The 72,089-nt window shown below is 38.0% G+C and overlaps 3 protein-coding genes and 1 pseudogene across 5 annotated transcripts; 2 read left to right on the forward strand and 2 right to left on the reverse strand.

Moving 5' to 3' along the window:
- Positions 1–7,966: 7,966 nt before the first annotated feature.
- On the reverse strand, positions 7,967–13,598 carry LOC123607257 (annotated as a pseudogene).
- A 2,287-nt stretch (positions 13,599–15,885) lies between these two features.
- Positions 15,886–19,967, reverse strand: TFPI2 (tissue factor pathway inhibitor 2). The gene is made up of 5 exons (XM_045494794.1): positions 19,552–19,967; positions 19,073–19,255; positions 18,259–18,438; positions 16,869–17,039; positions 15,886–16,502 (listed from the first exon to the last, which is right to left on the reverse strand). The coding sequence occupies exons 1-5, from the start codon at positions 19,637–19,639 to the stop codon at positions 16,420–16,422; spliced, it is 705 nt and encodes a 234-aa protein (XP_045350750.1). The 5' UTR covers positions 19,640–19,967; the 3' UTR covers positions 15,886–16,419.
- Positions 19,968–33,438: 13,471 nt separating this feature from the next.
- GNGT1 (G protein subunit gamma transducin 1) lies at positions 33,439–41,697 on the forward strand. Of its 3 annotated transcripts, XR_006716281.1 has the most exons (4): positions 33,439–33,573; positions 33,662–33,767; positions 38,244–38,452; positions 41,405–41,697. XR_006716281.1 is itself a non-coding variant. In XM_045494795.1 (3 exons), exons 2-3 carry the CDS (start codon positions 33,672–33,674, stop codon positions 38,370–38,372), a joined length of 225 nt encoding a protein of 74 aa, XP_045350751.1. In that variant the 5' UTR covers positions 33,439–33,573; positions 33,662–33,671; the 3' UTR covers positions 38,373–38,507. The 3 variants fall into 3 exon arrangements, 2 of the variants coding, with proteins under 2 accessions (XP_045350751.1, XP_045350752.1); XM_045494795.1 differs by lacking the exon at positions 41,405–41,697 and having other exon boundaries at positions 38,244–38,507; XM_045494796.1 differs by lacking the exon at positions 41,405–41,697 and having other exon boundaries at positions 33,442–33,573; positions 33,665–33,767; positions 38,244–38,507.
- A 2,988-nt stretch (positions 41,698–44,685) lies between these two features.
- On the forward strand, positions 44,686–49,869 carry GNG11 (G protein subunit gamma 11). The gene is made up of 2 exons (XM_045494797.1): positions 44,686–45,947; positions 49,448–49,869. The coding sequence occupies exons 1-2, from the start codon at positions 45,852–45,854 to the stop codon at positions 49,571–49,573; spliced, it is 222 nt and encodes a 73-aa protein (XP_045350753.1). The 5' UTR covers positions 44,686–45,851; the 3' UTR covers positions 49,574–49,869.
- The last annotated feature ends 22,220 nt before the right edge of the window (positions 49,870–72,089 follow it).

Consider the following 72,089-nt stretch of genomic DNA (forward strand, 5'->3'; position numbering starts at 1 on the left):
AATTCATCTGTAAAGCCATCTGGTCCTGGATTTTTGTTTGTTGGGAGTTTCTTGATTACTGACTCAATTTCTTTGGTGGTTATTGGTTCTGTTCAAATTTTCTAGGAGCGCCTGGGTGGCTCACTCATTTAAGTGTCCAACTTTAGCTCAGGTCATGATCTCACGGTTTGTGAGTTCAAGCCCTGCTCTGTGCTGTCAGTTCAGAGCCTGGATGAATAATATGAATAATAATAATGAATACATGTTAAATTTTTTATTTAATTTTCTATTTCTTCCTGTTTCAGTTTTGATAGTTTATATGTTTGCAGGAATTTATCCATTTCTTCTAAGTTGTCCAATTTGTTGGCATATAGTTTTTCATAATATTCTCTTATAATTGTTTGTATTTATGTGGTGTTGTTATTTCTTCTCTCTCATTTGTGATTTTATTTATTTGAGTCCTTTCTCTTTATGTCTTGATAAGTCTGGCTAGAGGATATCAATTTTATTGACTTTTTTCAAAGTACCAGCTCCTGATTTCATTGATCTGTTCAATTGTTATTTTAGTCTCTATATCACTTAATTCTTCTCTAATCTTTATTATTACGTTTATTATTACCTTCTTTCTCAGCAATATATTTCAACAGCAGTATACAATAGACTGAAAATCTGTTGATCCTACCACTTTTTATGCTCTCCCCTGATGCTTTCTCTTCTCTCTTCATCTAGCTTACATTTCATAGATAATAATTGTAGTCATATCCTTCCATTTATCCTGCATCTGTTCTTCTCTCAATTCCATAATTCCATTCTGTGCATTCCTCAGTATTGTGCTAACATCACAAAAATTACAACCCTGGTTAAATTAATCTCTCCACTTGCTTTATGTCAGCCCATGAGCTGTTAATAACTGTAGAAAAATTCAAAACTGTATTCATGAAAACACACTTCAAGCCAGCCAGCTAGGCTGTCAGACCATCAAAGTGTATGCCATAAGGCCATTCATCTTTACGTTCTCCTGAAAGTCTATTTCATGTATTATCTTCTGTCCTCGAACCACCTCAACCTCCTCTCCCTTCCTCACTTTCGACTGATAACTGGCTTCCTTACTGAGAAAATCAAACAATTGGAAGATAACTTCCACAGACGCCTGCCACCACATCTTCTCACTTCCGAGTATCTACATAACATACCTTGCCCTCCCATGTGTTGCCACAGATCAACCACCCATGGGCCAATCCGAGGCAAGTCTCCTCACTTGTGCTCTAGATCCCATCTCCTGTTGCCTATACAAAAATATAGCTCCAAATTTTTTCTTTCCCATATTAGCTCTTTACTAGATCATTGCCCTCAGCATATAAATATCTGTTATTTCTCCTAACCTATATATAAAAAAAAAAAGCAAAACGCTTGATCCTACTTCTACATGGCATAACTTCTCCTTTCCTCTCCTTTGCATCAAAACTTCTTAAAAGAGATGTCTATAGGAATGTCTCCAACTCCACCTTTCTCTTTCTTTTTTTTTTTCTTTATTTATTTTTGAGAGAATGCAAGCTGGGGAGAGGTAGAGAGAGGAGGATGGAGGATCCAAAGTGAGCTCTGTGCTGAGAGCAGTGAGCCCGATGTGGGGCTTGAACTCACGAACCATGAGATCATGACCAGAGCCAAAGTTGGACTGAGCCCCCACTCAGGTGCCCCTCTTTCTCTTTCAAATTCACTCCATCCAGATTTGCATTCCCTCTATGTCCCCTAAACTGCTTTTTCCAAGGTCCTCGATGATATCCTCATTGCTAAACTAATATTCAATTCTCAGTCCTCATCTTACTTATCAATGGCATCTGATGCAGTCAGTTATGCTCCTCTGCTTGATATGCTTTCATTATTCAGTTTCTAGGACATAACCCTCCTCTTTAGTTGCTCCTTCTCAGTTTGCATTGCATTGCATTCCACTCCACTTCCCTTCTTCCCCCACTTTGATATGACAGCACACCAGAGATCCATCCTTGCTTATATTCTCTGTCTATCCTTATTCCTTTGGTGATGGCATCCAGTCTTAAAGCTAAAAATGTCATCTATATGCCAGTGGACAGTTTGCTCCTGAACTCCAGATCCCTATTACCAATTACACATTGAATTGGAGATCTAATAGGTACCTCCACATGCAGCATGTCCAACACTGAGCTTTCAGTCTAACCCATAACATATTGGTTAACATATGGTTAACCCTTCCCCATCTCAGTTAATGATAATGCTATTCTTCCAGATTCTAGGCTAAAAAACAAAACAAAACAATAACAAAACCTTGGCATCAATTCTAACTTCTCATCTTAAAAGTCTCACCCTTCTGTTTTTAGAAATATTTTTGGGGGCAGTTGGGTGGCTCTGTTGGTTAAGCACCTGACTTTGGCTCAAGTCATGATCTCATGATTTTTGGGTTCAAGCCCCATGTCAGGTTCTGTGCTAATAGCTCAGAGCCTGGAGCCTGCTTCAGATTCTGTGTCTGCCTCTCTCTCTGCCCCTTCTTCATTCGCACTCTGTCTCTCTCTCTCAAGAATAAATAAAAATATTAAAAAAATTTTTTGAATATTTTTTCATAATGCTTTTTGAAAGTGAGTTATAACTTACATACAGTAAAGTACAAAAAGTGATTTTTTTTTTTTTTTACTAATTTATGTCTCTATATAACAACCATCTAGATTGAGATATGGACTGTTATCACCACCCCAGAAGCCTACCTCATTTCCTTTTAAGGTTAATATACTCACTTCTGACCTTTATCAAAATAAAGAGTAACTTATCTTCTGACCTTTATCACAATAGATTAGTTTTGCCTATTCTTGACCATCATATAAATGAAACTATACAATATGTATGGTTTTTTTGTCTTAGTATTACTTCTGCTAAATTTATCTGTGCCGTTTTGTTCAGTAGTGGATCTTTCTTTCCACTACTGTGTATTATTTCATTTATTCACTATCAAGTTGGTGGATAGTTGAAATGTTTCCAGATTTTTACTATTATGAATAAAGCTAAAATGACCATTTTTACATGCCTTTTGATAGACATATGCATCATATTTCTGTTGGACATATACTTGGAAGTATAATTGCTGGGTAATATGGTACCTGTGTGGTCAGTTTTAGCAGATTCTGCCAAAGAATTGACTAAAATGGTTGTATCGATTTACACTCTTTTGAACAATGTGTGATAGCCAGAGTTCCTGTGCATACACTAGATATTGTTAGCTCTTTTTAGTCATGCTTATGGGTAGATAGTAGTATTTTATTATGGCTTTCAAATGTATTCCTGATGGCTAATTCTGTTGATCACCTTCTCATATGCTTATCTGCAATTTGCACATTCTGTTTTGTAAAGTTCCTGTTCATATTTGTGTCCCATTATTTTTTTATTGATTTTTTTTCCTATTGATTTGTTGGAAATTTTTATAGTCCGGATATGGGTTCTTTGTCCAATATATGCACTGAAATTAACTTTTTCCAGTGTTTGATTTACTTTTAAAAATCTCTTTTGATGAAAAGAACATCTTAATTTTTATGAAGTACAATTCACCAATTATCTTTTATAGTGTGTTTTTCGGTCCTATGTCCCTTGAACTACTCCAAGGTCATAAAGATATTCTCCTACATTTTCTCCTTGAGAGCTTTGTAATTTATCTTTCACATTTCAATTTATGCCCTGTTTCCAGTTAATTTCTGTTTATTGTGTGAAGTAGACATTAAGGTTCACTTTTTTTTTTTCACATGGATATTCAATTGATTGATCACCATTTATTTAGATCTTTAATTTCTCTCAGCAATGACTGTGATCTTCATGGTAGAGTTCTTGTACATATTTTGCTACATTTATTCCTAGGCATTTGATTTTTTGGACACTTGTATATTATATCTCATTTTCTAATTGCTTGTTTCTGGTATATAGAAATACAATTTATTTTTATATTGATCTTGTATCCAGTGACCTTGCCGAACTCACTTATAAATGATATACTTTGTAGATTCCTTTATATTTTCTAGCTATTCAAATATGTTACTGAAAATTATGATAATTTTACTTTTTTCTGTCCAATATTTATAGATTTTATGTCCTTTTTTTGAAATTTTACAGTGTTGAGGAGTTCCAGTAAAATTTGAATAGAAATGGTAGTATTGGACCAATTTGTTTTATTCCAAACTCACTGGGAAAGTATTCAATATTTCATTTTTAGTTACGATATTAACCATAGGTTTTTGTGGACTTCCATTTTCAGATGAAAGAGGATCTCTTATATTCCTATTTGTTGAGATTATTTTTTTACCATGAATTGCTGTTCAATTTTATCAGATATCTTTTTTGCATCTATTAAGATGATGGTATGATATTTGTCATTTTTTTTGTTAATGTGGCCAGTTACAATTACTGAATTTTCTTATGTTGAAAACTGTCTTACAAACTGAAATGCACTTCACTTAGTCATGATGACTTACATATTGCTGGACTTGATTTGGTAATATTTTGTTCAGGTTTTGTTCATCTATTCACAAGGAAGAAATTGGCATGTAACTTTTCTTCCTTGCAATGCTTTTGCCAATTATTACCCTATTAGAGACTCAAAAAATAGGAAATGTTATTATTTGCTGAAAGTGATTTTGCAAATTGGGATTATTTCATGTTAAATCTCTGGAAAGTTGAAAATTGTGGCTTCATTTTCTTTAATGGATATATAAGTGATCAGAATTTTCATTTGTATGTCAGTTTTAGAAGCAAGGCCAGCCCATGGTCATATAATGTGGGAAATGACATGCACTTATAAATGTCTTGCACTAATTTAATGCTTTACTGTCACCATATTTAAAATTTTTATCAATGTTTGAACAAAGAAACTCTCATTTTGCACTGGACCTCTCAAATGATATAGTTATTCTTATTTTGTCATGTGTGGTTTTAAAGGTATTTGCTTATTTAAGTTATCAAGTTTATTGGTATTAATTTGTTAATATCCATTCTATTTTCAAGATCTTTAGGATTTGTAATGTCTGTTTTTCCACTTATAATATTGATAATTTATATTCTTTATCTTTCTTTAATATCTTGCTATTAACAAAATAATTGATTTTTTGAGAAATAATTTTTGATGTATTCATTTTCTTTACAATGATGTCTGCTTTTTTATTTTATTTTATTTTTTTATTTTTTAAATTTTATTTTTTATTTTTTTATTTTATTTTATTTTTAATTCACATCCAAATTCGTTATTATATAGTGCAACAATGATTTCAGCAGTAGATTCCTTACTGCCCCTTACCCATTTAGCCTATCCCCCCTCTCACAACCCCTCCAGCAACCCTCTGTTTGTTCTCCATATTTGAGTCTCTTCTGTTTTGTCCCCCTCCCTGTTTTCATATTATTTTTGTTTCCCTTCCCTTATGTTCATCTGTTTTGTCTCTTAAAGTCCTCATATGAGTGAAGTCATAGGATTTTTGTCTTTCTCTGACTAATTTCACTTAGCATAATACCTTCCAGTTCCATCCTTGTAGTTGCAAATGGCAAGATTTCATCCTTTTTGATTGCCAAGTAATACTCCATTTTGTGTGTGTGTGTGTGTGTGTGTGTGTGTGTGTGTGTATAATATATACATATGTACATACATACATACCACATCTTCTTTATCCATTCATCCATCGATGGACATTTGGGCTCTTTCCATACTTTGGCTATTGTTGATAGTGCTGCTATAAACATGGGGGTGCATGTGTCCCTTGGAAACAGCACACCTGTATCCCTTGGATAAATGCCTAGTAGTGCCATTGCTGGATGTAGGGTAGTTCTATTTTTAGTTTTTTGAGGAACCTCCATACTGTTTTCCAGAGTGGCTGCACCAGCTTGCATTCCCACCAACAATGCAGAAGAGATCCTTTTTCTCCACATCCTCACCAACATCTGTTGTTGCCTGAGTTGTTAATGTTAGCCATTCTGACAGGTGTCAGGTGGTATCTCATTGTGGTTTTGATTTGTATTTCCCTGATGATGAGTGATGTGGAACATTTTTTCATGTGTCAGTTGGCCATCTGGATGTTTCTTTGGAGAAGTGTCTATTCATGTCTTTTGCTCATTTCTTCACTGGATTATTTGGTTTTGGGTGTTGAGTTTGATAAGTTCTTTATATATTTTGGATACTAACCCTTTATCGGATATGTCATTTGCAAATATCTTCTCCCATTCTGTCGGTTGCCTTTTAGTTTTGCTGATTGTTTCCTTCACTCTGCAGAAGCTTTTTATTTTGATGAGGCCCCAGTAGTTCATTTTTGCCTTTGTTTCCCTTGCCTCCAGAGACGTGTTGAGTAAGAAGTTGCTGCGGCCAAAATCTAAGAGGTTTTTGCCTGCTTTCTTCTCAAGGATTTTGATGGCTTCCTGTCTTACATTTAGGTCTTTCATACAATGATGTCTGCTTTTAAAACATTTTCTTCTATTCTTTAGGGAGTACTTAAATATGTTCAATTTGTAGTTAATTTTCTAGTTCTTTGAGATGGTAGATTGGAAGATTGATTCTCAACTTCTTTTTCAGTATACTAATTTAGAGCTAAGAATTTCCCTTTGGCCACCACTTTAACTGCTTCTCGGAATTTTTGTTATGTCACATTTTTTTCATTCAATTTAAAACATAGTTCATTGTGATTTCTTTTTTGACACATGTGCTATATAACTGTGTATTTAATTTCTAAACACTTAGAGATTTTCCAATAATCTTTTATTAATTTCTAGTTACCTATTATTACCTATTATATTACTGAGATGGTTGAGTTTAAGTCAACCATCTTGCCATTGTTTTCTAATTGTTTCATCTTTGTTTCTTCATTTATCTTTTCTGGTCTTTTATTTATTTATTTCTGGTCATTGTTTTATTTTTTTATTATTCCATTCATTACTCTATTAGCTTTTTAGCTATATATATTTTGTTATTTCATTGATTATTCTTAAAGTCACTGTATGAGTTCTACACGGTAAGTTGTAATACTTCCCAAAGCATACAAGAAACAAAAATAGTTTAATTCCATTAATCAAAACACCTTTGATGCCATCAATTTCATATATTTTAAATGTAAGCTTTTATATGCATAAGATATAATACTCAATGCTTGTAAACAGAATGTTCATTTATAGTTTTTTTCCTTTACTGGAAACAACAAACTTTATAGGAAACTGAAAAAAGGAGCAGAATGAGAATTACTTATGAAAGACAAAAAGCACGTATACAATTGTATCTTCAAGAATTTTAACAGGGGGGTGCCTGGGTGGCTCACTCAGTTGACGTTGGACTTCAGCTCAGGCCATGATCACACAGTTCATGGGTTCTAGCCCCGCGTCTGGCTCTGTGCTGACAGCTCAGAGCCTGGAGCCTGCTTCCAATTCTGTGTCTCCTTCTCTCTCTGCCCCTCCCCCACTCATGTTCTGTCTCTGTTTCTCTCTCAAAAATAAATAAACATAAAAAAAATTTTTTTAAGAATTTTAATGGAATATGATACCCATCAAATTGAGATATCCACATTCTCTAACAAAAATAAACTAATCTGGGAAAGAGCAGCATGAAAATATTCTGATGCAGTGCTGCCCAAGAGAATTTTCTGTGATGATAATACTAGCCACATGAATACTCACAACATAACTAATGTAATTGAGGAACTGAATTTTTAATATAAACAGTCACATGTGGCTAACAGTTACCAACAGAGCAGCACCATTCTAATGCTTCATGGGTCAAAACCAATGGTTTCTCTGGAGCCCTTCTCTAATCACTGCTGAAAAGTGTAGGGGGTTGGGAGTGGAGAGAAAGGAAAGCTCTTTACAGATCTGTTTAGCTACTTAAACAAGTTCTGAAACTCCACAGCTCTCCAAAGCTGAGGGTAAGGAAAGGACTCTGGGGGAGACCTGAGTATGCCCTTGAACTCTTGGCTAATGCTGACAGGAGTCAAAGGCCTAGGATTTGCCTCACTCAGATGGGAAGAGGCTTGGGCCATCTGTGCATGGAAATCATCACTGTGGGACTGGCAGGGAGGTGGGGATGCTCATTTCCAACAGGGTTTCCAGGGCTACAAGAGAATTTAGAGGTGAAGGAGGGAACTGAGGGCCCTTTCTGGCCACCTGCAGGCTGGTTGGGCTCTTTCTTTTGGGGGATTAAGGTCTTGTTCTTGCTCTTGAACACTTTGCTGCGATCCAGCTTGTTCATGAAGGAGTTGGTTTCTTCTGTGAGTTGGTTTGTGTTGTAGGTGATGGGTTTATAAATGTTGAACCATTGCTTGACTTGTGGGATGCCATAGCTGGTGAAGTCATACTGCCACCGTGGCAGGCCCAGATACATGAGGAGCAGGACATAGTAAGCTGTAAAGGTATCTGTGAGAAAATGCGAGTATAGGGGCACCTGGGTGGCTCAGTCAGTTGGGCATCCACCTCTGGTTCAGGTCATGATCCAGCAGTTCTTGGGTTCAAGCCCCCCATCGGGCTACAGCTTGGAGCCTAGAGACTGTTTCAGTTCTGTGTCTCCCTTTCACGCTCTGCCCCTCCCCAACTCTAACTCACTCACTCACTCACTCTCTCTCTCTCTCAAGAATACACATTAAAAAAAAATTAAAAGAAAAAAGAAAATGCCCGTATAACTCTCTATCTAGTAGCCAAATTTCAGCATCTTGTGCTATTGTTGGCTTCCCCCTTTTGTAGGCAAGGCAAACCTGCCCTTCCCATTGCAAGGATTCAACTCAATATCACACTGTAAGAATCAAAGTGAGGCTTCTCTGGACATTCTCACTGGCTTCAAGTGCATCAGTCCTCCAGGCCTGCCAAGGTTGGTGCATTAGGGAGTGAATGCATGGAAGACTGGTTGAGTCAAGTTGGCTTGGAGATGCTGTTAGGTGCCATGCTGCCCACTGGAATGGTGTGCTCGTCCAGCTTCACACTCATGTCATGTGGCAGCCACTGGTCATCAGGAAAAAATTTCTTCACATCCTCCGGTAGCACGCAGTTATTATTTTGTTCCCATGGAGAAACCCATATGATGTTCAGCAGGTGACTTTCTGTCACACCTGGGGGTGACTCTAGGCTTCAAGTGATCCCCCACAGCAGCTTCTCCAGGTGTGGCTTCCTGCGGCCTGAGGGCGGCGTCTCCAACACAGCTATGTGTCCTAGCTCCGCACTGTGAGAGCAGCAGCAGAGATGGGCTCATTTATAGTTTTTGATGTTTACATCTTCTAGTGTTCTCATTCCATTTTGCAGTTATGTGCTTCCATCTGGAATCATTTTCCTTCAGAATTCCCAATAATGTTACTTGTAGTGCAAATCTGCTGGCAGCAAATCCTCTCAGCTGTGTTTAACTGTAAACATCTTTACTTATCCTTCGATTCTGAAGGATTTTTTGCTGGATATAGAATATTGGTTTGCAGGGTTTGTTTGTTTTTCTTTAGCACTTTAAAATGTTAATCTGTCATTTTCTGACTTCCATAATTTCTGTGGAAATGTCAATCATCAGCCTTTTTGATGCTCATTTGGAGGTATTATCTCTGTTTTTCTAGGTATATGAAGATTGTCAGTTTGTTTTTAGCATTCAGAAGTTGGACTGTGATGTGCTTAGTTGGTTTTGTTTGTTTTGTTTTATTTTCTATGTGGGGTACACAGAGCTTCTTGAATGTATAGTCATGTCTTTAATTAGTTTGGGGAAATTCCTAGACAATATTTCTTCCAATATTTCTTTTTATATGCAATATAATACTTCTTATAATACATAAAACCTTTATTATCTCTTTGTTCAAATGTTACTGTTTTACTAAGGAAGTAGCACATGATCTGGGCTTTGGCACAAACATCATACTTCCTGCTTTCTTGTAATGAGGCTACATAATCAATTTAAAAGTTGAGAAAGTGCTAAATTAACCCAGATTTCTGACATTTTATGCAATAATGTAACATCATACTCCAACAGGCTAAGGGAAAATAAAATAACATCACTGTTTACACAAATTGGAAGAAGGTATCTCTATATTATATAACTAACAAGGAATTCTTACCCAGAATGCATAAAAAATATGTTAATTATAAAAGACACAAAGTCAAATGGAAAAATGGGAAAAGAGTATAAAGAGGCAATTTATAGAAGAATAGCCAATACAATCTGAAAAAAATAATTTTCAATCCCATTACTAATCAGAAAATAAAAATGAAAACAGTAATGAGGTATAACTTCTCACTTATATGAATGTCAATAAAGGCATCACTGATGCACAATGTTGCAAAAAACTTGAAGAAATATAAATTTGTATACATTGCTGGCTACAGGTATTTGGAGAGCAATTTGGCAAAATCTAGTAGGTTGAATGAACTTGCCTTTGACAATTTCACTTTTATGCACATATATGTGTGTAATGAGATATGTATATAAATATTCATTATTGTTTATAATAACCAAAATTTGGGAATAAAGTAAATATCCATCAACAGGGAAATGAACACACCGTGCTATATTTATGTAATGGAATACTATAGAGTAGTAAAAATAAATGAAGCAGATCTTCATGAAACAAGATGGATTTAGAGGGTATATCCAAAACAATAGTAAAAATGCATGATGACAATGGATATATATGGTGTGACACCATGAGTAATTTTAAAGCACATAGAACAATAATTCATGTTGCTATGAATTATTATATTTATAATACAAGCATTAAAATATGCAGAGAATTGTGGTACCTTAATGGCTCAGGTGGTTAAGTATCTGACTTTGGCTCTGGTCATGATCTTGTGGTTCATGAGTTTGAGCCCAGCGTTGGGCTCTGTGCTGACAGCTCAGAGCCTGGAACCTGCTTCAGATTCTGTGTCTCCCTCTCTCTGCCCCTCCCCCACTCGTGCTCTGTCTCTCAAAATATAACTAAACATTAAAAAAATTAAAAAGAAATATGCAGAGAATGTATACACTCCAGTATCAGGAGAGCAGTTACTTCTCATGAGAGAGGAAAATAGGATGAGGTGCATTTTGAATCTTGAGCTCCATTAAAATAGAGAAAGCTCCTGAAACAAATCTGACATCTTTTCTAAACTGGGTCAATTATACTAGTTTTCTGTAATTTTCTGTACAGTTGAAACCTTTCATGATTAAAATTAAATTGTAAAATTTAAGCTCTATTTTTATGTTAAAAATTTTGAGCTGAGTTTAAAGGAAGTATTAACCTTTAATGAAAGAAAATGTATAAAATTTGTAAAGGTTCAACCTTAGTAATAATCCTGGAAATACCAATTAAAATAATGATGAGATATAATTTTATTATGACAAAGAAGTGAATTTATTTTTCTGCTCGTTTAAAACCCAGTGTGTTGGGCATTTGCATACATTCTTAGATTCTTAGATGGAGATAAACTGATAGAACTTTGTAATGTAATTTGTCAGCATATACTGAGAGCATTAACATGTACATACCTCTTGACTAAGTTACTTCCACTTCAAGGGAACAGAAGAGTGGTTGTTAATTACTTAGTGATGAAATTTTGGACTATTTTTATTCTTATCTTTATAGATACTTTTAATTTTCTATATAGTATACAGTGAGTATAATAACATATTTCAAAATCAAAATATAACCTATTAGTTTTGCATGAAAAACTTGAACACCCTAACAGCAAAAATCCTAGGAAAATAACTAAATGCTATCTTAGTGCAACTAGGAAGTTGTATTAGATATAGCGAAGCCACAGGACAAATGATTAAACCTGGTTGAGGTAACTCAAGGAATGCCGCCAATAAGAAGATTCAGCTTACCAAGTGGTTAGTAAAGAGGGAAGGCTATTCATTTCAAAGAAAACAAAAACTTACACTGAGGCATAAAATAGTGTTCCTCAAAGTTTGGCACAAGTGTACCTTCTAATCATCTGGAGTCATTGTCTGTCATGTACATCTTTGCTAACTCAAACCCACTAAATCAAAACCCCCAGTCATTGGGCATAGGAGCCTGCCGTATAACTGGCTCCCTGGATGGTTCTCATGTGCAAAATTCATTAATTACATTACCAAAAAAGCCAAAGCAGTATCACATTCTTTGGAAACTGAACATAATTTAGTGCAACTGAATTGTAGCTTACTGGTGATGTTGGAATGGGGGAGATACATCTGGAGAGGAATGTCATGGCCCACTTTTAAGAAGCCTTAAATGACACACTAGGGGCTTGGGCAGTTAACATGAAGATTCAACAGCAAACATCTGAAGAGTTTAAGAGGAGTAAATCTTGATAAGATTTTTTTTCAAAAAGATTACCCTGGCATCAGTGTGGATGATTGGATAGGGAGCAGACAGGCAGGGAGGAAATTTGGGGAAATGTTTTAATTGTCCTGGAATAAGATAAGCAGCATTAGAATAGACTTGAACAGATATACTTGGTTACCAATTGAATACTGAGTGAAGACAAAATAATTTTGGATGGTTCCAATGCCCACATTTGCTTGCCTTCATTCTAGGCTTAAAATACCTAGACGAAGAATCTCTTAAAACTACAAACTCCACTTTTCCACCTTTCCTTATTTTTATCACAAGACCCATATTTTACTGGAGCCACTATTACAATACAGGAACTGATACTCCAAAGAACATTATGGAGTTACATCATTAGCTAAATTTCTACAGACTGTTGGCAGAGATAGCATGTATACCTAGAGATGCTGTGATCCAGGCAGTTTTAAAGGCTCCACTGCAGTTTGTATGGTTAAACATGTGACAGTGTGTGTGCATAGAGCAGGAATGAGTGGCAGTCCAGAGTAATTTTTTTTTTTCAATAAAAGACTATGTTATTTAAAGCCAGCCTGTTCTATTTTGTGTCTTTTTGTATCTAGAACGAGACATTCCTTTTAATCAGGCTGTCTGGTGAAACCACAGCAGTGACTTGTCTTCAGGCTGTGGCGAGAAGGAATTTCACTCAGACTGCAGAATGACCTACAACAGCTTTATATACTTCTTCATTAAAATAAAATGGCAGAGGTTTTGGCGTATTAGAAAATTGTTTTCAAAATTCCTACCCAAGCTGGACAGAAAGCTGCGGCTGTAGCCGAATGTAGGCTGAGCCATCTCCTGAGGGCTTTGGCTGCAGGGGACATAAAGGCAGCAAATACCAAATCAAGCTTCCCTGTAGCACTCGGAATCCCCAGAATTCCCAAAGGTTCTGTACATAAGATCCTCAGAGTACATAAGACCCTTTTGCTCTGATCATTCTCAAAAACCACCAAGAGTAGTCACAAATACAGGTCTTATTCCACCAAAAACCTTTTAATGACATGCTGCATCCCATATAAAAGCTATAAAAGCATGGCTCCTCCTCTCACCCCTTTTAAAAAGTTCATTGGTTTGTTGGAAAACGTAAGGTATTTTTCCTGTAGAGTGGCCAACATTATGGATTTGGCTGGTTGACTTCCCCTGGTTTCTTCCAACTTGTTCCTTTATCCCCAATATTGCCTCATGAATGATAGATCTAGAGGTTTGATTAACTTCAGGTTCAATTTTTTTTTCTTTCTTCAAGATTTCTTCATGGGGAGGAGGTGTGTGCTGCTTCATCATATCAAGAAGCAAAGAATGTCTGTTGCCACTGAAATTATCCATGGATTCAGAGACATAAGCCTAATTCCTCCATCAACCTTTTGGGCCACGACTTCGGCATCCACAGATGATCATTACCCAGATGCATACTTTCATTAGAGGTATCTTCTAACATCTTCATGCATGTATAAGGTGAGATTCTTCTATGAATAACTTTTATACACTATTTAGTTTCCCGGTGGTATAAATTTAAGGGTAAATAAAAAAGGATAAATACTTGATTCTTTCTGTTAACTTATCAGTTTTCAAAGTAATGGGAGAGTGCCCTAGCAGTCTCCAAATGTGACCAAGGAGGCATGCATGTGTGTGTAATTATTAATTCATTTTTATATATTTATATATATTGCGGTCATTATTTGTTTTGATGTTCATATTGCCTTATTTTAGATCAGTGAAAGGCCCTTGTTGTTACCCTCCTGTTTTTATGATATGATTCATTAGTCTTCTTTTTAAATGGTTTTTAATGTTTCTTTTATTTTTGGGAGAGAGAGAGACAGAGTGTGAGTGAGGGAGGAATAGAGAGAGAGGGATTCACAGAATCCAACGCAGGCTCTAGTCTCTGAGCTGTCAGCACAGAGCCCCATGTGGGGCTCAAACCCACACACTATGAGATCATGACCTGAGCCAAAGTTGGATGCTTAACCAACTGAGCCACCGAGGTGCCCCTGATTCATTAGTCTTTGATAGCTTCCTCGCTATCTGGAATAAGATGGCCTAAATTCATCTTACATATTTCCAGTTCTAGACCTGGAGTTGGTGATTTCTCCTCAGAACCCTGGTAGGTGTACTTACTGCCACTGGATTATCATTGCTTCAAGGACTTTTAAATGGAAAGATGGAAAACACTTTTATTTTTTTAAAAGAGAAAATATATTTTGAATTCATACTAATATTTGTAATTCCAATTTAAAAGTTAAAGGCTTTTTCTTAATTTCATACTTCTGTCTTTTTCTCTTAACACTGAAAATTTTGACTTCTAAAGAAATATATTTTCTATATATGATAGGTTCAAAATAACAGTATCAATATTACTAATGACTACTCATCTGCATTTTCAGATTTCTTCAGAATTTATATGACCCTTAGATTATAGCCTTTAAAAGACATATAGTCAAAATACTGGCTTTGAAAGTCACTGGAAACAATTACATATTCTTTGTATAGTTATGCCACCATCTGATATTCATTTGGGTTCAATTGTTTTAGTTTATTTCTAATTGCAGAAGGAATGCTTTCTATTCTTTTTAATTTTGGTTTTAAATTATGCAGTGTTTGCATGGTATAAGATCAAAACTACATAATATCTCCATACCTGTCCCATCCTCTGTTTCCTCCTTCCTGGTATAGGCAACTATTTTTAATATCCTTATGTCCTCTGTGATGTGTATATTTTATTCATATTGTTCTAGATCCTGTTTTTTAAATGTATTCTGAGGATAAGATGATACCCATATATAGATATTTTGCTCATTTTTCATCCATAATTTCTTCAACCAATCCCCTATTGATGATTATCTGGTTTGTTTCCAGTTTTCAGTTGTTACGAATAATACATCAATGAATGTCCTCAGGCTTATACCATTTTGTACTTTTCTCACAATACCTTTGGGATAGATTTGTTTGTTTTGATTTTATTTGAGTGAGAGAGAGGCAGAGGGAGAGAGAGGAAGAAAGAGAGAGAGAGAGAGAGAGAGAGAGAATCTTAAGCAGGCCCCATGCTCAGCGCAGAGCCTGATAAGGGGTTTGATCCCATGACCCTGGGATCATGACCTGAGCTGAAATCAAGAGTGGGATGATCAACTGTGACCCCTGGGTCACCCAGGTGCCCCTGGGCTAGAATTTTAAAAGAGGAATTGTTCAAGCAAAGGGCAAATGCATTTATAATTTTGCTAGATTAGGGGAATACTTTTAAACATATTAATCTTGCCATGAAAATGTAGGAATTAAAAAAAAAGTCATTACAGAAAAAAAAACTGTTTAACTGGAATGATCATATTTATCAAGAATATTTCATTAGTGGAACTTAAATTATTAAATTCATGCATGCTCTCTGGTTTAATATAAATAAACACCTTGAACAGTTAAAAATTTTAACAATTTTAGTGGTCTCCAGTTTATTATGTCTTCGGAAGTAAGGTAACGATAGAATATTAAAAGCCATCTATTCTATATGTATAAACATACATATACATGTGAATGGGGATGATGGATGGAAACACAGTTAAAGAGAGAGAGAATTTTATCCCCAGAAGAAAACATTTCTGATTTTAATAAATTTGCAAACTTTTTATTCAGTCAAAAAAGTTATTTTATTATCTTTTAAATGACACAATAGAAATAGAAGTTAATCATGTCTACCTAACAGCACTTGTAATATTTTTCTCAAGTGTTGATAAATCCGCAGGTTTGTTTCCTTGGACTTAAAATATAATTCAACTTTTAAATGCAAAATGAAATGTATTTGCTGGTCCTTTTTATGATCATATGTATTAAGACAACATGATTATACTGTCTTATGCTTTTCAATTGCTATCACCTTCTGATTTCAGGAAGAACAACCCCAAGAACTGGGTGAGTCATATTTGCTTTTATATCTTACGCACAGTAAGAATTCAACCTTATATAGGTGAACAGTAAATTAAAAATAATAGATTCACATTTGAATAGCAGCTGGTTATGTATAAAAATATACAAAAAAGTAACGTGTAGCAATAAAAACTGGCAAGTAAATCATTAATGATTCATTTATCCATGTTATCATATTATTATTCAGATATAACCGTAAAGGCAGTAGCATTCACAAAATGAAATATAGAAAAAAAAGTTAAAATTGCCTCTTCCAAATCTTCACCCGTCTGTTAGCAAAGAAAAGTTTTGGCATCTTCTTATTCTTTTCCTTCTTCAAAGCTAAAGTCAACAAAGTAAAAATAAATATCATATATCTCCAGCCCATACACTCACTTTAAATCAACAGTGCCGACATGCTTACCAGCTCACCTCAACTGTTTTTAATGATTATAAAGTCAGTTTTACTCACTATCCACTCAAGTTAGTAACTTTCTACCTTTAAAATGCAAGGATACAGCTACTGTCTATTGTAGCTAGACAGCATTAGCATTTGACAAAACTGACCAGTACTAAAATGCTATTTATGTAGAAGTAGTCTTGAAATGTCAATATGCTATTAGGAAAATGGATACATAAAAATATAAATTTGCTTATAAATTATTTATAAAATTAGTTTAAAAATGGAATGAAGAAAAAAATCATTACCTTTTAAACAAACATGTTTGCAATCCTTCATGTTAATAAAGTTATTCTCATTCCCTCCACAGCCAGTATAGGTGAAGGCCTCACAAGCTTTGTGTCTCGGATTAAAATAATAGCGAGTCACGTTAGCCGAGCATAGTCCTTCATCTTTTGGGCTATAGCAATATGATGGACCTTTATAAAAAAAGAAAATAAAATTAGAAATGCAGTAATACCAGAATTAATAAACTGTGATTACTGAAGTAACTGAAGAAAATCTAATCCCATAGAAGCTTCATTCTGAATCCAAAATATCATACTAAACCATTTAAAAAGTGTGTCTCAATTTTCAAGAAAGCTTACATGCTATACTTTGCTAAATCTAAAATTTTCATAAACTGGAGAGAATTTCTTCCGAAGCTATGTCGTTGTATCATTTGAACGTGTAAAAAAATTGAACCCAAAGAACAGATATGGTCTGGTAGAAATGGGCTATGTTTCAAGGGCTGACATATGTCATGCTTTAGTAAAGTTTCTTGTGTTGGTAGGTTTATTTTAAATGTTTTTATCAGCTCTCCTTCCACTATTAATCAAGAATGCATGTATCTATTTCCCAAGTAGCCACTGGAACATTTACATTTACACAAAAAATTTAAGGAAACACCAGCAACCACCATCTGTCCATTAACTCAAGATTTTACATTTTGAACACAGCAAATAGCTATAGAGCTCCCTCAAATCTCTGCCAAAGCAAGTTTTCCTTGTTTGTTAAGTTTGTATATATTTGTGTATGTCTGCTATGCCGAGGGAAAATGCCTGTATTGTCTCTCTCTACAAAAATGCTGCCCTAGTAACACATCATTTTTAGGGAGTGAGGGGGTGAGGATGTAGGTAAGAACAAAGAAGGGCAACAAAGAAGGATAGAGATCTCTTTGTCCTGCAATTTGCAGTTACTAAAGGATACAGAAATCTAGCCAAAAACTTTAGATAGAAATTTTCGAGTTTCACCATCTTAAGTCTGTATATATTCCACTGTCTCCTATAATAAGTGATTCCAAACCTGAGGTCATGACATTCAGAATACTGTAATTTTTATGTGTAAATTAAGTAGATAAGAAATAGTTCTAAAGAAACAATCCAGAAGAGGAAGCAAAAACTAAAATCATGCATGGCTTTGTGACTTTCCAGCCCTGAGAACTTGGCAAGTCATGAACTTCTGGTAGCCTGTCCTCTCATATGTGAAAATGGGAATAATTCTGCTTCCTCACAGGGCAATTGTGTGAAGATCGATATCATACTATATGTGAAATCACCAGAACACAAGCCATGTGAATTCCACATCAAATTGTTGATTTTTTACTCCTAAAGTCTTAATAAAGAAACGAAATAGAAACACCATAAAAGTAGTATTTACTTTTTTTTGGTGCACAGAAGCCCATACAGGTAGCCTCATCTGGGAACCTGTTCTCATTGCTGTGACACCCGCCAGATAGGAATTTTTCACATGTCATGGAACTGAGATTGAAGAAATACTCTTCTCTGGGCTCTCCACACTGCCCCTCACTGACTTCCAACCTGCAAATTTTGGGAACTTCTAGGAAAAGGAGGGCATAAAACAGTGTTAGTCAAAAATTATCTTAGTATTACATCAAAACTTTACTATATTTTCAGAAACAACTGGGGAGAAAACAGCATCACATTTAGTACTGGGATAGTAAATCCCCAAGAGACTTTTCATTAATCCAGTTATTTTAGCTTTTTTTTTTTTTTTTTTTTTGTAACAGTGGCTCCAGACCTGAGTCAGCCAAATGTGGGAATTCTCTGTTCTCACAGGGTGTTCTGATTTTTCTACACATGAAGTTAATTAAACTTATTCACATGGATGGGTATTTTCCTTTGGCTTACTTCCCTGAATCTCAAAGTCCCGTGTTCTGTTACTGGCCTTAACAGATACAATAAATATAATTAAAGTAAAATAGAAAACATTATCATGAATCTCCACTATATCCCTGTACTAAGCCAAAACATGTTTGGGCATCCAGGGACAAAAGGAAAATTTATAGTTAGCTAAATCATACTTTAATAATAAAATCCAGTGAAAGTATTTCAGATTGATGGATGATCGACCTGAGGAAACAGTGTCTTCAAGGAGGCATAAAATTAAATTACCACCAGCCCTTCCCTGCAAGGAGCGTGCAAGAGTTCTGAGCTTACGTGCGAAAACTTACTCTCTATCCTCCAGCAAGCTTCATCGCAGGCCTCCCAAGTTTCGAAATTGTTGTCGTTGCCCTCGCAGCCTCCGTACATGAACTTGCGGCAGCTCTGTGTGTACCTGTCGTAGTAGTAACTGGGGATCCGGGCCCGGCAGGGCCCTTCGTCCGGGGGCAGGAGGCAGATCTCCGCATTGTTTCCTACAGGAGGGAAGGAGACAGGGAAGAGGGAAGGAGGTCAGCCACGACTCCCGGGAAGGTAGAGGCTTCCCTTCCCGGGGGAGTTCTGTTCCGAGCAGAGGGGGGGTTTGCAGGAGAGAAAGTACAAACTTCGGCGGGAGTGCCTCTTCCCACGGCTCTAGACTCCCTGTGCGGCAGGGGCCCGGGGAAATCCGGGTGGAGAGGGCGGGTGCTGAGGGCCCCACTGCCGCAGCGCCCTCACTGCCTACCTCAGCGGAAGCCCGGCGCAAAGAGGGGGGTCCCAGACCAGCCCATACCTGGTGCATCCTGAACACCATCTCCCAGCACGGTCCCCATCAGGAGCAACGGCAGAAGTAACAGCCCGAGAGGTCCAGTAGAGTCCATGGTGTCCGGTTCAATTGGCCCTCGGGGCGAGGCGTTCCTTGAAAGTCCCGTTGGAAAAGGGTGCACAGAGTCCAGCCTCTAGGCGGCCTGGGTGCCGACGTGCTGGGTGCTTGCTTTATGTAGTAGGGTGAGCCTCCTCCGACCCCGGACGGGGCGGAGCGTGCCTATGCGGAGCCTGGAAGGGAGGCTGATTCATGCCCTACTGGGCTGTGTGACCCGCCACAGCAGGGCGCTGGAAAGTGTGCGCGGGGAGAGGAATTCCCCACCAGGTTGAACCTGCCTCTCCCAAACTTTCTCTCGTGGCCTGGCGGGGGTGGCCAGATGTGGCATTGTGTAAGTGATGGGAAGTCGGCAAGCTAGAGGGAAATGACCTGGGGGTGATTGCACAAGGTTCCAACTTGCAGCATCACCCTGAAGCCTGAGTCCATGTTCTGAAAGCTCGAAATCCAAGTACTGCAAGGGCAGAAAGAGAGTGTGAAATTCTTTGGGCTGAGGGGAGCCTGGCTCATTGCAATAGATTCCTTCATTAGATTAGAAATTTGAGTATGTATATTTATTTACATTTATATGTATGTACACATTTCAATCAAGATCTAATCTCCATTTAATAAAAGGCTCATAATATCTCAAGTGTACAGCACTATTCCAAATCAAGAATTCGAACATTTACAGCACCCCAGAGCATTCTCTCATACCCTTTCCCAGTCAGTCCTTCCCATCCCAGGCAGGGACAACCACTTCTGATCCCCAGACGTCCGTTTTGCCTGTTCTTGAATCACATGCAAATGGAATCCTAAAGTATGTACTTTATAAAGTTTTGTACTTCTTTGGCTCCACTACTGGTTTTTTTTTTCAATATATGAAATGTATTGTCAAATTGGTTTCCATACAACACCCAGTGCTCATCCCAAAAGGTGCCCTCCTCAATACCCATCACCCACCCTGCCCTCCCTCCCACCCCCCATCAACCCTCAGTTTGTTCTCGGTTTTTAAAGTCTCTTATGCTTTGGCTCTCTCCCACTCTAACCTCTTTTTTTTTTTTCCTACACCTCCCCCAGGGGTTTCTGTTAAGTTTCTCAGGATCCACATAAGAGTGAAAATATGTGGTATCTTTCTCTGTATGGCTTATTTCACTTAGCATCACACTCTCCAGTTCCATCCACATTGCTACAAAAGGCCATATTTCGTTCTTTCTCATTGCCATGTACTACTCCATTGTGTATATAAACCACAATTTCTTTATCCATTCATCAGTTGATGGACGTTTCGGCTCTTTCCATAATTTGGCTATTGTTGAGAATGCTGCTATAAACATTGGGGTACAAGTGCCCCTATGCATCAGTACTCCTGTATCCCTTGGGTAAATTCCTAGCAGTGCTATTGCTGGGTCATAGGGTAGGTCTATTTTTAATTTTCTGAGGAAACTCCACACTGTTTTCCAGAGTGGCTGGACCAATTTGCATTCCCACCAACAGTGCAAGAGGGTTCCCATTTCCCCACATCCTCTCCAGCATCTATAGTCTCCTGATTTGTTCATTTTGGCCACTCTGACTGGCGTGAGGTGGTATCTGAGTGTGGTTTTGATTTGTATTTCCCTGATAAGGAGCGACATTGAGCATCTTTTCATGTGCCTGTTGGCCATCCGGATTCCACTACTGTTTTTTTTTTGTTTTGTTTTGTTTTGTTTTGTTTTAATTTTTTTTCAACGTTTATTTATTTTTGGGACAGAGAGAGACAGAGCATGAATGGGGGAGGGGCAGAGAGAGAGGGAGACACAGAATCGGAAACAGGCTCCAGGCTCTGAGCCATCAGCCCAGAGCCCAACGCGGGGCTCGAACTCACCGCGAGATCGTGACCTGGCTGAAGTCGGACGCTTAACCGACTGCGCCACCCAGGCGCCCCTCCACTACTGTTTTTAAGACACACCATGTTATTGATAGTTCATTCCTTTTATTCTTTTTTTTTTTTTCAAGGGCAAAATGCCATTTTTTTTAATGTTTATTTTGGAGAGAGAGACAGAGACCGAGAATGAGCAGGGGAAGGGCAGAGAGAGAGGGAGACACAGAATCCGAAGCAGGCTCCAGGCTCTGAGCTGTCAGCACAGAGCCCGATGTGGGACTCGAACTCATGAGCAGTGAGATCATGACCTGAGCCGAAATCAGACGCTCAACCGACTGAGCCACCCAAGCGCCCCCTAGTTCATTCCTTTTAAATGCTGAGTCCATTCTTCCAATGTTTGAATATATTACAGATGTCCTGTTAGTGGACATTTCTGTTGTTTCTAGTTTGGGACTGTTAGGAATAAAGCTACTTTGTGTGCACACACAGCTTTTATTACTCTCGGGTAAAATATTTATGAATGTTAAAAACTGCCAGTTTTCCAAATTGATTATACCATTTTATACCCCCCCTCCCCCCCCCTCCCCGCCGAGCCACGTGTAAGTATTGTAGCTATGTTTTTTGAGCTGGAACATCAAAGTCCAAAGAGAAGTGGGCTTAGGGGATCACAGATTCGCCTCTTCCTGCACATTTCCTAATTGTCAGTGCATCTTTATTAAAGTTCACTGCTCCTTTAACATGTTAGCCCCAGTCTAACCTTTTATTTACACAAAACAAATTATTCACATTCGGTTTTCACATAAAACGTTAAAGATATTTTTGGAGAATATTTTAATGGGTTCTCTTGATGAATGTATCTTCCCTTCCTCCCCTTTTTCCTCTTGTTGTATTTAATATTTTCAAGAGAATAATTATTCCTGGCTTCTCCTGAGGGCCTGGACGGAGTTTACGGGAGTTCTCTTCCAAGTTTCTGAGAAACACTATGCTCACACTTAACAGTCTGGGACATTTTGCACACTATATCCCTCGTGCCAGTTTTCATTTATCCTGATGTCACAGCATAGGATCATATTCTTAAGAAAACTAGCCTCTTCTGGAAATATTCAGTGTTACTGATGCTGTCAGATTACCAAATATCTGTGATTAAGACTGACAGTCCAAGATATAAAGATAAATGTTTAACAACCAGCTCTCAGGAAGGGGAATACCGGGAGGGGGTGGGCGGGGGTGGTGTTTTTGGTGTGTATAGTTTACTGATTTTCATGGTATAAATGCTCCCATCATGGCCAGTTTCAGGCTACCAGAGTTGGAAATAGATAGGTACAGTCAACCCACTAGAGCCAGTGTGAACTGGCTTTAGCACACCAACTACTGAAATAGCCAGCTGGTTTGGGAAAGACACATTCTTAGGAGAAGCAGATTAGAGCCTCTCTGTACCTCTCAAATGTTAATAAGAGAGGGAAATTTTACCAAACAGCCAGTATCACATCCACGGGAAAATTCAACCTCAAATCTATCTATTTTCATTCTTCTGAGTATGATTACATATATCTCACACGTGGACTAAACTAAATTGAAGGACTGATTCAAACTTGTCATTCAGCAATGGCTGTTGTCACGTCTGTTCTTTGTTCTCAGGTGCTGGTACTTTTTGATCATCTTTTGCTTCATATAAAATGAGGAATCTTTTGGATTAGGGCAGATTGTTTTGGGAAATTGCATGCTGCAATGGGAAAATGAATTTTATTCCTTGCTCCTTCAGACAAGTCACATAAACTCTCTGAGCCTCAGTTTCCTTATCTGTAAAATGGGTAAAATGACTATTCTTGTTTACATGTGTGTTATAAGGATTAAAAGGCAAGTGCGTAGGCATGCAAAGAGATGTGCTTCAGCTTCTCACACACAGGCCCAGACTCCCATTGAAAACCATGGCACAAAACTTTAAAATCGAGTATCAACCATAATCAGGAAACAGCAACATGATCAGACAAACAGCAATACAATCAGAAAACTGGCCTTGTAAGACTGAAACCTGTGACATTGTTCCCACCAGCTCTCCTCTTGACTGAGCTCAGAGGCTACCCCTCTGCCTGGGAAGGTGTCACACAATCAGACACCTATCCATGATGGTTTCTTCTGGGGAAATGAGCCTCAGGATTCTTTCAGCCAGAGCAGTGTACTTAGTCCTGCTAAGTACTCAGACATGCTGTGTTACAAACACATGGGAGGGGAAGGGGAAAGGGCCAAAACCAGGCTTTTCACCCCTCTGTGGTGTAGAGTCTGTGGACACAGGTCAAAATTCGAGTTCAGAGATATTCTAGAAATGTTAATTTCCTTCCTTTATTCTGTGTGCTGTAGGGTGCATCTCTTATTTTTTTTTTTTTAAGTTTATTTATTTTGAGAGAGAGAGAGAGAGAGAGCAAGCAACAAGCAGAGAAGGGGCAGAGTGAGAGGGAGAGAAAGAATCCCAAGTAGGCTCCATGCTATCAGCAAGGCCCTACTCAGGGCAGGGCTCAATCTCACAACCTTGAGATCATGACCTGAGCCACAATTAAGAGTCAGATGTTTAACTGAATGAGCCACCCAGGCGCCCCATAGGATACATCTTTAACACCCCTGTGACCACTGAGCAGAGACAGGGAAGGAGAATTGAACAAGTGAAGACAGGTAGAAGTTTGAGATTTTCAAGCCGGGTTATCAGGAAGGAAATTACTCCTCTTAATTGCAAAACACTTCAGTATTTTTATATCCATGAAAAAGATACCTTCCAATATAAGGGGAATCTAAATTTCCTGGGACTACTTTAAATTAATGAATTTATACTTAGGACCATGTGGAAGGGCCAAATGACTACTACAATCAGCCTCCATAGGGACGTCATATTACTTCTATATCCTTAAACTAGTATCTAGGCCAAGGGTTACCACATAGCAAAGGAAAAGAATTCCTTTATCCAAAGTCAACAGGAAGTGCAAGGCTGGAGGGAACTGGGAAGAACAGTCACCCAAATTGATTTGTCATTGTTATACCAAGTAATAGCTTTAGTAGCTGTGGCCAGAAAGTAGAGGTTCAAAGTAGTTTGGAGTTCTGTAAAATAAGGCATGGAATCCTTATCATTTGAATGCTAAAGGAACTATAAATATCATCTATTCTACTATGTTCACTTCACAGAATTATAAATTGAGACCTGGAGAGATAAAATGGCTGGTCATGTTTATTTACCTTAGGTGTTGGCAGAGACTAGAATCCAAGTTCTGATACGCAGCCCTGTATTCTTTCTAAGCCCATACATGGGCTCTTTCTACTGTACAAGGCATTGGAGGAAAACACTAAAAACCAGAATTGAAGCACACAGAAGCTACAGTGACTTCAGGAGCACCTGTGCATGTGTCAGATCCTTGCTTTTGTTCTTTCTCACCACCACCACCACCCCCGACCCTGTAAAAAATGGATATGAAGTTGATTTGGAACACATTAGCTCCTAGAATTCCCAGTCCTGAAGTATGATGTTCTGTCTTTTGAGAGCCACACATGCTTGGACTGTCATCATGAATTTTAGGAAAGGATTGAGGCAGATGGTCCTCCTCTTTGTCAGACACCTTAGAGAGAGGTGGCATGGTTAGCTCATGAAGGAATGAGGAGAATTAATTGAGTCCAGTGATTTGGGGGATATGTATTATATAACATAGTCACTTAAGGAATTACACTGATAACTCCTTAGTAAACAAAATTCTTGCTGCCTTTTAGCTTAAGCCCTCACAAAATAAAATCTGAAATGAATCCAGCTAGCTCTAACAAGAAGTTTACACATTTGATAAGAAAGGCAGTTAATCTTTTCTGAGAGATTAGGGATCACGAGGATTTTGTTAAAGTTTAGGCAACTCCTTCATCAAGGCGTTTTTCTCGCGAGTTGGACCACATACGAAATGTTTACTCTATTACGCCCTCTGTCGGACATAGAGTGCATCTGTGAGTCTTCTATAATAAGATGGAGCCACATAAGCGGATGAGACCTTTCCTATGCCTAATTTTATTATTCTTGTTCTCCTTAGGGAGAACGAGATAATGGAGTATTTAACATGTCTTGTACCATGGTCATTTTTTCATTCACCTATTTTTAAACTAAGCAGAATTAATATTTAACATGTGCCAAACCTTGTGCTAGGTGTTTGGGATACAAAGACGAACACATTAGGGATCTCATAGCGTAATAGGGTAGACAGATGAATATCACATAACCAAATTGCAATATAGTGTTTTTGGTACAATATTGAATTATGTACTAGGTTTTATGAGATCATAGAGGAGGAAATAGCATTTTAGCAAGAGCTCAATTCAAAATAATAGGCAATCCATATAAACATATCTAACATTGTATCTTCTATGCCTATGGGACACAGAGACTCATTCTTTCAACAGCTAGCTTTTTTGGTTGGTTTTTAAAGATGCTGTGGCTCTAGCAAAGCGTTGCCTTCTGTAGGAAGGTAGAATCTCAGAAACCCCCTTTCTCTTCTACCCAGATGTATGTTCCCTCAGCTATCATGCCTATCTAGGAGGCAGACCATCTTTTCTCTTGCTCAGGGTGCTACATATTTAACTATGTAGGGCATCTAGAAGGTTGGGACAAATTTGGGACTATTTCATCCAAGATGTTTCAGGCACAGTACAGTCTCACCATCTGTCCAAAACTCTAGCCTGGGCTACCAATCCATCAGAGAGTGGCATGTCAGGAAGTGGGGAAGACAGAGAAAATTGTCTCTAACTCCTGAATATCATGTGGGAACCTCAATAGCAATAACTATAATGATGAATGTGATGTTTATTGAGAGTATACGTTGTATTTTGCATACATTAGCTCATTAAATCTCCCACAGTAACCACTGAGGGAGATACTTTATTCTCCTCACTCTGCAAATGAGCACTGAAACTTCAGGTGAATATGTGTGTTGGCCAAAGCTATACAGCTAGCTCAGGCAGTCTGAATCCCGATCTCGTGTTCTTACTCACTGTGTGCACTTTTCTTTTTCTTACATAGTAGTGGGGACCCATGTCAGGCTTATCATATATAACACTTCCTTATGACCTTAGTTCAATACCTGGGCAATTTTATCTCAGATATCCTTTTTACTCAAACATAAAGTTTATCACTGAAAACAAATAGATTACTTTAAATACAGATAGATACAATTTAAATACATTGCTGTAATGCTCCAAGAGAAACATCTGCCAAAGTTAGTAATCAGATTAGAGGATTGAGAGAGTTAATCACTAAAGTCCTTATTTTAAGGGTTATATTTAGCAGAAAGTAATGGACCTTGACCTTTCTAGTATAAAGACACTCTTTCTTACAAAAATATTGTCATTTTTATGCTCTAACCCAAATCTCATGTTAGTTACACATTACTTACTAAAATGCCATAAACCCTTCAAATGTTCATTTGTTCTGGTTTTGTGTGGAAAAGCTTTTGTATCTTAAATCACACAGGAAGGACAACCTGCCATTTGGGGGTGGGGGGAGGCGGTAGTTGCAGCTTGAAAGGGCAATACATCTCCTAAGACTCTTACTAATTTTTTTTTTTCTTTCTTGACTATTAGCCAAGGAAAACACTGAGTCAAACTGAAAGGTCTGTATTAGGAGGGAGTTGAGTAGAGTGGCACGGACCAGGTCCACTGAAGGAGCCAGAGAAGTGTGAGTTGTTCCTACAGGTCAATGGGATCTCCGGCATTCTCTGTCTTCCTGTCTTACAATAGAAGTTAAGCCCTGGTCCAATCAGACACCAGCCCCTTAGCAACTGCTCTGGGTCTTTTCCCCTCTTGCCTTCTCAAGGACTTGACTCCTGTCACTTTTCTGTAACAACAGTGCTTCATCCCAGACTGTTTTCATCCCAAACTTAAAGTTCATATTTAACTCTCTATCCCTTTTCAGTTAGAGCCTTATTTCACTGCTCCCTTTTCCAGTGGAATTTACCAGAAATGTTTTCTTCACTATCTGCTCCAATTCCTTATCTTCCTTTCTTTCCACATTGCACTCCAATTAAACTTCCATTTCGGGAAGAAGAACAGGAAGTACTCCTGTCAAGGGCACCTCATTATGTTTCCACATCTTACTGGACCTCTCAATTCATATGACAACCAAAACAGCTGCCCCTAAGGTCACCAAGGACCACATTTTTTCCATCTACCTTTTGTCTCAACAATGTTTAACAATTTCAAATCTTTCCTCATCCTTGAAATGCTTTTCTTTTAGTTTTTATGACACCACATTCTCTGGTTTTCCCCTATTTACTTGGTATTCCTTCTCAATCTGTCCTTCTCCTCTGCCTGCCCATTAAAGGTTGGGGTGACTCAAAGCTCAACCTTGAGAACTCTTCTCTAACTGTACTGTTTTTCAAATGTATATTCATATATATATATATATATATTATATATATATATATAATATATATATATATATATGTATGTATACACACGCACACACACACACACACACACACATATATGCATATTTGTGTATAGTGTTGATCTCACCTCTGAATTCCAAACACTTACCTCTACTTAATATCTGTATTTGGATGTCTAATAGACATCTCAAATATTATGTGTCTTAAACTGAAGTCTTAGTCATAAACCTTGATCTTCCTTCTTTCTGTCAATGACACTTCTATGTAGACTTTCAAGCCCAAAACTGGAATTACTCTTGACATGCTCGTGTCTTCATCACCCAACCCATCAATAGTCCTGTCGGTTCTACCTGTAAGTCACATTTTTAATCTGCCCATATTTCTTTATATCCATGGCCACCAATATAGTTCAAATCTATTTGTTCTTAAGGGACCATTGTGTTAAGTTCTTACATAAATTCCCAGTTTCCACTTTTGTTCCCCACTCAGCCCCACACAGCAGAGTATTTTTAACGTATCAGAGCATGTCACAATACCTCACTTCAAGATAAAATCTAAAGCCCTTCTTCAGCTTCTCATTTTATTCCTCACCATTCCTCTGAGTGACTGTATGTGATCTGACTGCTATCTCCCTTACTGACCTCACCCCCTCACTCTCCATCGAATCTCCCTCAAGTTACACTGTGTTCTCCATTCTCCTAGTACAACAAATTTGTTTCCACCTCAGGTCCTTTGCATGAGATCTTCCTTCTGCTTAGCCCTTCTCCTTGCATGAAATGCTCATCTCCTTATCTTTACTGGCTCCTTCTTGACAGTCTTGGTCCCACTGACACTACCTCTAACCAGTCTATATGATGTTGCTTCACATAGCGGTCACTCTTTATCATAAACTATAGTCTTTATTATCTGATATCACTATGTTGGTTCCTTTTGTTTTACTTGTCTTTTCATTATATCTAAGCTCTGCAACAGCAGGGAACTTACCTGTTGTATGCACCATTGCATCCCAGTGCTAAGAGCAAGAGTTAGAAAGTAGGAGCTTATAAATGTCTGTGAAATAAACAAATTACTTATTATACTTCCCCTAGCACTTATCACAATCTAATATATGGTACATTTTATCTTGTTTATCGTCTTTCTCCCTCATTAGAATGTACATTCCTCATGGGCAGTGTCTTCTATATTTTTCTCTGCTCTACCCTCAAGCATCTGGCACATAATAGCACTCAGTAAATATTTGCTGAATGAATGAATAAAATGTTAGCTATTTTTATAGTCCCAAGTATAATGTCAGGACAAAAAAGAATAGTACAAGATAAGAAAATTTATAGCCATATGATTACAAATTTGTTGTACATAATACAGTGGATTTGTTTCTGAAAAAGTGTCAAATTCAATGTTTATAAGTCAAAATATTTAAAGTGTGCTAGCAATATTTCTATTTCAAAGAATGTGCGATTGGTCCTCTATCAAATGGGGGACTTCTATAAGTAATTTCAATAATTCCCTCTAATATAGCCCTTATAAGTTAAATATTTTATTTTATTTTTTTACTTTTTAAGTTTATTTTTGAGAGTGTGTGTGTGTGAGAGAGAGAGAGAGAGAGAGAGAGAGAGAGCAGGAATGGGGCAGAGAGAGAGAGAGAGAGAGAGAGAGAGAGAATCCCAAGCAGGCTCCGCACTGTCAGTGCAGAGCCAGATGTGGGGCTCAAACTCACGAATTGTGAGATCGTGACCTGAGCCAAAACCCAAGAGTGGGATGCTTAACTGACTTACCCACCCAGGCTCCCCATAAGTAAAATATTTTATCAGGTTCCCTTACTTTAAAATATGCTTATCTATAATGTGTAAAAACAAACAGAAAACAGGTAGCTTTTGAACTTTATACTAGCCCACTTTAATTCTAGAATAAATCAGCAAGAATCCTAATGGAAACGCTGAAGATATTAAGCGTGAGACACTTAAGTTACTCTACACAGATTTATCCTCCCTACATCCCTCCCCCACACCCACAAAACCAACGAAAACCATTAACAACCTAACATATTTTCAAAAGGCCCTGGAGGGGGCAGTATTGCCCCCACTGAGAACACTGCTGTATTGATGGGGCACAACTCTGAGATACTTCCTCCCTCTTCTCTTCCCTCTGCCGGTTTGGACCTTATTTCTTCTGATGGTAGTGAAGGATGGAAGAAGAAGTAAAAAGGCAAATATCTTCTACTAGGCTATGTTTCTCCCCTGAGTTAGCCATAAATTGCTACCTAGCTTGTTGGTTTGTGTCTTCTGTCCTTCCCTTTTATATTCTGGTAAAGATGGGGTGAGTAATAGGTGAGCTTGGTAATAGGGGCAGGGGCAGTTATAAGACCTAGCCCCTCTTAGGACTTTCCATAGACAGGTGAGTCAACTTGGAAGCTTTGAATATAAGTGACCCAGGTATGGGCGGGGGGGGGGGGGGAGATGGGGGGGATATGGCAGAGTGGGCTTAATGCCCTTTGTTTTCAATTTTGTGCTTTCTTTCTGTGTAATTCTAGAGTATGAAAAAACAAATCTATTCTTTTACACTAATTTGAAGAAGGGTAACAGTGTGCTGAAAACAAAAACAAAGATAAGTATGCTGGAGTCGAAAATACCCCAGACCAGAAAACAAACACTTGTGTTATAACCCCAGCTCGTTTGCTACCCATTGTATGATTTGGGGCACTTCAATCTCTGGATTGCATTTGCTTCATCTGTAAAATGGGATAAGGCATGATTAGATGATTCCACATCTAAATTCATTCTACCCTCTCAGTGCAACTCTGAGCCTTTGGTCTCCATGCAGACAATATACACTGCCCTTCTCTGTGTGTTGGGGTGTCCTTGAGGGAGGTTAGAGTTTTGATATTCGCTCTTTGAGTTTTCTCATGCAAGTCCTGTGGCATCAAATTTGGCAAGCGTTCTCACATCTTCTAAGATTCACCTCCATCAAAGGAAATGTGTTTTACTTAAAATATTATTAAATATCGTGAATCACAGCGTTTTAGAGTTGGGAGATCATTTGTTAATCATGTTAGAACTTTGCACTTTTCTCTGTGTCTAGGTGAATTTTCATGACGTAGGTTGCAAGTGACTTTTTCAACTTCAAGATCCTCTTTTATGTATTGAACAATTCAGGAGAAAGGACATAAAAGTTATGAAAGATATGAATGCTCTAATAAAGGTCCTTACAACCCATTGTGCCTTAGATTTTTTAGAAGCAGAGCCTAAGGCTTTCCTTGTTCAAGTGACTTATCAAGGGTGGACTCTCAGGAGAAACCTCTGAAGGAGGGTGGAAAGCATGATGAAGCAGAAGTTAAGCAAAGTTGTAGTTTCAGATGTCTAGCTGATCCTGATCCCATGGGGAGCTCTGGAAGGTTCTCAATCATAAGGTTGTTTTGCCCAGAGGCAAGTGGTCTGAGCTATTAGAACCCCACTTCAGCCAGCCATGTGCTACAGGGGCCAGCTGAAAGCATAATCTCCCAGACATCACCAGCTGAAGTGCTTTCCATCAGCCAAGAACAAACTTACGCGGAAGGCTTACCCTTGGCAGTCAACACCTGCAGGTGTTGGGGAGATGAATACCCCACCCTGGAAAGGGAGATCTAGGCAGGGTACCAACAGTGTCTGCTATGCATGATATTAAATGAGTGAAATTATGTCCACATGATATCCTTTAAAAGCACTTATAAAGCTACCTATCAGCAAATGACATGTAGGATAACACAGTCTGAAAACCTGGAGGTACCCAGCTAACATGTACTGAGCACTAGCTCTGTACTACATACTCTATGTAATCTTTATTCCTCTCAAGAAATCTACAATGTAAGTAATAATATTGCTTCTATTTCCTAGTAACCTGGGGCACAGAGAAGTTAAGTAACATGATCAGGGCCACACACCTATCAAGAGCCAATGAGTGACTATTTCATTGGCAAAAATATGGTAGGGATTCTCTAGAACAGAGAAAATTAAATTCTAAACCCTGTTCCAAATCAAAACCTCTTAGATTGGATTCATATTTTAACAGGTCCTAAAGTGATTTTTACACACATTGAAGTGTCAGAGCCATTACCAAATGGAATTAGTTTTCCAAAATGGAGAAAAGTTGTGCAAAGGCCAATGTCAACAGCTGAAAATGATCAGCAGAGATAGATACACTTGTGAATGGTTAAAGATAGTCTAAAGGTAGTGAGAAGAAAGGGGAGAATAAACTTGAGCATGGGCTCTTGAATACGAGGCAATAACATAGGAAGGAACAAACTTTTTGTTGTCATTGTTTCTTAAAATAGGAACAAAATAGCAAAAAAAAAAGTATAGGAAACATTAACTTTGGGTACTGATAGAGTGTTTTTTTCTATATTTGTGCTGGCATTTATTCCTAAAAACATACTAAAATGTCTATTTCTGGGGTGCCTGTGTGGCTCCCTCAGTTAAGCATTGGACTCTTGGTTTTGAGTCAGGTCATGATCTCGTGGTTTCATGAGTTTGAGCCCCACGTTTGGCTCTGTGCTGGCAGTGCAGAGCCTGCTTAGGATTCTCTCTCCCTCTCTCTGACTCAACCCCACTCATGCTGTTTCTCTCTCAAATAAATAAAAACTGAAACTTAAAAAATAAATAAATAAAATGTCAATTTCCCAGAGAACAACAGTCTATTATAAGACTGAGAAAGGAAATAATGTTTCCTCAAAGGTTTTAGAAATGATAACACTGTGTAAGCACAGGGAAATAAGTTAATTTCTGATAAATTATTAGCAGAATATTTTTATGTAGATGTACAATGTTTGCTGAAATAGCATGTGACCTGAATGTGTCTACTTTAATAAAAACATATCATTATAAAAATTGGACCAGGGAGACAAAGGAGAAAAAGAGAGGACCAAAAAAGGAGAGATTATAAGTGATGCCACTTGGCTACAATGAAATATTTTCCAGACAGTTGCATATGGAACTGGACAGTTCCAGCAACTGGACAGTTGCTTATCTTCCTCCTTGCCCACTGATAAAATCAAGGAGAAGAGATTTCTGAGAGTGCAAAAGATCCTTCTTCTATGATGAGCATCAGTAGATCAGACCCACTATGCTACCTTTAACCTGCTCCATTTGCTCATCGTTGTTATCCAATGCATTGACAGTTATTACACACTTCCAAGTATTGTTTAGAGTAACATGCTAGTTTATTTTTGATTAATAAGATTGTTTGCTGTATTTCTACTCTATTGGTTCATAGTTCAATCTATTATTTATAAAGAACTCATAATAACAGTTTTTGTATGGTTCTCTTTTAATACCAGATTAAGTACTCTAGAGATTTAGGGGATTAATGGGCAGTCCTCAAAATGACCTCAAACTAATTTAAATGGCATAAATCATATGATGGAGGGCTTTAGTGTTGGAGAAGAAGGTTGGAGACCCAAATTTTTAAATTGTGTCAAAAAAAAAAAAAAACCAGGGGAAAAGAGAGGCTTTTGGTGTTGAAGATTACATATGATTAAACTGACCTCTCCCCACAAACCTACTAGCAGGTGTTTAGAGTCCAATGCTTGGTTTAATCATATTAGTGAAGATTATAAAGGAGCTTTAAAATTGCAAGGCTAGCGTGTAGTGCTAGAATTGTTCAGAGAGCGTTCATAAGAAATCCATTATCACAGAAAACTAAAACAAAGAAAGAATTCACTTAGTAAGTTAAGAGTGGAGGGAAGTGTTGGCTAACATTGGCTTTAAACAAAGGCCAGCAATTCGGGTGCACGAACTATCTATTTTTTCAGCAGGCAAAAGATGCCAGTGATCAATATTGAGGACCTGACGGAAAAGGACAAATTGAAGATGGAAGTCGACCAGCTCAAGAAAGAAGTAACACTGGAAAGAATGCTGGTAAACTGCTGTTCTCTTTTGAATTTTATTTTAAACTGTAGATATAGTAGGAATACTGGGTCAGAAACCATTGCAGGGGAGCAGAATTTGCCACCCCAAAATATTTCCTTTGGCATAAGCATTATTTTAGGCTGATTATTTTTAAGAAACAGCAGATAGTAGAGAAGCTCTGGAAACCAAGTAAAAGCTGCCCTTTTGTAAGAGACGTTTACAGTTATAAGAGAACTCTCCATTTGTAAGGGTGTCTTCTTCTGAGAAGGCATTTAGAGACTTAGGATTTAGAGAAGACTCTAAATCTCTAGAAACTCATATCAGTAGAGAAGGCAAGGACTTAAGTCCACTTGATTTAAGTGGGTTTTTGATGACTGCTTTTCCTGGAAACCTCCCATAACTGGCCTGCTCCCCATATCCCCCAACATCTTTTGTCTTCAGCTGGAGGTGGTATTTAAGGGGGTATCTTAGGTCATTTTGGAGAAGTTATTCATTCTCCTGGGTCTCTCCTGTATATACAGGAGGTACACGTTATTAAATTTCTGTGCGTTTTTCTCCTGTTAATCTGCCTTTTTTTTATTACAGGGGTGTCTCAGCCAAGAACCTAAAAGAGTAGAGGGGAAATTATTTGTCCTCCCCCGCACCATTTACTGGAGAAGTCAATGTAGTTAAAAATAAATTGTTCGGGTAAAAATTCATCAGAGATTAAGAAAGTTAGTAATCATAATTATCTCTTGATTAGACTATAAATCAAAGATTTGGCAAACTATTTTTCATGGGCCAAATCCAGCCTTTAGCCTGTTTTAGTATGACCACTAAGCTAAAAATGTTTTTTTTACATTTTTATAGAGTTGTTTTAAAAATGAAAGAAAGAAAGAAAGAAAAGAAAAGAAAGAAAGAGGCAGAAAGAAAGATGAGACAGAGGCCATATTTCAGTTAAGCAGTAAAGTGAAGCAATACATATAGGCATTTTATTTTTACTTTTCTAAATTGATAAGCTTCTCTTTATTTAATGCAATAGTTTGATGTTTAAATACTTTTAGCCAAAACCTCATCCCCTCCAGCACTGTCATGGCTAGTAATGAAGGAGTACATTCTATTCCTTCTTTGCAAACAAAAATGAGTTCAAGCACAAGAACTCACTCGTTCCTCCTAAAAACATCTGACAGATCTTGGAAATGGTTACCAAGAGTTCTCTGCTGTTAAAAGGACCAGAAATGGCAAAGGAATAAAAGTTTCCTCCAAACAAACAGTGACTGAAGCTTGGAAGATGTAGATATGTATTTTAGATCTCTTCATTTTAGGAAAGTAAGTAGAACAAAAACTCCTCCATGAGTAATAAGAGTATATTTTATATTTTTTCAAACATTTGTTTTATCAAGCCAGAGCAAAAAAAGGGGGAGTAGTTTGCATTATCTTTGTACTTTGCTCAAAACTCTTACTCCCAATAAATATGGGAATTTTGTTTTTTTTTTTTCCCCTTTATAATTGTCTCAAACTCCCCTGTTGCCCTTTCCATACAGGCAAGACATATTTTGTTGTAAAAAAAATTAAATTTATAAATATCATGAAAAGCTTGGAACTCACAACAAAAAAGTTAAAATCTTTATAATTTAGGAAACATAAACTTTTGGCATAAAGGAAAGTTCTTTTTTCTTACTTGAAACATCCAAAAGCTGTTTGATTACTTATATCTTCAGGATTATTGTTTTGAAGGAAATTTGGTTGTGTTCATGTTTATTATTCACTTATGGCAAGCTCACCTGGGAATTTTTATTTTTTTTAATTTTGGGTAAACATCACATACATCTTACCATCTGTCAGGTTTGGGGGTTCCTTTTCCCTACTACTCAATGTCTCCTCGCTGTTGGAAGTCAAACTAATTTAATACCACACTGCCCAAACCACACACACCTACACACAACCTACACACACACACACACACACACACAGAAATTTTAGGTCCTGAACCGACATTTCTGATACAGGATGGTATAGCATCCTTATAGTATGGTCCAGTGGATAGATACTGGAACCATATCCCTGGCTCAGATTCTGGCTCCACAGCTTTCTCTCTGTGGAACACTCACCTGAGATATATTCTGTAAAATGGGAATAGTAACAAAATCTAATTCAGAGGACAATTGGGAGGAATAAATGGGATAATACATATAAAGCTCTGAAAACAATACCTAGGACACAGCAAGTTTTTTCTGCTATTATTACTACTTTTTAAATTATTGTTGAAGTCTGAGACCCAGACTAGTTCATAATATGCCTCAACCTCTTTTGCTATCAAGGCACTATTGTCAGAATAAGACAACTGCTTGCATCCCACTTTTAGAGGACAGATTTGCAATGACTATATGTTGATTCAATGGGCAAAGATTGAAGATAATCTTTGTGGTAATAGCTAAAAATAGCTGCCATTTGAGAATCTGGTGTATGCTGGGAACTTAATGGAACTAGTGTTGCTGTTCCTATTTCGTAGATGAAGTAACTAAACCTTGGGTGAACTCTCCTAACTAAGGGTCTATTGTAGGTAAGTAGGTAGAGCCAAAATTCAGACCTGGAGTGGCCCGAATCGAGTCCATGCTTTCCACAATGCCACATAATGCTATGTTAAACTATCTACACTTATAATAAGCTTCACTGAAATACATTTTGAACAACACACTCACATGGGTTTTGGGTAATTTATTGCTCCTTGTAGCCCCAGATCCTAGTTAGACATTGTCAAAACCAACCCCTCGCTGACTCCAGAATTAGGACAGCAGTTAAACCTCCATTCCTGACATCTGATTGGGGCCCAAAAAGCTGGTGTTCGGAGAAATATAAAAAAAATGAATCTACATGCACCCCCATGTCTATAGCAGCACCATTGACAATAGCCAAAGTATGGAAAGAGCCCAAAGGTCCATCGATGGATGAATGGATAAAGAAGATGTGGTGTGTGTGTGTGTGTGTGTGTGTGTGTGTGTGTGTGTGTGTGTATATATATATATATATATATATATATATATATATATATACACACACAATGGAGTATTACTTGGCAATCAAAAAGAATGAAACCTTGCCATTTGCAACTATGTGGATGAAACTGGAGGGTATTATGCTAAGTGAAATTAGTCAGAGAAAGACAAAAATCATATGACTTCACTCATATGAGGACTTTAAGAGACAAAACAGATGAACGTAAGGGAAGGGAAACAAAAATAATATGGAAACAGGGAGGGGGACAAAACAGAAGAGACTCAAATATGGAGAACAAACTGAGGGTTACTGGAAGGGTTGTGGGAGGGGGGATGGGCTAAATGGGTAAGGGACACTAAGGAATCTATTCCTGAAATCATTGTTGCACTGTATGCTAACTAACTTGGATATAAATTTTAAAAAATAAAAAAAAATAAAATTAAAAAAAATATATATATAAAGTGAATCTAAATCTTAGTTTTGAGAAAGAACAAATGTGAATCTGAATTACTGCATATTTTAAAATTGTATATAAACTCCAATTGAAGGAGCCATCTGACCAAGGTCTTGCCTCAGTTAGGAATGATGTTTTCTAATATGTACATAATGAGTTTACAGAGTTAAAAAGTAATCTTAAGTCTTATATCTAATGTTGCTGGAAATTTTCATATAAAAATAGCATAAATATTTTATTAAAAAAACACAATACCTAGATAGCTTATGGAATGGCCACCTAATGGGCTGCCGGAAATGAAGTAGTTTCATGTTAATTTCATGAATGATGTGTTAAGTGAAAAGGAAACAAGCTGAAAGTTAAAAGGAATGATAACTTGATCCTGTGTATATATGCATGCATATGCATGCATACACACACACACACACACACACACACACACATTTGTATTTATATATGTTATAGAACATTGACTCTTTCTAAAAAGTGGGTTAAATGTTACATGGATCATTCAGGCTCTGGCTGAGCCCATTAAAGTACTAAAGCCTGATTTTTCATGAACTCATTATTATAATAGTGCATATGAGGGAAGACCAATCTCATAAAAAAAAACTCAGTTCAACAAATACTTATTTATGGAGCACCAACTAAATGCAGTCTGTGTTCTCGATACATGTGAACAAATCAGCCAAAGGTCCCTGATCTTTTGGAGGTCACCTTCTAATGCACTGTCATCATCAATCATTGTAAATGAGTTTAAAATAACATTACATGTGTATACTTCTGAGAATCCAGGAGCAGTGATAAGCCTGGAATTTAACAATTATTCATTTCCTTCCACCTTTACAGGTCACATTTTTGGAAAGAGGAAAAATATTCAATCAGTGTTCACTCTGGTGAACAGCTATTCCTTCTTCTCTCCTAGAAAGTACATACGCATTGGCGGAAAACAGAACCACATTTAAAAGATCACAAAAATTATAATAAATACATTCTTGGATTCTACAGCATTTGTATTGAACCAAATGTGTCATTTCTTTCTCTTTTCCTTTAAGGTCTCCAAATGTTGTGAAGAAGTAAGGGATTATGTTGAAGAAAGATCTGGCGAAGATCCATTAGTAAAGGGTATCCCAGAGGACAAAAATCCCTTCAAGGAGCTCAAAGGAGGCTGTGTGATTTCATAAGAAAAAAAAAATCCTTGGAATATCTTGAGCTTTAATGACAGTACTAGTTTTTGGTCATATATAAGAATTCTATTAAGCATGTACGTAAAGATTTAAATTCATAAATATAAACTTTAAATAAAAACTGGGATGTGATAATGTATAAATCTGTTTTTCTTCAACTGTTTAGTACAGTGAATTTTGATTGACTTTTTTCTTTTAACGATACCTACTGTTTCATGGGGCGCCTGGGTGGTTCAGTCAGGTAAGTGACTGTCTCAGATCATGATCTCGCAGCACAGTTCCTGAGGAAAGGTCATAAGAAGCCAGAAAGTTCTGGCCCTGGCACTCCACTACCTCTCTGACTTTGGATAAGTTACTTAATCTTTTTAAATCTCAGTTTCTTCTGCTGTAGGAAAGAAAGAATAATGGTTCTATCCCCTTTTACTTGGGGTTAAATATTACACTAGAGTGATTACGGCATTTAGTGTACCACCTGACACACAGTAAGACCCAATAAGTGTTAACTAGTGTTATTGAGAAAGGAACTAGATGCATATCCAGAATCCTTTAAGATACATGCTATTCCATCCCATCTCTAAGAAGACTGTCACCAATACGGTCCTTTTTCCTATAGCAGCGTAAGAGCAAAATGGTAGAAAAATAGCTTTGTTCTGCATCATCTTCCTAATCAGTTTCCTCCTGGCATCTTATTGAGTTGACATAAGCCAAATCTCACTACCTTTGTGCTAATGACTAAGATAATTTGCCTCTGTTTCTGTAACAAATGATGAGTGTTAATTACCCCAACTTGGAAACTACTTTTGTTGTTACTGTTTCCTTATCCTATCTCACACATACAGTGCTATTTTTGGATACGTCAGTGATCAGAATACAAGGAAATGCTAATTGATGTTCTTTTTGTTTTATTTTAATTACTTATGGGAGAGGGAGAGCGGCAGGGAGAGAGAGAAAGAGAGAGAATCTTAAGCGGGCTCCACGCACAGCATAGAGCCTGACATGAGGCTTGATCCAAGGATCCTGGGATCACGACCTGAGCCAAAATCAAGACTTGGACACTCAACTGACTGAGCCACCCAGGCACACTGATTGTTATCCATTTTTTGAAATTTTTTAAAAAATACTTATTTTTGAGTTAGAGAGACAGAGCACAAGCAGGGGAAGGGCAGAGAGAAAGGGAGACATAGAATCTGAAGCAGGCTCTAGGCTCTGAGCTGTCGGCACAGAGCCCAACGCAAGGCTTGAACTCACGGACACTGAGATCATGACCTGAGCCAAAATCAGACACGCAACTGAATGAGCCACCCAAGCACCCCTGTCATCCATTTTAAAAACAAGGTAAGAATTATCTTTATTTGGTCTGGAAGGGAATGTCAATGTGGTCCCAAGTTTGGCTCCTAGCACGGTGCTTTCCCACTCTGGTGGTAGTAAATGCTCAGCAAAGCTCTGCTGACTCCTGCTCAACCCTTTCATTTTGAAATAGAGGAAATCCAGGCTCAGAGAAGTGACTTGGCAAGTTTCTCAGGTCCAGACTCCGGGTCTCTGGCTGCATGGTTAACAAACAACACACTCTATCACATATAGACATGCTTTCGGTATTAAGGGATTCCAGGATAAACTATTGGATAAACTACCCTTTCCTCAGCAGAAGCTCTTTTCCCCTGTTTAAAATTATAAAACTCCTTTCCAAGCACCCCTTCAGCACTGCCTGTCTTTGTGTTCCACTCTGTTTTCTTCCATAGCTCCCACCACCATCTAGCATACTATATATTTTACTTGTTTTACTTGTTTAATTGTGGTCCATCTCAAGGGTTTTTCCATGTGCAGTTTGATGCAAATTAATGTTTATTAAGTGTTCCATTTATTTTTTCCCCCCTGATTAAAAAAATACAGAGTCCTTGCTATGGCACTTAGTAACACGCATGATCCTAACCAACATCTCTACATGCATGGTCCTAACTAACATCTCTAACAACTGGAAATAGATCTGAGAGCCAGATAATTCTAAGTTAAAGCTTTGGTTTGTCCACTTTCTACTTCAACTCTTTGAACATCATGAGTTTTTTTCATGTATAAAATGAGAGCATAGGATGGATTCTTATATGAAAATGTAAAATCACTTAGAATAGAGATGAGCAAATGAGCAAATGTCCTCTATTATAATAAACCTTGGAGACTTCCTGTAGCCAACAAACTTAACTATTAAATGACCACTGACATGACACCCCATTTCCCCACCTTCTGCAGTTTTAGTCGTATTGATCTCTCCACCTGAACTGTCCTCTTCTCTAACTCACTTCAGCCTTTCGAATCCTACTCCTTTCTGAGACTCACTAAAAACTATCTTCTCTGTCCCTCACTCCATCCCAAGAGTAATCTGTAAATCTTTTAACTCATTTAACATTGCTTTGCTTTCTCTTATTACAGTTGGTATGGTTGTCTTGATCTCAATTCTGTATTGTAAATTCCCCAAGCCAGACGCTCTGTTTATTATTGAAACTGCCATACCAACTAATAAATTGTCTCTACAATTTAATTGACTAAGTGTTCAATTAAAAGCAGGAAAGGGTAATACTTTTTATATTGGATAATTCAGAATTCTTATTAGCTTAATTGAGGAATAAATCGACAGGGTTACATTCGTGTTGCTTAAAAATACAGATTGTCAGCACAACTGGGTGGCTCAGTTGGTTAAGTGTCCGACTCTTGGTTTTGGCTCAGGTCATCATCTCATGGTTTCATGAGTTCGAGCCCCACGTCAGGCTTGGTGCTGACAGTGCAGACCTGCTTGAGATTCTCTGTCTCCTTCTCTCTCTGCCCCTTCCCCCACTTGCACTCTTTCTCTCTGAAAATAAATAAATAAACTTAAAAAAATACAGATTATCTGCAGAAGTTAGAATAAGATAAAAATCATAGAAAGGAGTGACAGAGAAAGATGGTTTAGGAAGAAGGATGTGATAATCATGACTGTTCCACAGGCTATACAGCTACAACAGTGAGTGACCTTTTTTTTTTTTTTTTTTTCTTTCCAGAAGTTGTTATTTCAGGACCATGGATTACTAGGTAAAAAGGAATGAGGTAAGATTACAGGGAAACAAAAGAGACTCCTGGCATAGCCTTAGCATTTGGCTCTTCAACAAAACTTCCTGGTACCAGTAGTGAGAATGAGTTAAGTATACATACTGCAGTATATACCATTTGAGATAATTGCACTTTAAGGGTATTTTGTACACATAAGTGAGTTTAAGCTTTAGCAAGAAAAAAAAAACAGTTATTCTAATTTGGATTGATCTGATTTGAGCCAGATTTGAAAACAAGGCTAATATCAAACTTCCTAAATTCTTAAAACAATATTAACCTGAGGAAAACAGTAAAATGAGTAATAAGAATGACCAGTTAAATGGAAATTAAAGTCTAGTATAAGCACAATTGATAAATCATATTTGATATGAATTATAAGTAGTTAAGATAGTTGGAGCATTAGGGGCACCTGGGTGGCTCAGTCGATTAAGCATCTGACTCTTTTTTTTTTTTTTTTTTTAATTTTTATTTTTGAGAGAGAGAGCACGAACAGGGCAGGGGTAAAGAAGGAGGGAGAGAATCCCAAGCAGGCTGTGAGCTATCAGCGCAGAGCCCAAGTTGGGGCTTGATCTCACAAACCATGAGATCATGACCTGAACTGAAATCAAGAGTCTGAAGCTCAATGGACTGAGCCACCAAGGCACCCCTAGATTTTGACTCAGGTTGTGATCTCAGATCATGAGATCGAGGCCCATGACTGCTCCAAGCTAGGTATGAAGCCTGCTTAAGATTCTCTGTCCCTTTGTCCCTCCCCAGTGCACTCAAGTGTGCTCACTCTCTGTCTCTCAGAAAAATAAAAAGGATAATTGGAGCATGAGACACAGGTCATCCTCTTCATATTATCTCCATCTAGAGAAGGAAGCTTATGCACACAGTTGAATGGGTCAGTTATGAAATTTTCCATGGGATTGTTATAATAAGTTGAAGTAAAATAAAATGAACCAAGTGCATCAAATATTTGTTAAATATGTTCCTTAAAGAAACCATCATTTTAATGGCCTAAACAGTTATCATGAACTTTATAAATTCCAGAAGAGCAGAATTTGGGAAATAACCTAGTTTATTTACACTAACAAAACAGAGGCAGAGAGAATATGTGTCCTGTAAAAACAAACAAAACAAAACAAAACATAAGATAAAATAAGACCAGAATCCTGGTCTTTTTGAGTTCAACCTAGCATTAAATCAACTCCAATATAACACTCTTGATATTTTCTTATATAGTTTCCTTTATATGCATTTTTAACAACATACTTAATACATTCAGAAACATAGCCAAAGAATTTTTTCTTTTTTTTCTTTCCTTTTTTTCCTTTTTTTTTCTTTTTTTTCTTTTCTTTTTCTTTTTTTTTTTTTTTTTTTTTTTTTTTTTTTGCATGTCAAGGTAAATATTTCATGGTCTTTGCTTTTTTATACTTTAAAAGTAGAAATAGGGGCATCTGGCTGGCTCAGTTGGTGGAGCTTGTGACTCTTGAACTCCGGGTCATGGGTTCGAGCCCCACGTTGGGTGTAAAGGTTTGATAGATGAGGGGCGCCTGGGTGGCTCAGTTGGTTAAGCGTCTGACTTCAGCTCAGGTCATGATCTTGCGGTCCGTGAGTTCGAGCCCCGCATCAGGCTCTGGGCTGATGGCTCAGAGCCTGGAGCCTGCTTCCGATTCTGTGTCTCCCTCTCACTCTGCCCCTCCCCCGTTCATGCTCTGTCTCTCTCTGTCTCAAAAATAAATAAACGTTAAAAAAAATAAAAAAAAAAAAAGGTTTGATAGATGATATATAGGTAGGTAGATAGATAGATAGGAAATAAACACATGGTTAATTTTCTTAAGTAGTTTTCTTTAAAACATTTGTCAGAAGATAATGGGCTAATAAAAGTTACTTTCTGGTTATACTTGTTATTTTCATTGCAGAATGGTTTGTACACATACTATTTTGTAAAAAAAAAAACAATCATAACTTCTATTACTTATATGTAAAATATAAGTAAAAAGCTAACATTACGTTTGGATATAACTGATATGGATTTTTAAATCTGTTTATCCAAATGGTTTTGCTGGTAGAACATTTCTGTGAGAATACACAAGAAATTGCTTACCATGGTTGCTGTCTGGGAGGTGCATTCCATGCTAGGGATGGGGGCTACATGCTCTTCTAAAAAGTGTTCCCAGCATCTTACCATGTAAAACCAAACAAGACAGTTTTCAAAATGTTGTGTGGTCATGGATTTCAGCATTTCTCAATTCATTTTAGTTTAATCAATTAACTTAATATGATATTAGGACCCTGCATTATTTGATAAGAATAAAAACAAAAAAATAATAATATGTATTTCATCTCTAATTTAAGTTTCATAATACTGTGGAAGAAGTGAAAGAACCACTGTGGTTTTATAAATATTTATCACTGCATGCAAGTTGATGATTTCATAGAGAAAAAATTTCCAGGCTAAAATAATTCGGCTTTTATGATTTGGACCAGAAAGAAATACATTAAGTTACTTAAGCAACTTATTTAATTTGGGTGCTGAGTTTATTTAATTTGGGTCACATTAACTACTTTCACTAACTTGTTTAAGTTATTTTTAACCAACGTTTTAAATCTGAGCAATGGGGAATCAGAAAATACAAATTGCTTTTGGAGACAGATGTTAGTTTTTTGTCTTGGCTCACAGCTTACTAACAGGGGAAAACTTTGGCAGCTGATTTGACTTCTTTGAGCCTGGGAGATCCTGGAATGTGTGGTATTTCAAATATAGAAAAAGAAACTCCTAAACAGTTTGCTTTGTGAAAGTGATTTATCAGTTGTGGATACATACATACAATTAGAAACAAAACATACCTTGGCTAATCCACCTCTCCCCTTCCCCATCATATATTGTATAAATTAGAAAGCCAAAATCCAGAAAAAATAAATAAATAAAGGACTTTTCCAGCGCTAGCCAGGGACAGAGCTGGGACTAGACCCAGAGTAATCACCAAGTAGCTTGTTGTCCTTCTTGTTCCAAGATATTCATTGAAGATAAGTGGGTGGAACATAGAAATTGTGAGCAAACAAAACCTCTGCTCACAAGACAGGGAGTGACAATGGGTGTCTCAGGTCAAGTGCCCTGAAAAACTCAGTTCATGCCACCACTCTTGAATCTGGCTCTGTAGGCAGGAGGTAATATCTCCAAAAAGAGAAATATCTGACTGCTTGGGAAGGTTTCCTACCCTTAATGCTTTATTTTTCTTCTAGTCTGTTGACCATCATTAAGAAGGCTTTAGTTTATAGTCAAGGGAAACCTTACATTGCAGGTAAGCATTTGTCATAGCAGACACTTTTCCTGGCAGCAAGATGAATACTGCTTTGCAGATAGTGGAGAAACCAATACTTAGTGAATCTGCTGCCTATGTCCAGAAAGGTGCTGGAGCCAGGAATTCAAGACCCATGGTGTCAACAGTCACCCAATCCTTGGTTGATAGGGAGTAGAGAAATACTTTCTGGTAAGAACTTTAAGACTGCTGCTTCTGTCTTCTCTAGTATCATCCGTGTGTCCACTAAATCATTACAAAACATTCCGCTAAAGAAAGCACAAAAACTCTGCTGTGGAGGATGCAGACGATTGCCAGAAAACGGTCCTGCAAGTTTTAAACAATATTCACATCCCAATGACTCCTTGATCCCCCAATATGTAAATATGTATCAGGCACGCAACCGACTGGGTCCATCAACAGACGTGGTGGGTGTTTCTGAGATTACAGGTCAGTTTCACTTTCCTCTTGGGCCTTTTCTTAAGCGTTCACATTTCCCACAGTACACATGTAGATTAACTGGGGAAAAGGAACATGCTGTATATTTTTGAAACTCTTGGAGAGGTGAAGGGTCGTTATTTCCTGCAGGGTAGTGTCCTCCTTTTCTTGCTTCACAAACAAAACCGGATGTGACTTGGAAACGGAAAACAAAACAAAACAAAAAAGGAACAAAAAGTAAAACTTTACAGTTGTTTCTCCAGGAAAGTGGGTTAGTGCAGCCCCAACCCTCGGGCGGCAGCCCTGGCCGGTCCCGCGCGGGCGTGGCCGACTCGGGAACCGGCAGAGGGCCAGCATCCTGCCCGGAGATCCCGCAGCACGGAGCTTCTCAGGCTCCCTCCCAACTCTACCGTCCCCGGGCTCGCAGGGCCCGGCCACCCGGGGTCGTGGGAGCCCTAGAGAGATCCTAGGGCGCTGGGCAGGGCCAGCACGTGGAGAAGACCCGGGGACAGCTGAGCGCTCAGGGCTCTGGGGGCCACCTCGGGGAGGCGGTGCCGTCCTGAGCCGGGGGGCGGGGTGCGCGGGCACCACAGTTACTTGGGGACGCGCCCTGGTTCGCCGCACTTCCAGCCACTCCACTTGCAGAGCAGTCCTCGGGCCCAGCTCTGGGCTGAAAATGCCGGCCCTTCACATCGAAGATTTGCCAGAAAAGGAAAAGCTGAAGATGGAAGTTGAGCAACTGCGCAAAGAAGTGAAATTGCAGAGGCAACAGGTAAATTGTCCCAGAATATTATTCCCTTCTCTGAAATGAACCAAGGGTGGTTTTGCCTGGTTTGTTACAGTAAAACAGTACAGCTTTTTTGTTCTTTGGTTTCTCACCCCTCCCCGCCCCCCAGCGTCTCTTGAAGTGGGGCTTTGGTTGTACCTGGCAACTGCCAGTTGATGTGGGGAAATCACAAGAGGGAAAGGAGAGCGCAACGATCCCATGAGTTAATTCAAAGCCAACTGTCAGAGCATCTGAGCCTAGAATGGGGGACCATGGACAAAAAAATTCTGCCCGCTGTTAGTTGGTTTTAAAAACTCAAATTATAGGAAGAAGGCAGATGGCTATTTCATTCCTTGATCTTTTTCATTAAGGGAAACACTGGTATTTAAAGGTGTTTTTGTTTTATCACTATTTAATTCATCACAACTTAGGTAATTTGAATTACATAGTTTTGAATTTCAGGAGGCCTCTCCAGAGGTATGCAATGAACAGTTACTGGGGCTTGGAAACAAAACCTTACAATTCCTATTTTTATTTGTTTGTAACTCTCATCCCTTTATACTTTCCACTTTGTTTTAGAAGGACGCACAATGAACGAATACAGCATTTTTACACTTATATATAAGTAAGTAATAATACATATACTGATGTGCATTTGAAATTCTTTTTAGTGATCATGATTAAAAATCTTAGAGACCACTAAAGTGGATTACAAATTCGGTGAGAACATATGCCTCGGTGTTCAGAAGTCTCCACTGAAATTTGTTGGAGATTTTGTAAATTTTACTTCAATTTCTTACTGGTATTATAAGCATGCATTTCTTCCTTTTTTCCTCAATCAGGCAACCTGTAGTCCGGGAATAGGTTTTAGGATAAATATTTTTTAAAGGAAATGCTCTAATCCTTTCTCCCCAGCAAAAAATAAAAATAAAAATAAAAATAAATTAATTTCATTTTTCTATTGTTTAATACTAGAAAAAATTAAGGAAAAAATGGAAATTAAGCAGGTATGGTAAATATGCTCCTTTGCTTTCCTGCTCTACTTATAGTAAATCTATTCATGACACAGCCCTGTTACTCAGGATGAACATTTTGAGTGATAATTGGAAGATGCAGGTGTTTTGAGTTTTACTCTTTGTGCATTTCTTTTCTCAAATTTAACCTTTCACCTCCAAATCCCTATGCTTCCTAGATTTTGGAGTGCAAAGTTATTTCTATCCTTGTTCAAAGTTTTTGTAGCTTTAAAAATACTGCTGTGTTTAAAGGAAAAAAACAAAGTTATAAGACCCAAACAATAGGGTAATTTCTTGAAACTTTAAGGGACCCATTTTGTGGATGGCACAGTGCAGTATGTGTTAGCCGCTTAGATTTTTTTCACACATTGCTTCGTAGAGGTTACATATTAAACAGAGTTGCATATACTGAAGTAAAGCATTGTACAAAGTTGTAATATCCTAGTAACAGAGTGTGCAGAACTTACAGGAGAAAAAGAGACAAATGTCTTCTAGGTATTTTAAGCTTCAAATTAGAAATCGGGCAGGAGCCTGGGTGCAGCTGACTGTGTGGAAATTAAAGGTATCATTCATTACCCTGTTCCTCCCTGGCAGCTCCCCACCTCCACTCTTTAGGACACACCCTGCTGGATCTGTTTTCCAACTCCAAGTGTATGCCGAGGGCGAAGAAAACATGAGGGATAGCCTTAGGGGATACAAGGAGAGGTGTCTAAATCCTAATAATAATACTCAAACATATGTTATCAGACACTTTGAATTATAGAGTATTAGTGCTATACAAACATTATGGTTCTTAGAGATCCTTCTGTGCTTTCACTTTTAAGGATAAAAAACTGAATCCCAAGGAGGCTAACCACCTTCTTATTTAAGACCTCGGAGATAATAATAGAGCACTTACTGAAACACATGTGTTCTGATGCCCAGTTCATTATTCTGTCAATAAATTGTTCATGTCTGAGCTGTGTGCTCTGCTCAGGCCAAGGACACAAAATTCACAGGCTGAATTCTGGCTCCAGCAAATTGTTCAAACCTATCTTCTTGATCGTGGAAGGAAATGCTCAGAGGAGTAATTATTCACTTTCAGAGGCTGCAGATCTCTTCGGAAACTTAATGAAGAAGCCTCCGTAAGAAAGACACGATTTGGGGGAACTCTAATCATATCCACAAATAGCTCTGGGGAGACAGACCCCAGGTTAAGGATACTTGTATCTGTACTTCTGACAATTCACATAAAATGCATGCACTATAAATGTCAACAACAAATAAAAGCAATTGTCACCTGAGAGGGTGGCACTTGAATAGATGGTTATTTCTCCACATTTTAAGTCATATAACTACATCAGCTGGTTTTAATTTTTTAGAACAGTGGTCTTTACATTGTGTGCAAAGAATCTTTGGGGTATGGGAGTAAGATATTACAATTTCTACTTTTGGTTAGATTTAAGCCTCATCATTTGACAGTTTCCAGTTTATGTTTTATAATTATGCATTATGTATTAACACAGTAGCATCTGTGCTTATTTATAAGTAAATAATTACATATTATTTATAATTATATGCATTTGGGGATAATTATGCAAATGTGTTTTAGTGATTACCATTGAAACAATTTGAAGATTGCTAATCTAGATTATAAACTTAATGGGAACAGTTTCTTAGGGTTAAGAAGTCTATATTAGAATTTGCTAGAGCTTCTGTAATTTTTACTTCCAATTTCTTATTCATAATGCAGACCTTCACTAAGACACTAGTCCTTCTTTTCCTTTCCTTTTTATTCCTTTTTCTTTTTTAAACTTATTCATGCAACCTGTTTCTAAAGGATAGAGTTTCTGAGGAAAGTATTCAATCCTTTCTCCTTTGTAGGAAAAGTTTCAACTAATTACATAAACACAAGAGTCTCAGATAAGCCTAATAAACCTCAGATAAATCTGTTGCTATGATCATTGCCCTCCAGCAGTGGGAAGGGATTCTGAATAGAGACACAAATGGTATGAATAGGCAACCTCAACCTTCCCAGCATCAGGCCTTCTCCAGTGTTTCCATCATTTTGTAAAATTGCAGAACATGGCACACGCCCATAATAAGTGAGAATTTTGGCAGGATGCAGCCCAAAACATTTGGGGATTATCTATTACTGCACCTGTTCATTAGCATGGGAAATTGAAAACGGGGTATGTTTCAGTTCCTAAAATATTATGGATACACCATAATTGTATTTTAGCAGTGGCAGGAAGTCATATGAGGCACAATGGATAGAAATTGCTGGGGATGATCTGTTTAATACTGTGACTTTCAAACTTTTTGGCCCTCACCATAGTGAGAAATGTATTTTAGATTGTGTCATTCATATGTAGCATATGTATTACACATGCTTTGTGCTAATATTTTCATATTATTTCATTTTTTAAAGTGCTGGCTGTACTCAATTAAATTAATTTCACTAAAGTGTAGATGATCTTGACCTAATTCATTCTTTTTTTTTTTCTTCTTAAGGTGTCTAAATGTTCCGAAGAAATAAAGAACTATATTGAAGAACGTTCTGGAGAGGATCCTCTTGTGAAAGGAATTCCAGAAGACAAGAATCCTTTTAAAGAGAAAGGCAGCTGTATTATTTCATAAATAACTGGAGAGAAATTTCATCCTGAGTATAAGAACTAGCTTGTTTTGGTTTTCTGAAATAAAACCAAAATTCTTTTCAAAGAAAGAAAAACAAAATTTAAAGACTTTCTTAAACACTTCTATTGATATGATTATGTATAAAAACTGTTTCTCATCTTTGCTAACTACACACCCTTTTCAAGAGGGCAGAGAGTATCAAACATACAATTATGGAAATAAGGACATTACTTGTGCGTGACTCACCTCTTTTCAGTGTATTGCTTGATGCCTTAAATAAAGTTTTTATCTCTGGAAAATGCCTGTTGGTGATTTAAAAAGTGTTTTAGTTTTCTTTGTTTTGTTTTTGTGTTTGTTTTTTGCATTTACTTTTATGTTTTTCCCCTTAACCTGTCACGTGCTTGGGACATGTATCAAAAGTTTAGATGATTTGATCAGGTCTCCAATCCAGCTCTCTCTACTTCAAATCTCGGTTGGTTTACAGTGCTGAATTCTGACTTCTGGGATGTTTTTTACCTAATTGTAACTCTTAGGGAACGGAGTGAGTAGAATTCCTACCATTGACAGGAGCTGGAGTCTCTGAGTCAGGAGCCACTTTAGTGCTTCCCAGGTTTATCATCAGGCAGATCTTGTTCAAAGTGTTGCTGCAATAGTGGCCTTGGGAAAGGGCCAGGTTTGGGGTGCTGGAGAAATACCCAGAAGGTCAGTACTGGTATGTCCCTTCTCGGGGAGCTGCATCTCCCACAAGATCTGCAGGTCCTGGGTATGGAGACACTCCAGCTCTGTGGCATTGGCATGGACACTTGGCTCTGCACCTACTCTAACCAGCCTTTTCCAGCAAGCCCAGGCCAACCATATACCGCCTTTTCTTCTCCTCCAAAGGGACCAGGTAGTCTTTTTCCCTTTCTAAAATTAGCTTTGACTTCTCATCAATCTGTAGGCATTCTTCACATAGTTTGACCATTCAGCCTTTGTCAGTGATAGGTGTTGCAAATAACCTTCTCTGGTCCATGGCTTAACATTTCATGGAAGGATGGTAGCTGCTATAGTTTTAACCCCTAGGTGCAATGCACCAAGGTACATGACCCACTCAAGTACTTTATGAAGGCACCCGTAGCACTGACCTCAAAGAAAGGGACCTTTCTTCTTTGAGCATTTCCCCCCACCCCCATTCTGTTGAATGGAAATTGCTCAAGGTTTCAGCCAAAAGAAAGACCAGCACAACCCTTACAGGTTAGTTCCATTCAAACGGGCTTAGTTATTACCTTGCCTTGCAATTTTAAATGTGACACCAGAAGCCCAGGTTTCTCCTTGCCTAGGTTTTTTCTCTTGCCTAGACCCATACCTTATCAAACCAGAGAGGCATCTGTGACCTCTAGCAGCTTCCTAAAGCATAGCAACCTCCTCGCTCTAAAATTACTTTTCTTTCCCTCTCTGAGAGGGAACAGGATGCTCCAGGCTTTTCAAAGAGCAGGTTACAGCAAACCAAGAGCAGGGACTATTTCCTTCAGTTTCCTTCTGTTTTCCAAGTGTTGACGCCATTTGGGATTACTGAGAACCCAGGGATAATTTTAGCCCAAAGCATGATCTACTCCAAGATGAGATTTAAGAAGAGTAAAGGCATAATTTTTCCAACAGCCAAAGAACAATTAGTACTGGAATGTCATTTCACATTTAAAGTGGCCTGAGATTTTAATGGTTTGGGGCTTAGGAAGTCTGACTTTAATGAGCCATTCATTTCTCTCAAGTCATGGGGTTTTCTTGTGTTGCATGAGGAAACAAGCATCTATTCTTGTTCTTGGTCAGATCAGATCGCCTGCTTCCTTCATGGAGGGCCAGATCAACACATTTATCCTGTAACTTCTTGAGGGTTGTGCATTAGAAGGCTATCCATTTATGTACACCTCCAAGTCCTAGCCTTGACTTTTCATGTACTTTCAGCCAGATGACAGCTTAGCCCACTTTTGGTTTTTCCTTAATAAATCTCCAATCTTATAGATGTTTCTACTAAACCTAATTCTGTTCTTTTTTTCTTACTGTTTCATCATAGTAATTCAGCAAACATGTAGAAGTATAATAAAATCCTCTTGATTTTCAAGTGTTCAACTGCTAAAAACTTATTAGCTTGCATTAGGAAGAAAATGAAAAATATAGCAACTATATATTTGGGTTTATTATAAAAGTAACCTTTAGTGAGTGGGAATTTGTTAAGTAGAATTTAAATCATGGGTTCAATTTCTTCCAAGTGTATAGTTGTGTTAATCATTTGGTGTCTGATTAAATAGTGACTATGCTTTGTGTATTGAGACTCAGGTTCTATGAACTCATTAAATTAGCAAAATTGGTTTTCCTATTTCTAGGCAGAATCTACGTTACAAGCTCACTAGTACATGATATTTTAAGATGGATTATTTTACATGTTGGATGCAAACTGGTGTCTCGATATTTTCTAAATTTGCATTTCCTTGATTTCCTGTATTTTTATAGTGTGATTTCGCGTGCCTTTTGACTACCTTCACCCATTTCAATGACCCCAGCCCCCGCCTCTTACAACTACCTCTGTATCTATAAGCTTGGGTGTTGTTGTTGTTGTTTTTAGTCCATAAAAAAGTAAGATTATATATAGTATTTGTCTTTCTCTGTCTGACTGACTTCACTTAGCATAATGCCCTCAAGGTCCATCCATGTTGTTGCAATGGCAAGATTTCCTTCTTTTGTTATAGCTGAATAATATTCCATTTTGTATAGATATTCCATCTAATTATAATACATCTTTATCCATTTGTCCATCAATGGACACTTAGATTGTTTCCATACCTTGGCTATTGTAAATAATGCTTCAATGAGCATGGGGGTACAGACGTCTTTTCAAATTAGTGTTTTCATTTTCTTCAGATAAATACTCCGCAGTGGAATTGTTGGATCATATGGTAGTTCTAGTTTCAGTTTTTTGAGTTTTTTGAGTTATTGTTTTTCGTAGTGGCTGCACCAATTTGCATTCCCACCAACAGTGCACAAGTGTTCCCTACTCCACATCCTCACCAGCACTTGTTATTTCTTGTCTTTCTGATGAAAGCCGTTTTCACAGGTACAAGGTGATATCTCGTTATAGTTTTCATTTGTATTTCCTTGATGGTTAGTGATGTTGAGCATCTTTTCATGTACCCATTTTTATCTGCTTTTATTTGTTTGAAGGAACATTTTAAGGTTATACAGGAAACCAATAGTAATTTTATAAAGTTTTGATTTTTGTACCCTGTAAATGTGTTATCTACTTTAAAAAGTAAAATTAATTTAAAAATAACAAATGGAAGCAAGTTTTATACTTACTATGTTTAGGATTTGGTGAGTAAGTGTATTTTGGTATTAATGTCCTATGAATCAGAAATAAGTTTGTATAGTTAACATGATCTAATAGTATATTTTGATCTATTCAGCTTATCCTGATAAGACAAAAATATTAATAATAATAGTTATTATAGTCTGTTATATTCATTATAAATGAGTCTCATAAGGATGATAATCAATGAAAAATAAGCCCCTACTTGTAACAGTCTAGGAGAGCAGGGACTAATCAGAAGGTATTTCTCATTTAATAGGGAGGAGAGGGATGGTCATGGAAGGAAAGTGCTGTGGGATATCTCCTGTTAGAATGAACCCTGATACCCTGCTCTGTGTATCAGCCTGTCCTGACCAGGGAAGACCAGGGCATCATCAGCACCTTTTACATCTGGGCTACATTCAGTCTGAGGAGATGAATCCACAGACCATAAAAAACTATCCACCGGCACTAGGAGAATGGAGAGACTCATTAATGTCATTTCTTCCTTTTCCTTTGAGTTCACACATACATTAAGTGATGACCTCCTTTTTAAACCTGACATTAAAGAGTACCTAACTTCATTGGACAGGAAAATAGGAAAGGGGGATTAAAACAGGTGGTTTATAAATTTCAGAAATTGACCTTAAAGTAATTGTGCAAAAATTACACTTAAAATGGAAGGAAAGATCTTTGTAAAACTAGCAGTCATGAAAAATAATTCACGTTGGCATATATAAAAATGTATGCATTTATTTATTAAAAACCAAAAATATTTGGAGCTCTATGTGCCAGGTATTGGTTTAGGCCCAAGGGATATAGTGGTGAATTAGACAAAGTCCTTAACATCATGGGATTTACAGAAATTATAATTAATCAGATGTAGGCGGAAATTACAGAGTATATTATGATGTATAGGTTAGGATAACAGGAAAGTGTTCTTTTCTACTTTTTACTGATGACGCTGATGATGGCATAACGATGATGATAGCTTACACAAATGAAATGCTTAATATTTTTTGGACACTGGAGTAAGCCTTTTTACATAGATTATGTCTTTTGATCCTCACAAGTACCTTATATATAGGGAAAATGATTTACACAAAGTCATAGAGCTATTGTAACTGGTAATTGGCAATACAGACTGTGCCTTAAACAATATGCAGTACTGCCTCTCTTACACAAGCCAATACATATGTGCAGAATGAGAAGAACTATTAGCTCAACCATTTTCTGAAGTGGTTTTTGGCACGTGTAGAGCCAGCTCCTATCACCTCAGAAATATTTAGCCCTGATGTATGACATAGCATTTTACAGTAGCTTATTTCAGTTGCTTTTACTGGTTGGCTGGTTGGTGGGTGGGTGGGTTGGTTGGTTTCCTGTAATCACAGCCTAACATAAAAATTTTAACCTATACCAAGTGGGTGAATTTTTCTTTCTTAGTAAAAATCGTATCACACCCTAAATTTTTATAACAGTGATAAACTCAAATTATATACCAAATAGCATTTGCTCATTTGCTGATTAATGTAATCTCTCAGTTTAGTACTGGAATCTATCTGATAGGGGCTATATAAATTATGGTAGAGTATCTAGAAGAAAGAAATCAGACTCTGTAAGGACTTACTTTCGGTAAGGACCAAAATTATTGAATCACAGCCCTAGAGAATTGCGTACAGGTACTGAAGAATATTTTATTTTATTTTTTTTTATGTTTATTTTTGAGACAGAGAGAGACAGAGCATGAACGGGGGAGGGTCAGAGAGAGGGAGACACAGAATCTGAAACCGGCTCCAGGCTCTGAGTTGTCAGCACAGAGCCCGATGCGGGGCTCGAACTCATGGACCGTGAGATCATGCCCTGAGCTGAAGTTGGCCGTTTAACTGACTGAGCCACCCAGGCGCCCTGGTGAAGAATATTTTCTAAGAAGTGATCAAACTCAATCTCTGAAAAAACTTGGATGTTTTCTTTAATAAAGTTAGCTACAGGCTTTAGCTTATGTCTTCTCATCCTCTTCTTCCTGCCAGCCTGAGACACCATGTTAATGACCCAGTTAACCAGAGTTGGTTTGGGAATTGTTAGGCTGGATTCTCTATGCTATGAGTAGAGCTGTTTGAATCCATAAAAGGTTCTCATGTTTTCATATTGATCAGCATTTATCAATAAATATCTTCAAATCCCATGTGGAAGTATTCAGATGAACTATAAATATGTAAAAAAAATATATATATTTATCCTGCAGAAGTAGTGTATTCATTCAAACTTGTAGCTCTGTTTGGTGTAGCATACGGAAGGAGAGAAAGAGAGTTGGTCTTGGCTTATTGAGTGTTTTGAAATAGTATTGAAACCTGTATGTGTCCCAATCTAAAAGTGAAAAATGAGAGGAGAGAAACATTTAAACATATATTAAATACTTTGAAAACATAGTCTAAAAACTACAGTAAATATTAACATAGGTCACTGATTACTTAAGAACAGTTCAAAAGCCGTTGGTGGTAAATGTTTCATGTTTATAACTGAATTTATGCGTTAGCAAGGAACACAACATGGATGTGGGTGCTCTTTAACTGCGAATACTGAGACTTGCCTTTTTTTCTTTTTTGTTTTAATTCATCTTTCAAAGATCACAAGCAATTGGGGTTTCAGCTGAGTCTTATTTACATACATTAATATAAAAGATATAAGGTAGAATAAGTTACTATTTATTAACGTTTGGATTTTTCAATTGGGACAGTGAATAATTTAGACATTTAAAAATAGTTTGTTTTAATTTGATTCAACAAATGGGTTAAGGGCCTATAAACATGACACTCTTGGACAAGTTCAGCCAATATTTTTTCTGCATTCTAGGAATTGGCAGTCGAAACAAGTGGTAGTGACATTTATCAAGTCCAATTAATTAAATCAATTTATGTACAAAGTGTAAGTGGATTAAGTGAGAAAAAAAGGATAATAAGTGAATGATTACAGTAAGACTAGGACATTTTCTACCTTTTGGGGGGAACATTTCATGGATGAGGCACAATACCTTAAATGAAGGAAAATAATTTGTAAAGTATTAAACTAAGAGAAATTTCACTTATTGAGTGCAACTTAGCAGATTAAAAGCATTTGTCAAATGTATAAATCAAAAGCAGAAGGAATCTATAGTTAATTGGACACGCTGTCTTCAGTAAAAAAGAAAAAAAGTCTTTGAAATGCTTTTTCCGTTATTGTGGGTAATAGATTACCCAAATTCAATGACTGAAAACAATATATTAACGGGGTGCCTGGGTAGTTCAGTCAGTTGAATGTCTGACTCTTGATTTCAGCTCAGGTCATGATGCCAGGGTTGTGGGATCGAGTGCCTCATCAGGCCTGCTTGAGATTCTCTCTATCTCTCCCTCTGTCCCTATCCCCTATTCATGCTCTCTCTAAAATAAAATAAAATTAAATTAAATTAAAATAAAATAAAATAAAATAAAATAAAATAAAATAAAATAAAATAAAATAAAAGTAAATAAAAGTAAATAAATAATAAAATAAATAATAAATGAGACAATATATTTATTATTGCTTATGAGTCTCCCAGTCAGTTTATAAGGGCCTTGTTCTCTTGATCACAGCTAGCTTGAGTGATTCATCTGTAGTCACCCAATGGATGAGCTGAGAGCTAACTGGTTAGCTGGGAGTTGGCTAGGGCAAAGTTGGTGACTGGGTTATATGCCTTTCATCCTTTAACAGACTTTCCTGGACTTGCTCTCATAGCATGGCAGAGTTCTGAGAAAAGTGGAAGTATAAAAGGTATCTTAAGGCCTAGAAAAAGAACTAGCACACCATCACTTCCCTGCATTCAGTGAAGGAAGACACAAGGCCAAACGAGAATCAAAGGGAAGAAAAATAGAAGCTCCCTCTTGAGTGTAAGAGCTGCAAAATCATATGGCAAAGGGTGTAGATACAAGGAAGGGTAGAAAGTTAGGGGCAGTTTACAATCTATCCAACACATTGAGTGAGGATCTTGGCCTTGACCTGGGGCGACAGGAAGCCAATAGGAATAACCTAGCGATACGTGGGAAAAGACACTTTGTTAGAATAAAAGCTAGAAGGTTCCGATGATAAGGCAAAATGTGGGATAGTCACGGCACACACTTAGTAATTCAAAAAATTAAGAAGGGGTGGATTAGAAATCTATTGTGAGAGGAGAAGTAGCAAAATGAATTTGAGAGAGTTTCAGTAACTTGACAAATCCTCATAGCTACTGTGGCAAATCCAAACTGCATGAGAAAATGAGCAGCCTCTTGAAAATTAATTTTACTAACTCAGTTTATAAAAACAACAATTTCTAGGAAGTGGAAGACTGAGGTTCTGATTATGCCCTTTTCATCTTATGTTACAGAATAGAAAAGCCTCCTGCAATCTGATGACCTCTTCATGCAGAAGGACTCATTTTCAATGGAGCCAACCTCTGAGAAGTCACAAGATTTATTCCCAGCAACTGACCAGCCAGTCTGGTTGAGGGTAAGGGCTATTGTAAGCCAATCCTGCCAATATTTCAGAAACTAAAAATATCATGCCACTCCTTGCTCATCCTCTGGCAGCCTGCATTTCTTTCTAGTCTTTTCCTAATATTCTATCTTAGATGGCTGTGATCAGAGAGAAATCCAGAGAATTCAGTTTGCTGTTTAATTTACAGTCACCTCCCAGATTTGCACTTGTTTTAATTCTTCTGAACATTCTGCTTGAATCTGGACTTTAGAGGGTTCTACTGATACTTCTTTGGGTATTTGTCTGTGTTGGAATTTTTTTCTTGGCATAAGACTTCTCTTACTAAAGTTGAACTCCTTCTCTTTAATCCTGACCAGTGTTTCTGAGGCTTCTGATTTCTTTTATTATGCCTGAAGTTTCTCACATAATTCCTCATACTTTGTTGTAGTTGAAAGAGTGCAATTTATCTGGAAGGGAAAGAGTTTGCAAATACTTTTTGATTAGTGAGTAACACAATCACAAGTTTGAGGGCACACAAATCATGAGCTTACAGTCTTAGTGCATCCATTGCATTGGTAGCTAACTCTGAAAATACGTGATAATTTTATCCTATTTAGAAGGACATTTTCAAAGCAATGGTTAGAGACTTTCCTTCACAAAATTTACTTGAGAGCCTGTACTCTAAACTTTATGTCATTATCATGTATTTGTATAAACTAAAAACTGGATGTAAGGTTATGTATTTGTCACATATTAAGAGGGCCATAAGGCAATAGTATAAATGCATTTTCCTGAGGTCATAAGTCATATTGGTACACTAGATGGAAGATTGTCAAACTTTTTCTTTTATGGGCCGCATGGTAACTATACTAGCCTTTACAAGCTATACTATCTCTGTGGCAACTACTCCAATATGGAAGCAGCCACACACAATAAAGTAGATAACCAAAAGAGTGTGGCTATGTTTCAATAAAACTATTTTTATACAAATAAGCAGTGGGCTGGATTTGGCCCACAGGACTCTGTTCTAGATCAGTGTTTCATGTCATGATCAATTTAGTGGAATGTTACCAATAATTTAATAAAAAATAAAGTAAAATAAAATAAAACAAATAACATATCAGCCTACATTCTATATTGTGAAAGGTAAGTATTTATCTTTTGAAACATATGTGTTCAGGTCAACATGCAAAAATTCATTTCTTTTTGTAGGTTCCAGTTGATAAAAGTTTGAAAACTGTTAGTCTAGGTTGTTAGAGCTGAAAGTTCAGTTTTTGATAGTATATAGTAAAGACTTTAACCTTGACCAATTGAGGCATGGGTTTTCCCTACATCTCATGTCCCACCCCCCCCCCCCCAGGTGATCTCTAAGCCCTTTGAATGTCCTAGCCGATAGGAGTGTCTTTGTTTACTTGGGGACTTTTGACCATGCCAGGAAATATAATAATGTGACTTATAGTGAGTCTTGGAGTCTTGTGGTATCAGCTTGATCTCTCAGGAGGCTGGAGACTCAGACCAAGCATGTGGATAGTTGACTGTGGGGCCCCAGTAAAAACTCTGGATACCAAGGCTTTGGTGAGTTTCCCTGCTGGGCAATATCCTGTGCATATTGTTGCACATTGTTTCTGAGAGAGAAAGGTGTTGTCCATGATTCCATTGGGAGAGGGCAACTGGAAACTCCATCTTTGGAACTTTCCTGGACCTGCTCCATGCGTCACCTCCCTTGGCTGATTTTAATCTGACTCTTTCAGCTGTGATGAACTGCAGCTATGAATATAACAGCTCTCAATGAGTTCTGTCAGTCCTTCTAGCAAATTACTGACTCTAAGAGTTGTCTGGGGTACCCCTGAACTTGTAATTGGTATCAGAAATGAAGGGGGTCCTGAGGACTATGTCCTTCTAGTTTACAAGCTGTGGAAGCCATAGGTCAGTGAAATTTATAAGTGTTGTGCTGCAAATTAGTGCAGCAAAACCACAATGAAAGTATCCGGTCTGTAGTCTCCTTATTTAGAGGTTTCTTCCTATTCCTGTGCCTATCCCTGATATTTGTTGACATTTATTGAGTTTATCTGACTTTGTGCCAGGGGCCTTGTTCACATTAACCTGTTTTATCCTCACGAGGACCCTATAAGATTTGTACTAGTGATGCAGGCCCGCCAGGTCCAAAGACCCAGAGGGAATCTCACAGGACAAGCCAAGAGGGTCCTTGGCTTCATGCAGGATAGAAATCAAACATGAGCAGTGACGAAGTGGGAGCAGAGTTTATTGAAATTTATTGAAGAGAGAGAGCAGGTACAGGGTGTCTGAGAGACTCAGAAAAGAAAGGAGAGAGTGTCTCATCTTTGCTTGGGGATCAAGGGTATATGTCTGCATCACACACATCTTCTGTATTCCCCTTAGTACCTGGCATAGTCAACCCTTAATAAACAGAGGGTGAAAATGAATGAGGATAAAAGATAGAAGGTATTGGGTTAGAATCTCGTGTATCAGGCACTGTATAATTCCTGTTGGTATAATTTATAATGCACTGAAATCTAGGGGCTCCTGGGTGGCTTGGTCAGTTAAGCTTCTGACTTCAGATCCGGTCATGATCTCATGATTTGTGGGTTCAAGCCCCACATCAGCCCCACATGAGCACAAAGCCCACTTCAGATCCTCTGTCTCACTCTCTCTCTCTGCCCCTCCTCTACTCATTCTGTCTCTCTCTCAAAAATAAATAAACGTAATTTACAAAATCATAATGCACTGAAATCTAAAGTCAAAAAGACTATTCTAACCATCTAATAATTTGGGCCACTTAAAGAATCTAGAAGAAATCTCCCTTTTGAAATGTATTTCCTCCATTTGAAATATACTTAATTGAATTTCTTTTTCCAGTCCTGTATTCAGGGCATGGATGAGGAGATTCACCCATTTACTCACCAGTGGGAGGAAGAAAGATGTTTTCCTGCTCCTCATGTAGTTGATATTCTAGGAAAAGCTAGATTCTTGGGATGAATAGACTAACAAGTAATAAACAAGTGTACCACTAATAGTGACTTCCATTTGTATGGTCTTTTGAAATGTTTCGTGCATCATCACATTATTTCATTTGATCCTGAGAGGTACACAGTGTAAGTATTAAACCTGGTGGGATATTGTGATTTATGAATAAATATATATTTGGTCTTCCTCCTGTTTCACAGAGCTCTTAACCCTTCAAATTTCCTGTGTGATGAGAGCAACAAAGGTGTCTATTGCTATGTTAATGAGGTGACTTTTAGAAAACACCTAAGGATGGGGCTGGTTGCCAGGAGAACCAGCCAGGTGATCAGAGGGTTGGAACTTTCAGTCCTACCCCCTGCCCTCAGGAGAGGGGAGAAGGGAGGGGCCAGAGGTTGGATCAATTGCCAAAAGCCAATGATTCAATAGTGCCTATAGAATGAAACCTTCGTAAAAAAAAAATAATAATAAATTAAAAGGACAGGGTTTGGAGAGCTTCTAGATTGGGTGTCTAAGTGGAGATTTAGGGAATGGGAGAGAACGTGGAAGCTGTATGTATCTCTTCCACCTGGCTGTACCTGAGTTGTATCCTTTTATAATAAGCCGGTTATCTATTAAGTAATGCTTCTCTGAGTTCTGTGAGCCTCTGTAGCATATTAGTCAAACCCAAGGAGGAGGACATAGGAACCTCTAATTTATAGCCAGTCAGAAGTATAGGTAACAATCTGGACTTGTAGCTAGTGCCTGAAGTGGGAGGGGGCCAGTCTTATAGCACTGAACCCTTAACCTGTGGGATCTGATGATGTCTTAGGTAGACAGTGTCAGAATTGAGTTGAATTCCAACACTCCCAGATGATGTCCAAGAATTGCTTGGTGTTGTGTGGGAAACACCCCACACTCCCCTCCAACACTGAAATTGGTAGTCTCAGAACACCTAAAGACCCTATGATTTATTTTCATCCTAGAGATGACAAAATTAAGCCCCAGAGGTCAAGGGGTTTCCAAAGGTTATACATCTAAATCAGGACTTTGACTTTCCTTTGTTTAAATTAATATCCTCAGTTGATGAGCTATTTCTTCAAACATACTTTTTCTTAAACCAAAAGCTCTTAACCTATAGTATGCATGAATATATGTGAAATGAGTTTCAGGAGTCAGCCTTCTGAAATTAATTTAATATATTGTGTATGTATCCTCAACATATCTCCTTACTGATGGTAAGTCAGTCTTATTTTATTTTATTTTATTTTATTTTATTTTATTTTGTCAGTCTATTTTAATCTCAAAAGTGTTAATAAAAAAAACAAAAACGAAAACAGGATCCTTCCTTAAGAAGGAGATTGCCTACATAACCCATATGAAAGAGGTTGTGTGGACCCTTTAGTTGAGAACAGGTACTGTCTCATTATATTGAGAACTTCCAGGAGACTTGGAAGACAAGCCCTGTGTACCCTCCTCTGTGCCCCGTCTACCTCCCATTCCATAGTCATCAGACTGACCCATGTTCCCAATTATCTCCTTCCATTAGCTTTTCCTATTATCGCAATTAGTCCAAGAGACTGCTCCTTCTTCTATTCATTTCCCTTCATGACTTGGGGGCCTCCATTGCCATATCCTCACCTTAACCACCACCTCATGGCCTTCATCTATTGATGTTTGAAGTTCAGACTGCCTGATTTCACCATCCTCTCTTCTAGAATGCAGTTAGTTACCTACCATCCTTGCTTCTTCCTTGATCACATCAGAGAGTTTGACTCCATCCTTCTCCCTAATCTGTCAACTCCTAAGATGAGGTCCCTTTTAACACTTCAAACTTAGAGGTTCTCATTTCCTTAACCCAAGTGATTGCAATACTAGTTTTGCCCATCCCACTATTCCATTGTACTGCGTTACTTTAACGTATTAAAATACTAATATTTTTGTTGGCATATCACCAATTTGAGATATTCATAATTTCTGTCTTGAGCTATGCCCAGAGAATATGAAAAATGTGAACAAAATGACAGTGAACTTTTTACTTTTTTTGTGTGTAGTTGTTTTGATTTGTGTTTCTTTAATGATGAGAAATTTGCATGTCTTCTCCTTTCTGCTTTTTGGCAGTGAATTTTTCTAAGGTAAAACTAACCTGTGGTATAAGAAACCAAGATTGTGGTTGCTCTTAGGTGTATGTGTGACTGAAAGGTGATGGAAGGGAGTTTCTGGGATGCTGGTAATGTTTTTGGTGTTGGGTGACTGAGGTCCTTAATCACACAATTATGCTAATTTTGTGAAATATTTCTTTGTGCTACATTCTCTCATGATATATACGCTTTTTGCTACCACAGAAAATAATTCTGAGCTCCCTTCTCCCCTTTGAAACTATCTAAAAGATAATGTTCTTATTTTAATTCTGATTTCCCAGGTTACCAATGCATTGTGAATCTTATGTTTTAATCATTTGTAGTTCTCCCAAAGCCAGTTTCTTCTGCACTTTCTGGGATCCATAACAGGATCTTGAAAATTGTGGGTGGAGGGGAGGGACAACAGGGAGATCAGGGGAGTATGTGGCAGGGGGTTTTGGGAGTAGAAGAGAGTAATGGAGGGTGGGGGGTCACCACCTCATGTAATTCCCAGGCCGTCACTGCAGGCTGATTACTGATGCACTCCACTCTCTTCCTCTTCTTATTCTAAGCCTGGTAAATTGTCAGGGGCCTGACCCCTGGTGCTCTTAGATGATTTATTTAAACCAGGATTTTTTTCATCAATCATCTGAGCCAGAAGGTCAAAGGCACCTCAGGCCTGGACCCTGACCCTCTTTCAGGGGAAGCAGCACCTCGGGCAGAATATAGAATATGATGACAACCACATCCTGCTTTATGATAAATCACCAGCTTAAATATCAAAATACCAGCATTGTCCTTGTGCTTCAGTATTGCAGCCACCACTTCGTTTCTATTATCTTCTGTTCCCCTTTACCTCTGCGAGCACTGGTGTCACTGAAAATTCTTTCACCTTCAATCCCAACCTTGTGAGTTTTCTAGGCCTTCATTCCTCCCTTTCCTTTATATAAATCTGGGTGCTTGTCCACATCCCCCTCTAATAGCCCCCCAAATTTCCCCAATTTTCTCCACATTCTGAGTCTCTTTGCCTCCATCCAGCCTGGCCTGGGGAGTCAGCCATTTTAACACCATACTTGGATCACTCCAATGTCAGGTAATTTCACACCATCCTTTAAAAGCTTGATAAAACTCACTCAGCTCTCCTGTGGCAAGTCTTGTGGGAAGCCAAGGCCCATGGATGTGAATTCCTGAGACTTACTTTTTCAAGGACACCTCTGGTTCTGAATTCTACCCCACCTACCCCCCGCCCCTGCCCACTCGCATTTTATTTCCTGCTGCCATGCTGTTCTCTGAGTATTCTCTTTATTTCCCCACAACTCTTCTTACAAGGCATTTTTGTATGTAGCAAATACTATTCACTGCTTAAAGTGAAGAGGAAGTTACAAGATAAAAAAGGAAACAACCTCAAGTTGAATGTCTGCTGTCTCTGGTACTGTCTTCCTGCTGTCCTTTCTCCAAGCCTTGCTATTCCGTCCTCCAACATATCTCCTCCACATCCTTTATTTGCTGCTTTGTTTCACTTCCAAATTCCAGTTAATTTCTAATGAAGATCAGTCTCTCCACCATCATAGTCTGGAGTTGCTTCAGCTTCCAGGGTATTGACTAGGTATAGAGAAAACCTGACTAACCTTGGCTAGGCCCTTTGCTGCACTGGGATTCTTTTACTTGCTATTTGAATTCTCCACCGCATCAGTTACCAACTTTCTCTCTTTTCTTCAAAAGTCCAGCCTTGCTTCAGCCCGCCATCTTGCTGGCAGGTGCCCTACCCTCTTACTCAGTAGAAAATGTATCACATGTACACTCTTCCTACTTTTTCTCCTTCCTACAGGAGAATGGTCATCTTTCTTTATTGGTCCCTCTCTTTTCTGATAGGGAAGCAAGCATTTTCCTTTTTTTTTTTTTTTTAAACCAAGACTATCTTTTTGAGCTCTTAAATCCCTGGATCTCCTGGGATATAAGACCACAAGTTATGCTGTCTCCTTTATATTTTCTAATTCTCACCCTTGATTGGTTTCCTCTTTTCTGCCTAAAAATGTAACTTGCCCCAAATCAATGATAAAAACAACAATTGTAATACTAAAACAAAAAAGAGAAACTTTCCCTCGTTCCTGCTTCCTGTGTGAGCAATACCCTCCATGCTGTCATTCAATTTCCACTGTTGAGAGCATTGCCTATATTGTTTCCCTCACTCCACCCCTTACTAACTTCTCATTCTTTGAAATCTTGCAATCCCACCTCCATTCTCACTACCCACTTTCTTCACATGACTCTCTGTCAAATCCAGTGCATTTAAGTTTTCCTTCACTCATGACCTTCTGTATCATGGGAAACTGCTTTCTACTCAAAGCCCTTTCTTCCTTTGACTTCAAGACTTCATCCACCATGCTCCTCTGCCTGCTTTTGCCTCTTGGAGCTTCTCTATCCTGTATGATAACCACTCTTTCCAGCCTCTTATACACAAATATGCCATGACCTCTGCCCTTCACACTTTTCTCTTTATCCCTCTCCATGAAGAGTGTCTTCAGAAATCCTATAATATGCTGCTTCTTTCAGAAACCTCCCATAACCTTATTTTGCGTGCTTAATGATGTAGGTACAAGCTACTCAGCCTGGCTTCAAGGTTCCACACCAAACATTTTTAATTGATTATGTCCTTCCATTGTTCTTCTGTATATACCTATCCAGGGGACTGCTGGCTGATAGCTAAGCAAGCCTTAAGCTTTTCTGTATCCCAATTGTTGCAGATGCCATTTACTCAGTCTGAAAACCTGTCTTCCCTCCCCACCTCACCCCTGTGCAGGTGGCCTCAGCATTAGAATGCAGGCTCAGCAAGGGCACTACAACTAGCTCTGGGTTATTCAGATAAGAAACTTGTTTGGCCATTAGCCTTTCTTAATATATTATTCTTAACATGTTAACTTTTTCTCTGTCTAATCTCTTCAGTAATTTTCCACTTTCAGTAGAGAAAAAAATATAAATTCTATTTATGGAAGTGTTACATGATATTAGAAAGCAAGTCTATTCCTTTTTTGGATTAAGAATTCAAATATGACTCCTGCATTTTCTTTTGTATGAAAGGTAAAATAATAATACTAGAATGATGCTCCTCATTTTTGTTTTGTTTTATTTATTTTTCTAACTTTTTAAATTGTACATTTTGCTGGGTGCTAAAGCAGTGGACTCTTATTAGAGAGGCGCTGTGGGTGGTATATAGTTCACAATTATGTCAGTGAAAGCATGATCATACTGTTGACTGGCTTGGCTTAGACAGTAGGAAACATCTGGTAGTTTCCTGATATTTATCAAGACAGAGCTGTGTTTCCTTTAAAAACAGCTTCACATGAACAATGCACTACATAATAGCAGAGGAATTTTATAACACAAGTATAGAAACAAGGATGCAACCAACTATTAAATATAGAAATTAGTTTCAACAACATTAATCAAAAAGTTAATTATACTCAAGAAATACATCAATATTTGTATCTTAGTAAAACATCTTTACTGAAATGATGGACCTTCTGATTTTTCTTTTCTAGAGCTAATTTCTATATCCAGTTTAAATTAAGGCATTGAAGCAAATGAAGAGGACTACAGACCCCCAACCACACCCTTCTTCCAAGGTCCACTGATGGACATTTGCATCTTTGATAGGGACTGACACTATAGAACGTGTTTTACCATGGCGACCCCACCTACCCCGCCTCATCTGTAGAGACTTCTCTATGTATAGAGATGCTATTGCTCTCCACCCTCCCTGCCGTTCTCTCTCTCTCTCTCTCTCTCTCTCTTTCTCTTCATCCTACTAAAAAGAGTACATTTTGGAAACTATTTCAATCTAAAACACTGTTTGTTTTTACTGGGGGAAAAAAGCAGACAACCAATCCTGGATAGTGCTGCAAACTTTGGTCATACTTTTCTAAATGTAAAGTCCAAATGTGTTTCCGCACCAGTCCCACATGAACTTGGAAGGAAGGAGCAAACGTGAAATCTGAAAACAGCTTAGAGAAATGAGTGGGGTCTGACATTTCTGCTTGGACTCTGCACGTTTCAAAACTTGGGTTCCAAAGTCCAAATCTTTCAGCTAAGAAATCTTAAAGTATGATGGCTTTGCCTGATATTTCCACTTTTAAAATGTTTTTTAAAATATTTATTTATTTTTGAGACACAGAGCATGAGCAGGGGAGGGTCAGAGACAGAGAGAGAGAGACAGACAGACAGACAGAATCTGAAGGAGGCTCCAGGCTCTGAGCTGTCAGCACAGAGCCTGATGCAGGGCTCAACCCCACAAACTGTGAGATCATGACCTGAGCTGAAGTTTAACACTTAACCAACTGAACCACCCAGGTGCCCCTGACATTTCCACTTTGATATCAGCCTGTGCTGAATATCTAAATGCTGTTGTGCTTCTGATCTGTATATCAGAAAATTGTGCTAAATAGCTTATAGTTATGGTTCCAGAGTTAGCAAATACATCAACCCTCCATGCTTGGCCCAAAGTAGACATGGCTGATCAATCACAGGGTACCCTCCCACTGAGCTAGAACAGGCCTCATAGTCCTTTTCAATGGCATTGCCGGCCTGCTGATCAATTGGAGTTGACATGACAGATTAAACCTATTTGCTTTCTCAGGTTTAGACTTTTCTAAATATAACAGATACAACAATTATTTGGGCAAAACTTATCATTAATCACTTTTCAAAAGGAATGCTGGACAACTATCTTGGCAGCCCCTCTCTTCTATTTGGTACATAGCCATTTTAGGAGATGAATAACTGCGGACGATCCGATTCCTCCCTTATCTTCCTTTTCCAACAGTGCCTTAAAACTTTATCTCATCCATTTTGAATAGACTTCTGAGCACATCATTCTCAGGTCCTCACAACTGATCTATTTGCAGCAATGGTTGGAAGGACAAGGCGTCCTTCCTTTTTTCTGGAACTTATCTTTCCCTGTTTCTTACATTCCTTTTGTTTCTTCCACCCTCCAAACTGTTTTTCACTTCATTGTTTCTTTACTATATTATGTCTCCTCTCTCCAATAATTGTCTTTCCACACTGTATAAACGTGCTGTCAGATTTTCCTTAGCCTAAAATAGGCAAAAATATCAACTTTTCAGCAATTCTACTTCCTCCTTAAACTAACGGAACTTTTTTTTTTCCTTTTAACCGCAACGTTTCTTCAAAGACTGAGCTGTTTTCATCAAACTCTTCTTAATCCTTTGCAAGGATTAAAAACACTCAGAACTTGCCAAGTGCTTTTCTCTCCCCCTCGGTGTCTCAGAACATTCTTGACATGCTTCCTTTCCTTTGCTTCTCTGGCCCTGCACAAATTAAATTTCTTCTTTGCTTATTCTTCCTCCTTTCCTTCCTTAACATTTTATATGCCTTCTAAGGTCTTCTCCTCCACCTTCTTCTCTTCCCTTTTTCTACCTCTACCTTTGGAAAACTCAACTTAGAAAAGTCAGCTATCACCTCTTTGAGTGTGACTTTTAAATAAATATGAACACCCCAGGCTTCTTTCCTAGATGCTAGTTTCACATATTCAAATCCCCTTCTGAACATTAAAGAGTGAGTCTCTTTTTCCAATGACTTTCAACCTTCACAAGACTTTTTAGCCTGGATTTTCATCTGCTGCATATCCTGCACATCAAATTTAGTTGCCATCTTTCACGGTGTTTTCTGACCCATTCTTTCTTCCAGTTCTCATTGCCATCTTGAGCCAGGTCTTTATCCCCCCAAAAACAGAAAGTCTCAAATAGTTATATTCCAACTTTGTGTTCTAGTTTCTGTTGTCTCTTTCCATAGAGCCACTTCGCATGAGGGCCTAAGGTTTGTCACCTTAAGGCACTGTTTTGATACCATTTATCCCTTGTTGAAACCCTTCATGGGATTGCTGTTATTTTTTGGGTGGGGCCTGGGTGCCTCTCTGCCTCCATGACCAGGCTCAACTTATTTGTAAAGCTTGTGCTCATTCAAGCAAGTTACTTCCTGATTCCAAAATTCACCTTAATCTTTTATTCTTATGAATTTTGCCCTTGTTTTGCCATTTTCAATATCTGGGATAATTTTCTCTACTGCTATGCTCTGCCTTGTAAACGTCTACTCAACCTGTAACACCCAAATTAAACAACCCTGCAGGAGAGCTATGCCCAGGTCTAGGTGGGGTGCTGAGAAAAAAGAATAAGGAAGCAGTTGAGGGACATCTTAGGAGGTACACAAGATTTATGTCCCATAGAGACATGGACACTAATTAAAACCATGGAATTGCTTAGAGAAATAAGTAAAAGCAGAAGGGAGCCTGAGCCTGGCCTGGAGAACAGCCAAATATTACCTCCTGGGTAGAAGAGAAAGAGCATACAGGAAATAAAGAATTAGAAACAGTAAAATATGCACAGTGTTTTTGAGAAGTTTGTTGTAGTTGAAAGGGAATGAAGGATCAGGTAAAGATTTTTATTTTTTCTTTAGGAGAGGCTTGAGAGAACTTAAAAGCGATTGAAAATATTCAGGTTTAAAGATAAAACTAGAAAATCTCGCAGAGAGCGAAAAAAATATTTGATTGACTGAAGTTTCTAAGCAGGTGCGAGATGATAGGCTACAAATCACAGCTGGGAGATTTTGATTTTACAGGGAACAGGATCAAGTCCTCTCCTGCAAAAAAGAGAGAGAGTGCAAATGGATGAAGAGGGAAGGAATGTGTTGGGAAGAAATGACTGACTGATCGCATCTATTTTCCCTCTGAGATAGTAGGTGATGTCACATGCTGACACCAAGGAAGAAGTGGGAAGTGACAGAGATGAAAGTTTCAGGAGAATAGAAAAAGTTTAAAAGAGTCACCCCTGAGTAAAGTGACGGCAGAGTAATATGAAAAAGAAAGTTGGGGCGCCTGGGTGGCGCAGTCGGTTAAGCGTCCGACTTCAGCCAGGTCACGATCTCGCGGTCCGTGAGTTCGAGCCCCACGTCAGGCTCTGGGCTGATGGCTCAGAGCCTGGAGCCTGTTTCCAATTCTGTGTCTCCCTCTCTCTCTGCCCCTCCCCTGTTCATGCTCTGTCTCTCTCTGTCCCAAAAATAAATAAACGTTGAAAAAAAAAATTTTTTAAAAAAGAAAGTTATTGGAATGCCAACAAAGAATACAAGAAAGAGGCCATCAGTAGGTGGGTTTATCTAGGACTGGCATTTTGCAAAGCTGATGAGATCAAAATGGAAGAAAATACAGGCATTTAGAGTGAGACCAAGAGTGTTACTGAAATGTTGGATGATGGAATACACACATTCTGGTTAAGAGGAAGGTAAAGAAAAACAGAAGGCTAGTGTATTTTTTAAAAAGGAGTTCTCATTGGATTGGCTAGGGTCTCAGAGAGGTCTCAGAAACCTTATCTCATCACCTCAGCTAGAAGTTCTGGATGAAGATCCAGCCTCATTTACCGTGGTTGTTTGGGTGTTATTTACCATACGCTGCTGTATTTCCATGTGATGTCCTTCTTTCTGAAGTGTGCTGGCGGCATAGAACACATGGCCACACTCGGCGTTGCTCATGATAGGTGCTCCAAAGATATTTGCTGAATGAATGAATGAGGGAAGTGAGGAAGGAAAGAGGGCATACAAGTAAGGACAATACATTTAGTTTGTTTTTTATTTGCAGGTTGTTGTCAACACATATCTTACTGATACCATTTCCTTTTCTTGCTACTTTAAGAGTTAGTGGAAAGTGTTAGTCTTTTATCGATCAAAAGATTGAAGCATTAGATCAGGTCACTCAAGCCAACAAAACAAATGTTTTATTTGGTCATTAAACATACATTTGTGCTTTCTTATTATTCACATCATGAGGCAGAAAATTGTGAAATTTTCCAGTAATTACGGTTGTATCCAGAGGGCAAGTCTGAGAATGACTCACCAGCTTGTCTGGACAGCAACAGACCATTATTTACAGGGACAGACCCTGTGGCTATGCCTGCAGCTGACCCTGAATGGTAGCAAACTGCTGCTCTTCCAGTTACTTTTTAGTTTCCTTCTTTAAGAAAACAATTGTATGTAGCAGGCTAGAACTACACTGAGCATCACTGTTAAGACAATGGCTTTCTGACTTCGTTGCTATTGGTAAGAAGGCTGCTGTGATTAACACTAATAATTACTTATCTGCTAAAATGTGAATTTTTCCATTTTTCCCTCTGAATCTGTAGAGAATACAGGCAAATCTGATTTATCTCTTTTATATTTTTTATTGTGATTGTATTGATATCTTTCAGTCCAGTCTACCTTAACTTACATTTATTTTGCCATTTTCCTGTTTTTTGTTTTGTTTTGTTTTTTAATGTTTATTTATTTTTAAGACACAGAGAGACAGCGTGAGCAGGGAAGGGGCAGAGAAAAGGAGACACAGAATCCGAAGCAGGCTCCAGGCTCTACACTGTCAGCACAGAGCCTGATGCAGGGCTCGAACTCATGAACTGTGAGATCATGACCTGAACCAAAGTCTGATGCTCAGCTGACTGGGCCACCCAGGGAACCCTACCATTTTCCTGCTGAAACACATTTTATATAGTGTCAAATATGCAGTTAGAAAAGTAAAACGCTTAAAAAAATTTTTTTAATAAACAACTGTGACCTAGATTGTGCAGTGTTATCTTAATGACAGTACTGAATCAATATCTGATGTTTTATTACCAAATTGCGTGAATTTTTTACTTGCCCAGATAATGTCTGACCATTAAATAGCACATCTATTTTACAGAACACATCAAAGTGTGCATATTTTATGCCTGAAAAACAATATTATGTCCCAGGAGTAGAACGTTGGATTCTTGATGAAGACTAATTCTTCACCATAGGAATCCTCCTCCTCCTCCTCCTCCTCATCACCATCATCATCAGGTACCTCAAGGCCATTGTCATCACCAGTAGGTGATGTTGAGTACTTCCTTTTATAAAGGCCTCATAACCAAAGTGATTTCATATATTATCTCTCACAAGGCCAAATTCTCTCTAGTGTTTTTTTGCTGTCTATTAATTTTCTGGAGATGCCAGATATCTAAAGAAGAGTTAGTATGGTGTCCTTTAAGAGGAATGAGAAAAATATTCAGAGCCAGTGATCCAGGTTCAATTCTGGATGTACTATTTGCTTAATTCTGAGTAGATAATTTTGCTTTCTTTAATCTCTGTTTCCTCATTTATAAATCAGGGATAAGAATAGCTACCTGAAAGTGTTCATTCATTCAACATCTAATTCTTAGAAATCTATGTGCTAAGCCCTGTGAGCAAGGTAATTAGTTGGCTGGCTTTATGAATCCTACAGTTTAATGACGGCATTAAGCAAATGACTAATATGAGTTGCAGTATATACATTGTTTAAGAGCTGGGAATCCAGGGGCGCCTGGGTGACTCAGTTCAGCGTCTGACATTGGTTCAGGTCATGATCTCATGGTTTAGGGGTTCCAGCCCGCATCAGGCTCTGTGCTGACAGCTCAGAGCCTGGAGCCAGCTTCGGATTCTGGGTCTCCCTCGCTCTCTGCCCCTCCCCCGCTTATGTGCACGTGCTCTCTCTCTCTCAAAAAAGTAAATAAACATTAAAAAATTAAAAAAAAAAAAAGAAAAAACAAAAGAGCTGGGAGTCCAGAGCTGGTCTACCTGGGTTCAAAACTTAGCTCTTCTATTT

This window comes from Leopardus geoffroyi, chromosome A2 (genome assembly GCF_018350155.1).
Source record: "Leopardus geoffroyi isolate Oge1 chromosome A2, O.geoffroyi_Oge1_pat1.0, whole genome shotgun sequence".
NCBI lineage: Eukaryota > Metazoa > Chordata > Mammalia > Carnivora > Felidae > Leopardus > Leopardus geoffroyi.

Coding starts and splice junctions, on each gene's coding strand:
- TFPI2 (XM_045494794.1), bottom strand. CDS start 19,639: ATGGACTCTACTGGACCTCTCGGGCTGTTACTTCTGCCGTTGCTCCTG. Junction 18,439..19,072: donor AGCTTGCTGGAGGATAGAGA/GTAAGTTTTCGC, acceptor TCCTTTTCCTAG/AAGTTCCCAAAATTTGCAGG. Junction 16,503..16,868: donor CAAACATGTTTGTTTAAAAG/GTAATGATTTTT, acceptor TGTTGACTTTAG/CTTTGAAGAAGGAAAAGAAT.
- GNGT1 (XM_045494795.1), top strand. CDS start 33,672: ATGCCAGTGATCAATATTGAGGACCTGACGGAAAAGGACAAATTGAAG. Junction 33,768..38,243: donor TAACACTGGAAAGAATGCTG/GTAAACTGCTGT, acceptor TTTTCCTTTAAG/GTCTCCAAATGTTGTGAAGA.
- GNG11 (XM_045494797.1), top strand. CDS start 45,852: ATGCCGGCCCTTCACATCGAAGATTTGCCAGAAAAGGAAAAGCTGAAG. Junction 45,948..49,447: donor TGAAATTGCAGAGGCAACAG/GTAAATTGTCCC, acceptor TTTCTTCTTAAG/GTGTCTAAATGTTCCGAAGA.